Source organism: Rhinoderma darwinii, chromosome 2, assembly GCF_050947455.1.
Source record: "Rhinoderma darwinii isolate aRhiDar2 chromosome 2, aRhiDar2.hap1, whole genome shotgun sequence".
NCBI classification, from domain to species: domain Eukaryota; kingdom Metazoa; phylum Chordata; class Amphibia; order Anura; family Rhinodermatidae; genus Rhinoderma; species Rhinoderma darwinii.
Genome location: NC_134688.1, coordinates 228768578 through 228840666, shown reverse-complemented (window position 1 = coordinate 228840666; position 72089 = coordinate 228768578).

Sequence of the window (72089 nt, the reverse complement as noted above, 5' to 3'; positions counted from 1 at the left end):
GGGGAACACTTCATTCCTGCTGTGGGGCCTGGAGGCAGAGAATCGCTCTGTCTGTTTCCCTATCTCTTGTCTTGCTAACTGTGGGCACACACTGCAAGGTACTGGTTGGTCACTGTGGCATGTCTCTCTCTCACAGCCTCCGTCTCCCCTCAACAGTGTGACTCTCTGCCTCCCGTGCGCTCTCCAGCGCACTGATAGGACCTGTGTCTCAGGAATCCTTCTCTCCTCCCCTCTTCGTAGGAGGCGATTAGCATTTCCTGTTCTGGTTGTCAAATGGAGCTCCCATCTTCTTGTCAACCAAGCAGTAAAAGCCTCTAGAAATATAAGGGAGATGCAGAGGATACAAGAAAGCTAACACGACAGAGCTCTCTCAATCACAAAGTACTCTTCATCCACTGATACTCCACCCGGCTTATCGAGTTCAGTTCTCTGCACGCGCAGTTTGTGACCAACATCCAGCCCAAGAGTTCAGGAGTTTGGTTATGGACACTGGGATAACCATTTTATACTCCTATCAAAGAAACTTCAACTGTTGCTCAATATCACAAATAATGTTCTCTGGGAAACTTTCTGAGGTCTGAGCTGTCATTGGTGATGATGCCAATCCCGGTTGCTTACATGTCTGAACTAGTGAAAAACTGTGCAGAACCATCAGCTTGTGTTGCTGAGAATTTTCCATTGCTGTCCTAGCCTCAGAGCTGGAGACTGGGGAGGATGACTGTAGAACGGTTAAGGGTCTGGATTGTCAACTGATACAAGGATGGTGACGATCTTTTGATTTCCTCCTTCTACATTGTGGGACATCTAATGCTGCACATCTGAGGGACTGCTCATGCTTAACAGCAAACCTTCTTCCTGGCACAGGTGCACTACCAGGAGCTGTAACATTGGCATTCTCATCTAGCAGCTACAGAAGAAAATAAATGTGGTTGCTGAACACTGACTGCCTACTACAAGTCAATATCGAGCAAAGTGTCCTGGCTGATTTACACTTTTAGCACTGAGAACTAGTCCTTAGGCCCCTTGCTGTTCAGGATCCTGACAGGCTAGGATGATTACTTGACGGTAATTTTACCACTAAAGTGGCACTTTTTTGGGCACTACATTTGGCTGGACCATTTGAAATTTGTGTGTGTGTATATATATATATATATATATACATATATATATATATATATATATATATATATATATATATATATATATATATATAATTATACATACAGTGAAGGAAATAAAGTATCGTTTTTTACTGTGTGCCTTTTCCATAATTTTTACCTATCAGTACGTTTTATTCAGTCCTCATTATCTTTTATATGATCCACGTATCTCAAGGCTCTTTTATTTGAGATTGTTTTTACTTATTTTCAGCCTGATGAAGACGCATGTTCTGCGTTGAAACGCGTTGCCCTTCCTTTTGTACAATAAATCCACTATTTATTATCATTCCACTTTTCCTTCCATTTGAGTAGCGCTTTCTAAAAATCCAGTTGTTTTTTTTTAACATACAGTGAAGGAAATAAGTATTTGATCCCTTGCTGATTTTGTAAGTTTGCCCACTGTCAAAGACATGAACAGTCTAGAATTTTTAGGCTAGGTTAATTTTACCAGTGAGAGATAGATTATATAAAAAAAACAGAAGATCACATAGTCAAAATTATATATATTTATTTGCATTGTGCACAGAGAAATAAGTATTTGATCCCCTACCAACCATTAAGAGCTCAGCCTCCTCCACGCTCCAAATCAACTTGGTGCCTGCATTAAAGACAGCTGTCTTAAATGGTCACCTGTATAAAAGACTCCTGTCCACAGACTCAATTAATCAGTCTGACTCTAACCTCTACAACATGGGCAAGACCAAAGAGCTTTCTAAAGATGTCAGGGACAAGCTCATAGACCTGCACAAGGCTGGAATGGGCTACAAAACCATAAGTAAGACGCTGGGTGAGAAGGAGAGAACTGTTGGTGCAATAGTAAGAAAATGGAAAACATACAAAATGACTGTCAATCGACATCGATCTGGGGCTCCATGCAAAATCTCACCTCGTGGGGTATCCTTGATCCTGAGGAAGGTGAGAGCTCAGCCGAAAACTACACGGGGGGGAACTTGTTAATGATCTCAAGGCAGCTGGGACCACAGTCACCAAGAAAACCATTGGTAACACATTACGCCGTAATGGATTAAAATCCTGCAGTGCCCGCAAGGTCCCCCTGCTCAAGAAGGCACATGTACAGTCCCATCTGAAGTTTGCAAATGAACATCTGGATGATTCTGAGAGTGATTGGGAGAAGGTGCTGTGGTCAGATGAGACTAAAATTGAGCTCTTTGGCATTAACTCAACTCGCCGTGTTTGGAGGAAGAGAAATGCTGCCTATGACCCAAAGAACAACGTCCCCACTGTCAAGCATGGAGGTGGAAACATTATGTTTTGGGGGTGTTTCACTGCTAAGGGCACAGGACTACTTCACTGCATCAATGGGAGAATGGATGGAGCCATGTACCGTCAAATCCTGAGTGACAACCTCCTTCCCTCCACCAGGACATTAAAAATGGCTCGTGGCTGGGTCTTCCAGCACGACAATGACCCGAAACATACAGCCAAGGCAACAAAGGAGTGGCTCAAAAAGAAGCACATTAAGGTCATGGAGTGGCCTAGCTAGTCTCCAGACCTTAATCCCATCTAAAACTTATGGAGGGAGTTGAAGATCCGAGTTGCCAAGTGACAGCCTCGAAATCGTAATGATTTACAGATGATCTGCAAAGAGGAGTGGGCCAAAATTCCATCTAACATGTGTGCAAACCTCATCATCAACTACAAAAAACGTCTGACTGCTGTGCTTGCCAACAAGGGTTTTGCCTCCAAGTATTAAGTCTTGTTTGCCAAAGGGATCAAATACTTATTTCTCTGTGCACAATGCAAATAAATATATATAATCTTTACAATGTGATTTTCTTTTTTTTTTTAAATATAATCTATCTCTCACTGGTAAAATTAACCTAGCCTAAAAATTCTAGACTGTTCATGTCTTTGACAGTGGGCAAACTTACCAAATCAGCAAGGGATCAAATACTTATTTACTTCACTGTATGTTAAAAAAAAAACTGAATTTTTAGAAAGTGCTACTCAAATGGAAGGAAAAGTGGAATGATAATAAATAGTGGATTTATTGTACAAAAGGAAGGGCAACGCGTTTCAACGCAGAACATGCATCTTCATCAGGCTGAAAATAAGTAAAAACAATTTCAAATAAAAGAGCCTTGAGATACGTGGATCATATAAAAGATAATGAGGACTGAATAAAACGTACTGATAGGTAAAAATTATGGAAAAGGCATACAGTAAAAAACATGCAGATTGGGTTAGTAAATATGTTTGCATATTTGGGTTTACTAACCATGCAGATTGGGTTAGTAAATATGTTTGCATATTTGGGTTTACTAACCCAATCTGCATGTTTTTTACTGTGTGCCTTTTCCATTTTTTTTACCTATCAGTACGTTTTATTCAGTCCTCATTATCTTTTATGTGATCCAAGTATCTCAAGGCTCTTTTATTTGAGATTGTTTACCTGATGACGTCATACACATCTGTGTTCATCTGTGTATTTGATTGTTTCTTTTTGGCGTTTTTTTGCCTGTGATCCCCTCCTCCCATGTACATGTGTATTTAAGATGTATGTTTTTGCTTGTTTTTACTTATTCTCGGCCTGATGAAGACACATGTTCTATGTTGAAACGCGTTGCCCTTCCTTTTGTACAATAAATCCACTATTTATTATCATTCCACTTTTCCTTCCATTTGAGTAGCGTTTTCTAAAAATCCAGTTTTTTTCACATAGATGCTCTGGCTGGGGACTTATAAAGCTCTTGAAATCACTATCCATATATGGACAATGACTTCAAGGACTTTCCCAGGGCCGGAGTCCCTGGCCAAAGCGCTTGCAATGCTCTGACCACAAACTTCGGTATTGTAGCGCCTGACATCACTGTCTATATATATGGACGCTCTGTGTGGGGGTTCGGATTCAAGTATCCCACTGTATGCCTATATAGTGGGATACTCTGCAGCCTTCCATCGGAGGTATACATTGGGAATCCTTCCGACGTATACCTTTGTCGTAAGACAAAAATGTGCTGTAAAAGGGGCCTGACAATCTCACAACTTTTCAGTAGAAAAACAATATTTTATTTTAGAAAATATTAATTAAAAGACCTGTGTACTTTTAAGTTTGAGTTTTACATTAAAACATGCAGTATGTTGATGATGATAAAAGAGCAAAAGTACTAAGATAAGCAATTGTGGTAAAACCAAGGCAAAAACGCCATGTTTCTACGTGTGGTTTTGCCACAGTGTGGTAATTGATGGTCATTCAGCCCTGTGTGAAAACATCCTAAGTCAGAAAACGACCTACTAGCTTCTATGAGAGTGTATGGTGGGCATGCTCTGTGTCACGCGCCGAGTTCACTGTACGAGTAATGAGGAAAGAGGAAGAAGCTGAGCCGACCCATCAACTATTGTCAATAGTGTGATCATGTGTTGCTTTGACATAATTTTGTCTCATCTTTCTGAGGAAATGGAAAGCAGTGCTGAAATGTGGCATTTCTTGAGAAAAATAAAGCCTTTAAAATACACTTTTATGACTGTCCTCTTAGTTAAAGTGATACTAGTCATTTTTTTAAAAAAATTCCTTGATATTGACTCCTACTACGTGAACACTGTGAGCTCTACAAAGTGACAACATTAATCCCAGCAGTAACCAACTATTACTCAATGAACTGGATTACAGGTCTTTTATTCATCCATATCAGGGAAGCGAATTTCCACCTAGACAAAGTAAAATCTATTGTAATTTAATACATAATGCAGGCAAAATCTCTTTCTTTCATTGTTTTCCAATTTTAGGCTATGCCATTTTTAGGGTGTTAAAAAATATATATTTATTTTTATATAAACATATTTATATATAAACATATGTGTCATATATATATATATATATATATATATATATATATATATATATATATATATTCTCTTACCTTATCTCATATCTCAACATATTCTGAGATGGGTGGCGTGGCATGACCAGCTTTGAAAACAAAAATGATTTTGTGATACCCTGTCACGAGATGTTTATGCTATTTGTGTTTGTTTGGCCACCCAGTGTTTGTGATGTCAGTTGCAGCATGTCAAGTGTTTTGCTTGCATGTCGCGATATTGTATTGAATTTGTTTCCTAAGGCTACATTCACCCGACAGTGAAAAATGGCACACGGTCATTTTCAGAACAGTGAAGTTCTATGGCTATATTCACACGGCCGTTTTTTTAACAGCCCGTAAATACTGTCCGTCAAAAAATAGGACACAGACGGCACCCGTAGAATATAATGGATCAGTTTTCCATGAATTAATCCTTGTGACGGCCGTTAAAAACTGATCCTGGCCAAGAGAACTCCCAGGGCACAGCGCTACTTTAAGAGCTGAGCCTGGGGAAGCCCTTGACGTCACTGCCGGAATCCCCGGCCAGAGCGTCAGCAATGCTCTCGTCAGGGATACCGCTCCTAGAGAGAGCCCCTCACATCGATTTTTCTAACAGAATTTCCACTGCGGAAGAAAGAGCTCATACTTACCCCCTCTGTCTTATCTGCGTGTAGTCCGGCCTCCTACGATGACGTTGCAGGCCATGTGATGCTGCAGCCTGTGATTGGCTGCAGCGGTCACATGGGATGAAACGTCCTCCCAGGAGGCTGGACTGCAGGAAGAAGGAGAGCGTTCTGGGTAAGTATGATATTGTTTTTTCTCCGGAGATGCGATTTTTGCGGCGTAGTTGCAAAAGTCGCAACACATGGCTTTATGTTGCGGGTTTTGCATCCCCAATGAATTTTATGGGGAAAACCCACAACAGAAAATCTACAAAAATGTAGCATAAATTGACTGGCTGCGGATTTAAATTCCGCACCATAGGTCAATTTATTAACGTTTACGCTGCAGGTTTTTTCCGCAGGGTGGGCATGAGATTTTCTAAATCTCATCCACTTTGCTGCTATTGAAAATGCTGCGGAGTTTCCGCACACAATTCTGTTGCGGAAATACCGCAGCGTTTACGCTACGTTGGAACCCGCCTTAGGGTATGTGCACACACACTAATTACGTCCGTAATTGACGGACGTATTTCGGCCGCAAGTCCCGGACCGAACCCACTGCAGGGAGCCGGGCTCCTAGCATCATACTTATGTACTTATGTACATAAGTATGATGCTAGGAGCCCGGCTCCCTGCACTGTGTTCGGTCCGGGACTTGCGGCCGAAATACGTCCGTCACTTACGGACGTAATTAGTGTGTGTGCACATACCCTAAGGGTCACTAATAGGACATGGAAAACATGTCAAGGAGCACACTATATCTGACTGAAAGTGTGCACTAGACAAAAAAAACAAAAAAGCCTCACCCACCCCAAGAGCCTACTGTCACTAATTTTTGCTTTTAATGCATATCGAATAAAAGTTATAGCTAAGTTGGGATACCCTCAACCACTAATACACAATTATCCTTTATAGTCAATGAGAGCCACAGCTCTAGTGGCAAAACAAACTGTGAAAACTGTAAGTTTGTCCAGATGAACAGCAGCACCTGGGGAACAAAGATGTATTTTACTTTTCTCTTTTCTGATTTTCTTTCGTGTCAGTCCTTCATGTTTGTATGGTTTTATTTATTAATCTCTGAGAAACTACAAGATCCCTGTACGATGTAGGACCAGTCCTCTATATTTCACATTTCTAGCTTACACTGTTTCATAATTTCACCCACCCTTGCATGATAGCACAACATTTAATTTGTATTTTAAATATTACCAATATTTTTAGTGTTTTCTAAACTTTATCACTACATAACAGAATGTCAATCGGAGCTTATTTGCTCCATTTAACTGGAGCATTGACCGGAATTATATGGGGACGAACTATTGTTAATATGATTGCTCATCCACATACATTTTGCATCTTGTCAGCAACACATCCCTTGTTTAGATAGGAAGATGTGCTGATGATAAGCAACTATATTTTGGGCTGCATTAAAAATCCGATCAGCCAATAAATAAATGTTCGCTTGTCATCTGACCGCTGCCTTGTTTAACCAGGGCAATGATCATGAACGAACATTCATACAAGCGCTCATTTGCCCGATCATTGGCTCATGTAAAAAAGCCTTAAGAGTGTTGATCATAATTCTTCAACTTATATAGTACAATGAAGATTGCTATAATACATAATAGAAAGCAGATCATGGAACGACTGTACTAGGCCTGGCATTAAACATTGCAAACCTGAAGATTGTAAAACTTAAAGGTCATTTGTGACAGTAAAACTGGTTAGGTTAAATTTTAGTCACTGCTAAGGTATAAATTTCCAATCTGCAGCGAAATCTCCAAATTAGTTTTGTCAAAGTTCAACTACATCATATCTAATACAGGAAAAGATACAAGCTGAATTAGTTAGAGACATAAGATTTCTAAATGCGACAAGACTAATGAATTAATAATCAGGCAACCAAATATATATATATATATATATATATATATATATATATATATATATATATATATATATATATATATATATATATATATATATATATATATATATATATATATATATATATATATATATATATCTTGAGAAAGGCTCTATGGTAGAGCTGAAACGTTGCTGTTTTGACTAATGGAATAAAGCACATTTTTCTATTTTTGTTATATCCTTGCTGCCTGTTTCTTGTAATATACATTTAGACTTACTTTGGTCATGTCCCTGGCGGGCTTGCACCCTCCTCTTTATGAACTGACTGTGCGGTTAACATTTTTTTGTATATATATATATATATATATATATATATATATATATATATATATATGCTACTGCTTGCATAATGACATTAAACAGCTGTTGAATTAATTAGTAATGATCATCATTAAACAGGGAGCATTTTATGGTAGCAATGTTCAACACATACTCGTTAGCTTCAAATTTCCTTGACCTAACAGACTACTGTTAAAAAGGCTCTGTCACCAGATTTTGCAACCCCTATCTCCTATTGCAGCAGATCGGCGCTGCAATGGAGATAACAGTAACGTGTTTTTTTTTAAAAAAACGAGCATTTTTGGCCAAGTTATGACCATTTTTATATTTATGTAAATGAGGCTTTCTAAAGTACAACTGGGCGTGTTTACAGTAAAAGTACAACTGGGCGTGTATTATGTGCGTACATCGGGGCGTTTTTACTACTTTTACTAGCTGGGCGTTCTGACGAGAAGTATCATCCACTTCTCTTCAGAATGCCCAGCTTCTGGCAGTGCAGACACACAGCGTGTTCTCGAGAGATCACGCTGTGACGTCACTCACTTCCTGCCCCGGGTCCTGCATCGTGTCGGACGAGCGAGGACACATCGGCACCAGAGGCTACAGTTGATTCTGCAGAGGCTACAGTCGATGTAGCTACTTACCTGCAAACGCTGATGCTGATGCAGAATCAACTGTAGCCTCTGGTGCCGATGTGTCCTCGCTCGTCCGACACGATGCAGGACCTGGGGCAGGAAGTGAGTGACGTCACAGCGTGATCTCTCGAGAACTTGGCCAAAAATGCTCGTTTTTAAAAAAAAAAAACTTTACTCTTATCTCCATTGCAGCGCCGATCTGCTGCAATAGGAGATAGGGGTTGCAAAATCTGGTGACAGAGCCTCTTTAAAGTCACTCTTCATTAGCAAAGCATGGTCTCTTTTATTAAAAATCTTGATTCTTCTGCCATTCTCGGACAAATATTTTTATATAGTAAGTATATTGATAGGAAGTTATATCCCAGTATCCTCATCATTATAGTCATAGATTTTCTGGGCGCTGGCGTAATTACCAATGCTGTCATGAGAGCTATATACACTTAAAATATGAAGAGCAACTTTATCTAATAAGATAGCTTTCGTTAGCTTTCTTTTATTATAAAATTAACATGAGATGTCATTGCCTTTCAGGCACACTTTGCAAACTCTACAGTTACAAAACTGCCAACAAAAAAACAGCATTGATGGAATCTCAATACTATACATTTAAATAGACTGAAGGAGGGGCTGAACAGTAGTCTAATCTAGGAAGCAGCGTAATGAGAACTGCATTCCCGGACACAGCGTATGCATGTGGGGGAAAATAGACCAAGACCAGATTTCATCTGATTTGATATGTTTCATCTGATTTAATCTGTTTATCACCATTTTTTTAAGACGAATAGCGGTAGAGATAATTTAGTAAATCCTTCACCCTTGTGCGACTAGAAGGTTACATTACCTTTTTGACAACACAAACGAAAAAGTTGCTTGCACTGGAGAAAGTGGAGAGACCTTCAAACATATGGTGTTCATGCTGAAAAATATTTTGTTTTCAAAACAATGATGACATATAACTGACTAAATTTATGATACATGACTCCCCAGTGTAAGGATAGAGAAAAATATCCCACAAAAACATTAACAAAAACCAAAAAACATGGAATTCCACAAATATTTTTTTGCTTATTTTGACAAAAGCTCTGACTATGCTTAGGCCCTGTAATGTCCGTGGCTGCGGGCTGTCAGCTCCAGCCTCCCGCTGACAGCCGCAGCCACGAGTCGGCAAGCGCTGGCCCCAGCCTCCTCCTCAGGAGACGCCAGTGCTTGCATCCACTCGCGTGCACGCTCGTCCCCGCTCTTAAAGGGGCAGCGCGCGCACCGGACATCTTGAACGACCTTTGACCCGTGAGTACCCTGGGCTATAAGAGGGGTCCAGCCCCCTAGTTCGATGCCTGAGCGTTGTTAGTTTTCCCAGTCTGTCTTGCAAATGGTCCCTTAGTGTTTCCCGTTCCTGTTGTTACCCGTACCTTGTTCCCCGTTCCTGTTTCCGGTGCTTTGCCCTAGTATCAAGTCGTGCCACGTCCTGTGTCATCTGCCACGTCCAGAGGAATCTGCCACGTCCTGTGTCATCTGCCACGTCCTGAGGAATCGGCCACGTACTGTGTCATCTGCCACGTCTGGAGGAATCCACCACGTCCTGTGTCATCTGCCACGTCTGGAGGAAAACGCCACGTCATGTGTCATCTGCCACGTCCAGAGGAATCTGCCACGTCCGGAGGCTTGCTCCAACCACAGTCATCACCGCACCCGTTCCTGCGGTTCCACCTGCTACACTTCCTGTCTGTACCGGTACCAACCCCCTGTGTTTCTTGCCGCTGCCTCCACGCTATGCCGGAGATCCGAGGTCCAGCAGGGGATTTTTGAATCAGTGCCTGATCCATTTCTGACTACATGCCAGGTCCTTCTGTTCGGATGACGTCAGGATCGTCTTCATCATCTCTCTCCTTACCGGCAAAGCCCTGGCATGGGCCAATCCTCTGTGGGAACATCAGGGACCAGAGACCCGGGACTTGCAGTGCTTCTTACAGACCTTCCGCTCGATATTTAAGGAACCTGGGAGAGTTTCTTCGGCTGCTGCATCCTTGCTGACCCTACACCAGGGAGACCTCTCCGTGGGCGAGTATGCCATTCAGTTCCGTATCCTGGCTACTGAATTGACCTGGAACAACGAGGCTTTGGTGGTTACATTCTGGCAGGGACTGTCTTCAGGGATCAAGGACGAGCTGGCTGCTCGCGATCTGCCATCTACCATGGACAATCTTATCCTACTCGCCTCCCGTGTCGACATGAGGACCCGGGAACGTTCCCAAGAGGTTCTCTGGGGGAGAGAACTTCAAAGGCTGGATTCTGCTGTCCCGCAATCATCCTCAGTCGTCCCACCAGAGGACCCGATGCAGAGTAATTATGTTAAATTGTCTACCCAGGAGAAACAACGCAGATGCACTTCTGAACTTTGTTTGTATTGCGGCCATGGAGGCCATATTGTGCGTCTGTGCCCCCAGAGGCCGGAGAGACCCCATTGCCTAGGATTGGTTGGAGAGACAACCCTAGGTGGAACGGAATCTAACAGAGTATTCGCTTCCAAATTGACTATTCCTGTGACCCTGGTATCCGGCGACAGGACGCATCAAGTCTCTGCCTATCTTGACTCTGGCTCTGCTGCAAATTTCATCCAGAAAGAGCTTGTGGATCATCTTCAGCTTCCCACAGTTCCCCTCAGTTAATGGACTGCCTCTGCCTGATCCCATTATCTCTAAAACCAAGCCGTTGAAGCTCCAGGTTGGAGTACTTCATTCTGAATTTATTTAGTTCCTTGTTTTGCCTAAGGCCATCAATCCGGTTCTGCTGGGCCTGCCTTGGCTTCGACTACATGCCCCAGTCCTGGACTGGAATTCTGGAGAGGTTCTCCAATGGGGCTCCAAGTGCCATGGTCGTTGTCTGTTGCAGATCCATCCTGTCAAGCCTTCTCTGCCTCAGTCGCTGTCGGGACTGCCTCCCCATTTTGCTCAGTATGCAGATGTTTTCAGCAAAAAGGAGGCTGAGACGCTGCCTCCACATCGCACCTATGACTGTCCCATTGAACTGGTTCCTAATGCCTCTCTTCCCCGTGGACGGGTATATCCTCTCTCCTAGCCTGAGTCTCTATCCATGTCGGCCTATATCAAGGAGAATCTGGAGAGGGGTTTTATACGAAAATCTTCCTCCCCGGCCGGGGCTGGATTCTTCTTCGTTAAAAAGAAGGATGGATCCCTTCGTCCCTGCATTGACTACAGGGGCCTCAACCTGATCACAGTCAAGAACAAATACCCGTTGCCACTCATCTCTGAGCTATTTGATCGCATACGAGGGGCCAACATTTTTTCTAAGCTAGACCTGCGTGGGGCTTACAATCTAGTCCGGATTCGCCGGGGTGACGAATGGAAGACGGCATTTAACACCTGGGACAGGCACTACGAATACCTGGTGATGCCCTTCGGACTGTGTAACGCTCCCGCAGTGTTTCAGGAGTTCGTTAACGACATCTTCCGAGATCTACTCTATGTCTGTGTTGTTGTTTATCTCGCTGATATTTTGATTTTCTCCCCAGATCAGACGACTCATTGGAGGCATGTCCGTCAGGTTCTACTATGATTGAGGGAGAATCATTTATACGCCAAGCTGGAGAAGTGCGTCTTTGAGAAGAGTTCTCTGCCCTTCCTGGGCTACATCATCTCGGATCAAGGCCTCAAGATGGATCCTGAGAAAGTGAAGGTTGTCCTGGAGTGGCCACGTCCCCAAGGCTTAAGGGCCATACAGCGGTTCCTGGGATTCGCCAATTTCTACTGGCAGTTTATTCCTAACTTCTCTTCTCTGACGTCTCCCATCTCGACCCTTACCAAGAAGGGTGTGAACGCCAGGGAATATCTGGCGGACAACCCATACCAGTGATATCATCTTACAGCGACCATGACAAAGGCCGAGGTTCGGCCGAAACGTCTTTACCAAGTCGCTTTCCACCTCAACTTTACCATCTTTTGTTGCAATAAAACTTAAATTTGTTTGCATCTGGATCTTTTGCGTACCTGTGTGTGTGCTGGGGTTGTATAGTCTGCATTTATTTGCCTCAAGAGAGCCTTCACTTCAGCCTCGATCCTCCATCATCCTGACATATCTTGGCAGTTCTCACTAGAAGTGGACGCTTCCTCTGTCGGTGCAGGTGCACTTCTGTTCCAGAGGAGCTCCAAAGGAAAGGCAGTAGTATGTGGCTACTACTCTAGACTGTTTTCTTCTGCTGAGCGCAATTACTCCATTGGAGATCGGGAGCTGCTGGCCATCAAATTGGCTCTGGAGAAGTGGAGACATCTTCTGGAGGGCGCTGCTCACCCCATCCTGATCTTCACCGACCACAAGAACCTCACTTACCTTCAGTCCGCTCAAAGACTTAATCCTCGTCAAGCCAGGTGGTCGCTGTTCTTCACCCGTTTTCTGTTTGTGCTCCACTACCGTCCCGCAGACAAGAATGTGAGGGCCGATGCCCTGTCCAGATCGTTTGAGACGGAAGACACGGTGGATTCCCTTCAGACCATCATAGACCCGTCCTGCATTGTCACTGATTATCCTCTGCAGGTTAGAGACATCCCTCCTGGGAGGACTTTTGTTCGGTTGGCAGACAGGAGAAGAATTCTCCGCTGGGGACATAGTTCTAAACTTGCTGGGCACGCCGGTGTCCGTAAAACCTGAGACCTGATTGCTCGTCACTTTTGGTGGTCCACGCTACCTAAGGATGTTCTGGACTTTGTCTCTTCTTGCACGGTGTGTGCCTCTAACAAAGTGACTCACTCCAAGCCTGCCGGTCTGCTTCAACCTCTGCCTGTACCCAATGCCCCCTGGCAGCACATTGCAATGGACTTCGTCACAGACCTCCCCCCCCTCAGCAGGATGTAACACTGTCTGGGTGGTGGTGGACCGGTTCTCTAAGATGGCTCATTTTATCCCGCTGACCGGCCTACCTTCTGCTCCTCGTCTGGCAAGTCTCTTCATTCAGCACATCTTCCGCTTGCATGGCTTGCCTCTTCACATTGAGTCCGACCGGGGGGTTCAGTTTACCTCAAGGTTCTGGAGAGCCCTCTGTAAACTCCTGGATGTGAGATTGGACTTTTCCTCTGCCTATCACCCCCAGTCCAATGGGCAAGTTGAGAGGATCAACCAGATCATGGAGAATTATCTCCGCCACTTCATCTCTTCACAGCACGATAACTGGGTACAGCTTCTACCATGGGCCGAATTTTCTTACAACAACCACGCAAGTGAGTCCACCACTTCCACTCCGTTTCACATCGTGTACAGTCAACATCCCAGAGTCCCTCTTCCTGTGTCGACTTCATCTCAGGTTCCCGCTGCTGACGCTGCATATGGGGACTTCCTGCAAATCTGGCAACAGACCCGGTCCTCTATTTTGCTGGCAGTAGATCACATGAAGTGAAAGGCAGATACTAAGAGAAGAGAGCCGCCTCAGTATCTTCCGGGGACTAAAGTCTGGCTGTCCTCTCGGAACATTCGCTTGAAGGTGCCCTCATACAAGTTCGCTCCCAGGTTCCTTGGACCATTCGAGGTCCTGCAGCAGATCAACCCTGTCGCCTACAAGCTTCGGCTGCCTCCTACCCTCAGGATTCCCAACTCCTTCCACGTCTCCCTCCTGAAGCCTGTGATCCTAAACCGCTATTCCAAGACTCCCAGCCCTGCGGTTGCTCCCAGCGGCTCCTTGGACATCTTTGAGGTCAAGGAGATCTTGGACACCAAGAGAGTGAGAGGAAAGACCTTTTATTTGGTGGATTGGAGGGGGTTTGGTCCCGAAGAGAGGTCCTGGGAGCCAGAGGAGAACCTCAATGCCCCTACTCTTCTAAAGAAGTTTCTCTCTCGCTCCGGTCCCAAGAAGAGGGGGCGTAAGAGGGGGGATACTGTAATGTCCGTGGCTGCGGGCTGTCAGCTCCAGCCTCCCGCTGACAGCCGCAGCCACGTCCTGTGTCATCTGCCACGTCTGGAGGAATCTGCCACGTCCTGTGTCATCTGCCACGTCCTGTGTCATCTGCTATGTCCAGAGGAATCTGCCACGTCCAGAGGAATCTGCCACGTCCGGAGGAATCCGCCACGTCCTGTGTTATCTGCCACGTCCGAAGGAATCCGCCACGTCTGGCGCAACTTGTGGCTCCTGTGTCATCCGCCACGTTTGGCGCCATCTGCTGCACCCATCTCATCTGTGCCAGAGCTGCGGCCACCATCTGGACTATTCAGGTACCCTTGTGCGGGACATTGTATTTCTGGGGTGTCCTGTTGTTTGGCCAGCTGCCTCCCCGCTGCGGCGGTACGGCCTAGTGGGTCCACTAACCCGCTCCGTGACAGGCCCCATGCACACGAACGTGCTTTTGCGGCCACAATTCCCCCGAAAATCTACGTGAGGTTTGCGGCCCCATTCATTCCTATGGGGCCATGCACACGACCGTGGTTTTCACGGTCCGTGCATGGCCCCGAAGCCCGGACTCATTGAAAATAATGGCCTTGGCCATGTGCACAGCTCACGATTTGTGGGCGGCTCGCGGTTAACAGTCTGCTGCCGGCCGACCCGAAAATCACGGCTGTGCACATGGCTACGGCTGTGTGCATGAGGCCTTAGAAATGTTCTTTCAGTTTATATGTGTTTATTTTTTTTCTGTCTGGAAAAAAGGTGCATATATAGGTGCATATATAGCACAGTGAAAGAAAGGTCCTTGCATTGTAACATTCTTTGTAATTTAGATGATTCTTTTATCACTAAGATTTTCCATCGGTTGAATGGGGCCCTATGAGTACCTTCAGCAGAAGAAATCTGTACAACTCTGTTTCTGACAGTGAGCCGTTAGTATGACTCTTGTAGCCTGGTAAAAGATCCATCCGCCTAGGTTTGAATGTGTTGATCCACTTTAAAGGTGTAATTTTATAAATCAGTTGTAATGCCATATTTCAGGATATAACAAATAGTAAAGTGCCAAGTTCAACTTGGCACTCCGATTCTATCCCCGCAGGTAGACAACCTAAGGCCACGTGGCAGAATTGCTGTTGATTTCCACTGCAGACAGTCTTAGTTCAGACGTTGCGGAAAATAACTGTGTGAAAATTAGGCTGCGGTGCAGAATTTTCCCTCCACAGCATGCACATTATGTTACAGAGAAGCAGCTGCATTTCACTGCGGATTTCAGCCTTTGCAATGCAAAAACTGAAATCTGTGGCAAGATCACTGTGATATCTGCAATGTCGGAATAACATGTCAGACAGTGGCGTAACTACCGTGGTGGGCTATACGTGGAGCACTATCTATAGGGGAAGCTACTGTATATGTAGGGCAGCACGGTGGCTCAGTGGTTAGCACTATTGCCTTGCAGCTCTGGAGTGCATATGTGGGCACTATCTACAGGGGCTGTATGTGGGACATTATCTACAGGGGAATTCATGTAGGTCACTATCTACAGAGGCTCTATGGGGGTCACTATCTACAGGGGGCTATGGGGGCACTATCTACAGGGGGCACGGTGTGTGTGTGTGTGTGTGTGTGTGTGTGTGTGTGTGTGTGTGTGTATGTGTGTGTGTGTGTGTGTGTGTGACAGTGTATGGTACTATTATAATCAGGGACACAGTGTATGGCGCTATTATAGTTAAAGGTGCAAGAGGTGTTGAGAATTTTAACTTTGTTTATAGGTACAGAAATGTTTTAAAAGTGAGAAGCTGAAGACATCTGAGCGGAAAACTGCAGAAATGGGTCATGGCCGGTAGAAATCTATCATAGATGTCTGGACTGGAGGGAGAAGAAAAGATCTAGAATCTGAGACGTCACCGGTGAGTCATTTAATGTAAATGTTTATTCTGCCTCTAATCAGCACTGTAGTCACTGTATGATCTGCAGCGAAATGATGGGTGGTATGATTTTTTGTGAAACAGCATCTCCCAGCATAAACTCACCATTGTTCGGGCCTTGCTGGGAGCTGTAGTTTTACGCCGTACAAACCTATATGGCAGGGGTTGCACTAAATTGAGCTGTATTTGTTCTGGTGTTGTATATATGTACTGAGCTTGGTTATGGTGCTGTATATACGTATGAGATTGGTTTTGCTGCTGTGTATATGTACTGAGCTTGGTTCTGGGGATGTATTTATGCACTGAGTTTTGTTCTAGTGCTGTATATATGTACTGAGCTTTGTTCTAGTGCTGTATTTATGTACTGAGGTTGTTCTGGTGCTGCATTTATGTACTGAGGTTGGTTCTGGTGCTGTCTATATGTACTTAGCTTGGTTCTAGTGCTGTATTTATGTACTGATCTCGGTTGTGGAACTCTATCGCACTATTTACAAGGGGAGGGCTGTAGCACTATCTACAGGGGGCTGAGTGTGGCACAATCTACAGGGGTCTGTGTGTGGCACTTTCTACTAAGGGGGGGGGACTGTTCTGCACTTTCTACTAAGGGGGGGCTGTGTGGCACTCTATACAAGGGAGGGGGGCTGTGTGGCACTATATATAGTGGGAGCTGTATAGCGCTATATACAGTGGGGGCTTTATGGCGATATCTACAGGGGGCTGTATGGCACTCTCTACAAGGGGGTGGGGGTGCTATCTACAAATGGGGAGTGACACTGTTTATAGGCGGGGCTATATAGCACTGTCTACAGGGGGGCTGTATAGCACATTCTACAGGGGGCACTATTTATAAGGGGGGCCGCTTGTGGCACCTGGGGGCCCCCTGTCAAGAGTTTGCTATGGGGTCCAGTCTTTCCTAGTTATGCCCCTGATGTCAAATATGCAAATGTTGCTGCAGATCCGTTGCGTAATTCCCCCGAATCTGCACCAACATTTTTCTGTGCAACACTGCCATACATGCGCTTAAACAAAGCTGCTTTCAACATACTCACAAAATTAAAAAAACAAGCAGCATGTCTGCTAGTCCGTCCCTAATGGTTTCACATTACAGCTTCTTGACGAGAAACCTCAGGGTCGGACTAAGAGACATACCACTTGTTGTTTTTATCAATATGCATGTATCTGCTTTTAATGTGAGTACATTGAAAAAAGCTTTTTTTAAGCGCATTTATCGCAGTGTTGCACATAGGTACTCTGAGGATGTCTACCTCAAAAGATCTGAGTGCTGAGTGGAGTTATAGGTTGCAGCATGAAAGAATAGCCATTCTGGATCTGTAGCTATACCGAACAAATATTTAGTTTTACTATCTAGTCTGGCTAGACTAATTTCTCGATTTCTGATAATATATATATTATTGGGGAGAGCGAACGACTCATTTATTTTGTATTTTAGATTTGGGAAGTTGGACTATGTTCCGTGGATTGGCAGCTCATCTATTAGGAAAAGTGAGTTTTATTCTATGAAATTTTTTTGGGTTTTGTAAAGTTTACACTATCCTGTATCTTTTATTTTTTTTTTATATGGATATGTAAAAGATTGAGAGGGTTAATCAGGCATGACAGATTTATATCACTTTCCGGTTATTAAAAGATTATCTTTATAACTGTCCTTCTTACAGGTGCATGATGACTAAAAGCTCAGCTAGGTTGTTGTCCAGTGGATTGTGTTGAAAGGAGGTGTGTGTAAAATGGTCTGATGCTGATTCAGAGATCTGTGTACCAGGATTGGGCTTAAAATTCCAAGGGTCTGAACTGTGTTTAAATTTAACAGAAGCAGTCAGTTCACACGTAGCGTAAATTCTGCAGATTTTCCACAACAGATTTTGTTGTGGAAAATCCACAGCACAATACAGTAGCAACAAAGTGGATGAGATTTGAACAAATCTCATCCACACGCTGCGCAAATGCTATGCGGAAAAAACGCTCAGAAAATGACATGCGGTGCGATTTTTTCATTCGCAGCATGTCAAATGTATATGCGTAGATGCTTCTTACTTGTTGCGGGATATCCCCATTGGATTCAATGTATAGGTAAAACCTGCAGCAAATAGTAGATGGTGTGTTTTTTGTGCCGCATAAAATGCAACGGGCAGGCCTCCTGAGATGATGTTTCAATCACAGGCTGCAGCGTTCACATGGGATGAAACGTCACCCCAGGGCTGCAGAGCATAATGACATCAGAGGCACGCATCGCCATGTTATCCTTTGTTTTCTGTGCAGTTTTCCGCAGTGGACATTCAGGCCAAAAAACTGCACCACAATTTTGCAGTTATTCGGCAGGAATTCCCTGCGGTGCACAGGATGAATACTCTGTGTGCTTTTATGCAGTGTATCTGCCCTGTGTGAACATAACCAAGGACTGTATTATTTTTATTTGGATTTCGCTACATGAAAAGCTTATTTCTGTTACAATTTTGTTTATTCTGAAGAAAAGCCATATTTGCATGTTGGATTTCACCGCTTAATGAAAATAAAACTGCTGGGTCCTGCTTTGAAGGAAACCTGCGCTGAGAGTGTCTCTTTGCCTAAGCCAAGTTACCAAAAAGTTACATTATGGTGTGAGCATTACCTGCGCTACTTCTTGTAGCAAGAAACACATGCAAAATCAAGCAGGGAACATATGTCCTGGCTAAAAGCTGCTGCTCTGGTGTCAAAACAACCCACAAACATGGAAGGTTTAGTCCAATAACTGGTGCAAGCTAACATGTAGCCTAATGCTGAGGCATGACAATAACAAATGAACTGCCTGCTTGTGCAGCGACTGGCAGCGTTACAGCAGGCTCCCCCTCAGACCGCTGCCAAGGACTACCGTAGGATGTTGGTATAGAGGGCAATGCAATGGATGGTGGAAGGAGAGGATGTTGAGGCCTACCTTGTTTTGTTTGAAAGAATTGCAGGAAGGAAACATTTACTGGGGTCACAGTGGGCTGAAGGCCTGGCCCTATTACTAAAAGGTGAGCTGCTAAAAACCTATTGTGACTTACCAGCAGATGATGCAAAAGGCTGCATGTGGCTTAAAGCAGAAATACTTGCCCGACTTATGGTCACCTTGACTGTTCTTGCCCAGAGGGTACATCAGTGGCAATATGATGCGAGAAAGCCTCTCCGGCGCCAGTGCCTGACTGAGGAATTCCATTAATAAATGGCTTGAATCAGAGAGGTTGCCTCCACGAGATGTAGTAGAACATGTTTTGTGCACTCCCCGGGGATTTACAATACTGGGTAATGTAAAGTGAGCCCCAGACTACTGAGCAAATGATCTCTGCCCTGGAAAGACATTCGGTAACGGAGAGCCATGCCGGAAAAAAAGCTGGTTTCCGAACACCTCGGCAGAATACCCGGCTGCCCTCAGTGCTAGGGAAAACTGTGGTATAAAGTCCAAGATTAGCCACTTCCCAAATTTTCCCGTTCAATACAGGCCCACTGCACAGGGTCTCCCCACCCCAACACCCTCCTGAGCTTTGCTCCTGTAGATGTCATTAAGGGGGTTTTCCGAGTTATTAAAAAAATTGGCCACGGTAGGAGGGATGCAAAAATATAAAAAGAGCGATTGCTCACGTTCCAGTGCCACCGCTTCCATTCCTCCCTGCTGCTGCGTATTCACATAGCTGCAGCTATGATGTGCTTGGATACCAGTGTGATTGCTGCAGCCAATCACTGGTCTCAGTGGGTATACGGCACAGGATCGCTAAGGCCAGTGCTTGGTTGCAGAGATCACGTGGGTATACGGACATGTTATCCCTGCAGCTATGTCAATACACAGTGGTGGGGACAGGGATCTGTGAGTTGAGCAATGCATATCAATACACAGTGGCAGGGAGGAATTTTTTTTGCATCCCTCCTACATTGGACAATTTTTTAAATAACTGTGCATTCACGGGGGACAAAATGTATATTTTGTTTCTCAAGACTCTGTGAAAACCTCCACTAGAACTGTTATCTGCAAAGTGGGGATTGTACCTGGACTCACACATGAATTTATTCTTGGCTGTGACTTTCCCTTATTCTGCCAATGTAGAAAAAGATAAGATATTGAGATCTACAGACGAAGAGGACACAGCATGTAAGAAAGCTTTGTCTGTTCAAATTATTAATTATGATAATATGTTCACTGATAGTATGGAAAATAATATTTTGCCGTTTTGTTTCTTGGTGATGAGTCTTAGTGCTTCCTCTCTAAACAGGGACTTCCCTACTTGGAATTTTCAGGACAAATTTTGGTACTGCACAGTTGAGAGATCAGAGTTTAAAAAAAAAGCCTGTAAATGTTAACATTTTGAATAGTGTGCCCCAAGAGTCTGAAGCAAATATACATTATCCATACTATGTATTAATTAGTGACCTACTGTATAGAGTGAGTAAGGTGAATCAAGGGGTTATTGAACAGTTAGTGGGGCCTGAGCTTTAACCCCTTAGTGACCACCAATACGCCTTTTTACGTCGGTCACTAATGGGCTTTAGGCTAGGCTGACGCCTTTTCACGTCAGCCTAGTCTAAGTCCTGCACGGGTCTCCCGTGCAGGCAGGAGCCGGGGCTCTGCTGTCTGATGACAGCTGAGCTCCTGCTCCAACGCCCGCGATCGAAGTTTACTTCGATCGCGGCCATTTAACCCGTTAAATGCCGCCGTCAATAGCGACTGCGGCATTTAACTTTGTTTACAGAGGGAGTGCGCTCCCTCTGTCACCCATCGGCGGCCCGCGAATGAAATCGCGGGTCTCCGATGGGGTGTCATGGCAGCCGGGGGCCTGATAAAAGCCCCCAGGTCTGCCCTGGACATATTCCTGTTAGGACGCGCCGGAGGCACGTCCTAACAGATTGCCTGTCAGATTTACACTGACAGGCAATAATGCTCTGGTATACGAAGTATACCAAAGCATTATAGCAGCGATCAGAATATCGCACAGTAAAGTCCCCTAGTGGGACTAATAAAATAAGTCATCAAAGTGAAATAAAGATTAATAATAAAAAGTACAGTAAAAAAATAAATAAAACCATTTTTTTCCATAAAAAGTGGTTTTATTTAGTAAAAGTGTTAAAAAAAAAAATAAAAAATACACATATCTGGTATCGCCGCGACCGTAATGACTCCATTAATAAAGTTAATAGGTAATTTAAACCGCAAAGTGAACACCGTAAAAAAAAACGCAAAAAAACATGGCGAAATTGCAATTTTTTTCCATTGCCCCCCAAAAAAGTCATAATAAAAATGAATCAATAAGTCCCATGCACCCCAAAACAGTACCAATCAAAAGTACGTCTCGTCCCACAAAAAACAAGCCCAAAAAATCACTACATTGATGGAAAAATAAAAAAATTACGGCTCTTGGAAAGCGACGATGCAAAAACAAATAATTTTAGTTCAAAAGTGTTTTTATTGTGCAAAAGTCGTAAAACATAAAAAAAACCTCTACATATGTGGTATCGCCGTAATCGTACCGACCCATAGAATAAAGGTAACATGTTATTTACGTCGCACAGTGAACGGCGTCAATTTAAAAACGCATAGAACAATGGCGGAATTTCAGTTTTTTTTTATAATCCCTCCCAAAAAGGTTAATAAAAGTTAATAGAAAAATTATATGTACCCAAAAATGGTGCCATTAAAAAGCACAGCTAATCCCGCAAAAAACAAGTCCTCATACAGCTATGTAGACGAAAAAATAAAAACGTTACAGCTCTTTGAATGCGACTATAGAAAAACGAATAAAATAGCTTTGTCATTAGGGCCTAAAATGGGCTGGTCACTAAGGGGTTAAATGCGTGAGGTCCTTGAACTGGCCCACATGTTTTGGAAGGACATTTAGGGTTAAAAAAAATACAGGAGTGCATCTTGCAGTGGTTCTTCTGCCCCAGGGTATACAAAGTAGTAAAAAAAATTTTGTGATTTCTGTAGTATTGTACATGTAAGATGAGAGGTCCAATGCCACATTTCAGCAGCCCCTTAGTCCCACTTTAAATCATTGACCCCCTTTGAGTGCATAACCATGGATCTTGTGGATCCTCCGATCAAATCGGCCAGAGGTCACAATACATCCTTCTGATCCTGGATTATGCAACTTTATACCCAGAGGCTATACCATTGCATGAAACTTCTTCAAAAGTAATTTCAAATAAGTTGTTTCAGGTATTTTCCAGAATGGGCTTGCCCAAGGAAATCCTTCCTGACCAAGGTTGACCATTTTATGTAAAAAAAAGATAATGAAAGAATTGTGTAAAAGATTGAACATTTGCACACTTCTGTCTACCATCCTCAAATAGATGGCCTTGTCGAAACGTTTAACAAGACCCTTAAAAGCATGTTCAATAAGGTGGTGGGAAAAATAGTATGTGATTGGGACATGCTGTTACCCTATTTACTTTTTGAAATTCGTGAAGTACCAAAGGTCTCCACTGGGATTTCACCAATTGAATTGGTCTACGTTCATCATCTCCGTCGTCTGCTAAATGTGTTCATGGAAGCCTGGGAACAAAAGGTTAGTCCTTCTAGAAGTGTAGTTGAACTTGTGTACCAGATGCAAGAAAGAATGCAGGCCATTATGGAAGCTCAGTTCAGGGTATACAATCAGCCTGCTAAGGTCCAGGAAATCAGCCCTGGTGACCACACCTTACTGCTCATCCAAACAGTGGAGAATAATTTTTTAGCTAAGCACAAGGGAACCTTTGACATTTTAAAAAAAATGGGCCCAGCGAATTAGCTTTGTGAAGAGTTTTAACTTTTTAAAAGGAAACCATATCAGATTTACCATGTAAACTTGATTAAGCCCTGGAAGGAGAAGGAGACATTGTCCACAGTGAAAGTGCCTTAAAAAGAATGTAAGATAAACTAAGTGACAATAGCTATTACCTTGTCCCAACCACAAAACAAGAGACAAAAGAGATTTCCTCCAAAGTATCAGGGACTTCTTTCTTGAGTTACCAGGTAAAACTGATGTTATGCAATATAAAATTCTTACAGAATTCCATGTCAGAGTTAATGTATGCCCTTATCAAATTCCAGAAGCATGACAACAGTCTGTCACGGCAGAAATAGGGAAAATGTTTGAGCTTGGTGTCATTAAGGGATTCCATAGTGGGTGGTCCTATAGTCCTTGTTCAAAAACTCAATGGCACTAGGTTCTACGATTACTTCAGGATGTTAAATGTGGTCTCTAAATTTGACGCATACCCCAATGCCCCAAGTTGATTAATTAATTGAAAAACTTGGTCCAACCAGATATATTTAACTCTAGACATTACCAAAGATTATTTGGAAATTCCTCTGTCTGAGGAGTCCAACGAAAAGACTGTCTTCTCTTGCCCAGATGGCTCATTTCATTATGTCAACATGTCGTTTGGTCTACAGGGTGCCGTGGCCACCATTTACCGGACTATGAACAAGATCTTGAGGCCTCATAGAGAATATGCACCTGCATATGTAGATGACATTGTGACTTCCTGTGCAGACTATGACTTAAGTCACTTAAGCAATGTTCAGAGTGTGGTAAACTCTCTCAGAAAGGCTGGATTAACAGTCAATCATGAAAAATGCCTAATATCTTGGATATATTGTGAGCAGAAGAGTGATTAAACCCCAGTTAAACAAGATCGAGGCAATTCAAAATTGGCCCCATCCCACTAAAAAAAAAAAACAGATCAAAATGTTTGTGCCAAATTTCGCAACCTTAACAAAAGGCTCCAGACTTTCTCTAATACAATAGACTCCTGATTTGGAGAAAGCCTTTAAAATGTTACGGTCAGCATTATGTCAGCAACCAGTTTTGATAGCTATTAATTTGCAGTATTGTCACAGGTGGTGAATGAGGAAGAACATGCAGTCTTTTACCTAAGTAGAAAGCTATAATCAGAAGAGAAAAAATACTCTATTGTGCAGAAGGAGTACCTACTCATAAAGTAGAATTAGATGTCCTGAGGTATTATTTGGTACGTAGGTCATTTAGGTTGGACTCAGACAATCACCCTCTGACTTAGATGGCTCAGAATAAGGGCCGGAATTCTCAAGTAACAAGGTGGTTCCTAGCTCTCTAGGTGTATAGGTTCAAAATAGAACACCGGTCTAGGATAAAATATCAGAATGCGGATGCCCTCTCAAGGGCATGCTGCCTGTTATGAGTAAATGTCCAGGCCTGTTTCCTGGAGAAAGGAGTGGGTAAGTAAAAGGTTGTGTAATGACAGGGATAGGGAAACAGACAAGTGAGCCCTAATCTACCCGCCACTCAGTCCCTGCCTACTTGCAACGACCCGCCCTAGGCGACGGGGTACAACTGGGCGACGGTCCCTACACTCAATAAGTGCACGACAGACAACAGACAAGGAAACACAGAACAAAGGGAAACAGGGCAGTTGCCCATGGCAACACCGAGAGCAACAAGAGTAGTAAACGAGCCGAGTCAAACCAGGAGAGTACGAGGTGCCAAACGTAGAGCAGGAAAGTAGTGAACAAGCCGAGTCAAACCAGGAGTGAACGAGGTACCAAACGCAGAGCAGAAGAGTAGTCAGTAAGCCAGGGTCAATACGAAGCAGGGACAAGTAGTTCAAGAAGCTGCAGCAGGGCCAGGAAACCAACAGAGAAGAATCACAAGCAAGGAGGAACAGAAAAGGCAGGTATAAATAGACAGAGGGCGGGAGCTAGCTCCGTCTGGCCAGGCTGTGATAGGCTCTCCCACTCCTAAGCCTGCCATCCTGAGTGGTGGAAGATGGAGTCAGTCTCACAGACATAGAAGCAGTTGCAGACTGATTACCTATGGCCGTGGATACAGAAGCTGTGCCTGGCAGATCCTTAACAGGTTGAGAGGGTTATCTGGCAAGGGAGATATGTCCCTAACCGGCTTTTTAAAGGTTAGCATTTTGACTGCCCTCTTTAAATGTGCGTGGTGAATAACATCTTACCTAGGTTGTTGTCCAGTGAAGTGTGTGGAAGCAGCAGTGTGTGTAGACCGAACTGCTACTGATTCAGAGAACTGTCTTCCAGGACTGATCTTATACCTCCAGCTAACCCTGCAAGGGTCTGAACTGTGCCTTAATTTAACATAAGAACTGTATTATTTTTATTTGGTCTTTTGCTGCATGAAAAGCTTATTTCTGTTAAAATTGTATTTATGCTGAAGAAAAGTTATATTTGTATATTTAAAAAGCTTATGCCAGCACATGCCTCTTAATAAACTATGAGCAGATGTAGATTTGTGACAAAATATGCAGAATTTTTAACATAATAAATGTGACTAAAACTAAGTCTTCTTGGAGAAGACATCCCCTTTTTTTTGTCACTTTCCAAATTTGGCGAGTGGCAAGAAAGTCGCAAACTTATTTTGTTACAGTTTAATCTAAAACGTGGCGTAAACTGCATGATAAATATGGGCCAATGATTTTTATATATCATGATTCCACTTCATCAAATATGGGAGTAATTAGAGCAATATGCTTCTACTGAAGACAGCAGGTGGTCTTCAATGACTACCGCCACCACAAAGCATTATGATGCCGATGGACATTACTGACAATAAGGATATTGCTCTCGAAAGCAGCAACGGAAGTGCTAAAGAAAGGTAGAGAACAAGGCTAGAAATAACATTTATATTCCTTACTGGAGAATGATATATTATCTTTACTGGATATACAGTCGGGTACAAAAGCATTTGGACAGTAACAATATATTCATGATTTAGCCTCTGTACATTACTAGAATGAATTTGAAACAAAGCAAAGAAGATGGGATTGAGATGTTCAGCATTAATTCAAAGAGCTTCCACTTTTGGGACCATGGATCAGGTTCCTGTAAGGCATGCAACCATTAGGGCATGGCCACACGTGGCGGATTTCCTCCGCAACTGTCCACATCAATGCCGCACCTAATCCGGGTTGCGGATTACGGCTGCGGATCTGCCCAAAATGTGCAGAAAATTGATGCGGACTAGCTGCTGCGGACTGCGGGAAAAGTGCTTCCCTTCTCCCTATCAGTGCAGGATAGAGAGAAGGGACAGCACTTTCCCTAGTGAAAGTAAACGAATTTCATACTTACCGGCCGTTGTCTTGGTGACGCGTCCCTCTTTCGGCATCCAGCCCGACCTCCCTGGATGACGCGCCAGTCCATGTGACCGCTGCAGCCTGTGCTTGGCCTGTGATTGGCTGCAGCCGTCACTTAGACTGAAACGTCATCCTGGGAGGCCGGACTGGAGACAGAAGCAGGGAGTTCTCGGTAAGTATGAACTTATATTATTTTACAGGTTGCTGTATATTGGGATCGGTAGTCACTGTCCCGGGTGCAGAAACAGTTACTGCCGATCGCTTAACTCTTTCAGCACCCTGGACAGTGACTATTTACTGACGTCTGCTAGCAACGCTCCCGTCATTACGGGAGCCCCATTGACTTCCTCAGTCTGGCTGTAGACCTAGAAATACATAGGTCCAGCCAGAATGAAGAAATGTCAAGTTAAAAAAGCAAAACGCATCCGCAGCACACATAACATGTGCATGACAGCTGCGGACTTCATTGCGGAAATTAGAATCTCCATTGAAGTCAATGGAGAAATTCCGCCATGAGTCCGCCACTGCTCCGCAACAGACAGAGCATGCTGCGGACACCAAATTCCGCTCCGCAGCCTATGCTCCGCAGCGGAATTTTACGCATCGTCTAAACGAACACTGCTAAATTAAAGTGGAAGTCAATGGACAAACGGCTCCGCTGCGGATTAACGCTGCGGAGTGTCCGCAGCGGAATTTAAGTGAAATTCTGCCATGTGTGAACCCAGCCTTATATTATATTTTAGTCTGAATCTTCGGTGCTGTGATTACTCTTTTGTCTAGCTAATTGCAGTCAGTGACAGCCTAAAGTCTTAAAACCATGGATATCACCAAATGTTAAGTTTGTTCCCTTCAGATGCTTAGCCAGGCCTTTACTACAGCCGCCTCCAGTTGTGGATTGTTTGTGGCTCTTTTTGCCTTCAGTTTTGTCTTCAGTAAGTGAAAATCATGCTCAATTGATTTGAAGTCAGGTGACTGACATGGCCATTTAAGAATATTCGATTTATTTGACTTAAGAAGCTCTTGGGTTGTTTTTGCAGTATGCTTCGGGTCATTATCCAAGTGTACTATGAAGCGCCCTTTTATCAGTTTTGCAGCTTTAGACTGAATGTGAGCAGAACGTCTCGCTCTATACACTTCAGAATTCTTCCTGCTCTGCAGTCCCATTATTATTAATAAACACCAATGACTCAGTTCCATTGGTAGTCATGCATGCCCATTCCATAGCACTGCCTTCACCACGTTTGACAGGTGATGCTTCAGATCATGAGCCCTTCCTTTCATCAACATACTTTTCTCTTCACATCATTCTGGTATAAGTAAATTTGGTTTGATCTGTCCATAGAATATTGTTCCAAAAATTGTTGGGTTTTTAAATGCTTTTATAGCATAGTACAATCTGTCTTTCTGTTCATGAGTGCTATCAGTGATTTGCATCTTGAGAAAACCTCTGTATTTACATTCACGAAGGCATCTATTGAATGTAGACTTCGACAGTAATACGCCTAATGCCTTGCCAAGTAAAGAATTCTGGATCATCCACTTTAGTTGTCTTCTCTTGTCTTCCAGTGGATATGTCATAAATATCCTTCATGGGAAATCCCATTTAAGCAAAAAGTCTACACTTCAATCATATGCTCATTGCTTTGTTTTAAATCCATTATAGTGGTGTAGAGAGGCTAAGTTCTGAAAATTGTCACTGTCCATACTTCTGGACCGAACTGTGTATGCATGCTGCTTATGATTGATTAATTAATAAGCAATATTGTTGGTTGACTTGGTAGTCACATTCACAATTCCTAAAAAATGTCCAAAATTCTGTTCTGATTAATTTCTTAGGCCATCTTCACACAGCCAGGATTCTCTCAGGATTTGGTTGTCGATTTCGTGCCTAAATCCTCAAAGAATCAGCTAACACTCCACTAACAATGCATGTAAATGGGGTATTTTATACTTTATTCACATGATCAAGAAAATAACTGCGCAGAATAATGAAAACACTGCAGACTTTCAAATCTGCAACATGTTTATTATTGCCCTGGATTTTATGCTGAAAATTTGCAGATTAGCTTCATTCAATTACAATGAGGCTAACCCACAAGCAGATTTGCTTGCCAATCAGGGGCAGAAATCCGAGTGTCATGTGCAGATTTCTGCTGCAGATTTTCAAAATAAAAAATCCAATTCGGATTTGCAATAGGCCATGTGAACATAGCCTATTATATCTTTATAGTGGTTGATGCTATGGTTTTCTGATAAAGAACTGTTGATCCATGGAATAGCTTTAGAAGCAAATAGTTATTCCCATATCAGATATTTATGGCATATCCATATGATATAACATAAATGTCTGATATATGTGAGTTCCAGCGTGGAACACGCACCTATGTTGAGATCGACGGTCCCCTGACCCCGTTCCACACCTGGTGAGATGGGCTCTGGCAGCCGCATCGAGGGGGAAACTCAATGGCAATGTAGTCGGGGTTTCAGGAACAGCTAAGCTCGCTGCTCTATGCTCTTTCCGTAAGACCTATTTACTTCTACGGGAGTTATGGAAACCTTGAAACACAGCAAACTCGGCTCTTTCCGAAACCCAGACCACCTCTGCACTGATTCCCTGCTTGGATGCGTCAGCCAGCAGCCATCTCACCAGGTGGGGATGGGATTGGGAGACCTCAATCTTAAGGTAGTCCTAGCTTTGGAACCCAAACTATTTATCCCATGAATATGCCATACATTTCTCAAATGGGAATACTCCTTTATTTGGTAAAGTTCAGCCATATCTAGAGGGAGCTTATGAGCTTTCTGCATATTGTAATACTATTACTGTTTGAGCTGTATACAGTTAGCTCCAAAGCACCTGCTAGTGGTGGATGAAGGTGGAGGATGAAGGCAGCCAGTAAAATTTTTCAGCATAAATTGACATGCTGCGTATTTAGAAATCTGCACCGCAGTTAAAATTTCTGCACAGAAATTTTACGTAATGTGTTGATCAGATATTGGTAAATCTAAAATTGACAGGCTGACTATTAAGCCCTGACTACTTTACGCCTTTCTGCTGCCATGGCAACCTATCAGATCCACTTAATCGCAAAGTGGAGCAACCTGATGGCACTTAGGTCTTATAGGTTATTTATGAATCACTTATACAAAATAGACCCAAGTGGCTAGTGCTAGTTATCTCCAATCTCAGTCGTTTCATACAGCTGACACAGGTGGCGGATGGTGCGGGCACAGCAACTAAGCCTGTACCATCCCTGGGCTGTATATTTAAGGCATATGTGGCCAAGGGGTTTCGTCAATTGATTGAATTGACAGACATTATATTGCTACTGAGCTGAGTAAATTTCCAAGCATTTTATAAATTAGAGCTTTCTACTTTCATGTTATTTAATCCTTTTACAATGAAAAGTTCAGCAACTATCTCATATATTTTGTAGAATCAATTTCTCACATTTTCAAAATCGCTTGCTATCAATAAATTATTATTTTTATTTTATTTTACATCTAAAAAATTGTCCTTATAATGTCCTGCTCGCACAGGTGCATGATTTATTACATGAGACAAATCTTTGATACCCTGTAATGAGCTGGGCTATTTTGTAAGGAGCACATGATTAGAACAAATTTATAAGCTATATCTGGATCTAAACCAGCATGTTTCCATTAACATTTCTATGAACGTGTATTCAATTGATACACAAAATATACCAGACAGTTGGAGAATTTATTTATTATGCAGTAAAAAAAGTGTTTTTTTCATAACTAGAACAATAAGCAACTTGGTTTTATTGATGTTTAATTAATATTTTCAATTCTAATCCCCCTTATTTGCCAGAGCAGCGACTTTCGCACTGGCGCATTCATGGCGTTCCTGTATTACATGGACAACCATTCACCTGAATGGTCGTGTTTAATGCTAATTTCTCTATTGTATAGGCTACAGTAGAGGAAATTATCAGGTGACGAATACTTCCCCAGCAAGATCAGTTGTTTTCCGTGGTTCTCAGGAGCCAGAACGGCTCTTATGTGATAGAAAAATGAATATGTCATTACAATATCTGAACTAATCCACTGCATTTTAATGTCCAAGTAATGACATGTTATTGTGGCCACACAAATAACATGGAATATTTTTATTTTCTAATGTCAATTACTATGTCTGAAGATCAGAGACATCAGGCAGGTGATTTGGAAATTATGTATTTTCTTATTATTACATCCACAAGGTCTTGGTTAAACTGGATTTTTACTATGTTGTTGGCGAGAACAGTAATTTACATATATTTTCTGCTGGCTGTGGACACATTTCTGTAAAAGGCTAAACACAGATAAAAATTGTAAACCCTTTAAGCTATATAAAGTAGTGGCCCATGAGTATAAAAGGGAAATAGAAAATGAATAGAGTGACTTATGTTAGAAAAGACCTTGACGATGGCTTGAAATGATTTGTACAGAATAAAAATGTAGCAGGCAAAATATGAATTATACAAAAGACAAAGTTAGTCAGCACCGCTAACAAAGTGAAATAAATGTGCAGGTGCAAATCTGCTGTGACTACAATGTAAAAGCAAACAGAGATGCAGAAACGGTCTGCGGGTGCTAATATATATGAAAAACACTGTATTTATGGATTATTTTAAATTGCATTACTGCTATGTCTACTATGCATTACTTTTATATGTAATGAGGCCCATCCAGTGTCGGACTGGGGTCCCTTAGGCCCACCAAAGGGAATAATTCTGAAGGCCCACCCACCATCTCTACAGAATATGTGCACATCCACTTGTTGTTATTATTGTACACATAGAATATATTGTCAGTAAGGTCTTATAGGTTATTTGGAATCACACATTCAAAATAGACCCAAGTGGCAAGTGCTTGGCTCCAAAGTATGCTCCAAATGGAGTTGTCTTCTGCTAGACCTTTTGAAAACCAAGATTGGGTCAGAGTCTGGGCCCACCGGAGGATCCTTTGGTACTCTGGTGGGCCAGTCCGACCCTGGGCCCATCAGGTTGTGCCATTTAATTGCAAATATAGTATTTATTTTTAAGTTTAGGTTGGTCTATTATGCTCCTAGACTAATTATTTTTATATTTTTTCTGTTGTCCTTTTGAGGTGTGGAAACCCAGAGTCTTGTGGTAGCAGAGACTCTTATTCTCTGTTTTTTATTCTTGATGTTAAACATCATACCTGTACACTAGGAGACTCATCTCCATCTTGGGCGTAATTTAAAACGTTCTTGGACAGATGGGATGAGCGCACAACCAGATTTTTTAGGCAGTGACCATCCCGATCTGTCCAAGGCTGTTTTTAAATAGAGCAGAATAAACTGGTCCGTCCCTACCCTGAGATCATTTTGTTATCTAAGGCCCGAGAGAAAGGTAAGTCTCCTGTTGTACAGGTATAATGTTTTGTGTAGAGAACAATCTGAATGAGGTCACCTTGTCGTGGCATGTGGGCTCACACATCTTTATTAAAATGTGTGCTAAGAACCCCACATTTAAAGTATAATAAATATAGAAGTAATTAATAAATTCAGCGGTTGCATATATCTTAGCACCTGCCGAGTACTGCTACATCTTTGTGTTTGTTTGTTTGTTTGTTTGTTTGTTTGTTTGTTTGTTTGTTTGTTTGTTTGTTTGTTTGTTTGTTTGTTTGTTTGTTTAGGAATTATAAAAATATATTCTTACATGTGTTGTACAGTTCCGTTTTCTAAACTGAATATATATGTTTGATTAGATGAAAGTTTAGTAGGACATATAGACTTTTTTTTATCCCTTTATGCATGCAGTAATTTACTTTGTTGTCAATAATTATATGCAAAGACTTAACACAGGAGCTAAAGGTTCGATATGACGCACAGTATACTGTAGTAATAGGCATATTGTACCACCTGCCACCATTGCTCCTGATTATCTCTGCTTTCTTGTGTATGAGCCCATTTAATAGACTGTGTGCTGAGAACTATTTGGCATCTGGAAGATTTAATAAACCTTGAGCTGAGTTAATCCTCTCCTGGACACTGCTGCATTTAATATATTCAGATTCTTTTCTTCACACATCTTGTCAGTAGCGCATCAACTGCATATGACACCTTGTGCCTGCTATCTCTTTTTATGATCATAACTAAACAATTATATCACATCCCTCCAGGATACAAAGTACATCACACTACTTGTAAATGTAAAGGTTATAATGTGTTATGATGCTATAAACAGAATAATCATATTTTTTTATCATGTGCTGCAGTCTACTCCGTCACATTCTTCTTAATCTTTTTTTTTTTTTTTGGCAATTACTCTAGTAATTCTTTCTGAATTTCATCTCATTCTAAAAGATCAATAGGAAAATCAGAATATACATTTTGAAAACTAATAACAAAAACAATTCAATGGAATGAAACAATAAATCAGATATATGCCGCTTGAATGTAACAAATGTGAGCGCACAAGTGAAAAATACTGTAAATATGTTGCAGTTTTAAGTTGATTTATTTTAGTGAAATAAGACAAACGAATGTGCTAAGTCTCACTCTAATTGTATTATGAAAGCAATTTATCAATATAAACCCTACTGTTTGTTATTAGTGTACTTTGATTTTGTCTGTGCAATAATGGAATTAAGAGTGCATTTAACTGGTCTGTAGCTGTGTAGAATACTGATAAAGCCTGGAACAACGTGTAGCTTAGGGAGGGATGCTGAGGTCTGGTATAGGCCTTAAAGGGACTTAGCAAAGGGTTAAAGATGGGAGTAAGTGGTGGGCTTTTTGACAAGAGTTAAAAGGTCAGAGGGCACATGAAGCAAGAGATAGCCTCTTAAATAATTGTCTGGTAGTAGGCTTCAAAGGGATCAGTGGTGTAACTACCGCTATAGCAGCCGTAGCGGCTGCTACGGGGCCCGCAGCATGAGGGGGCCCGTGCCACCCGCCGGCATGGGCCCCACCATGGCCGGAGGCTCCGCTAGCAGCCGCTATGGCTGCTACAGCGTGACGCCACTGAAAGGGTTGTTCCTACAAAAGACATGCATCCCCTATCCGCAGGATATCCCTATGTCTTTAGCTCCATAGAAAAGAATTGTGCATTGGTCGCGCTTGTGCGCATGCGTGACTAGCGCACCTGTCATTTTTATTGAACTGCGCAGACGCCGGAAGTCTGAGGTTTGTCATGGAGAACTTGGGGGGACTTTCAGTCCCCCGTTCTCCTTATCGCTGCCAGCGATCACACATGTATCCCCTATCCTGTGGATAGGGGATACATCTCTTTTGTAGGACAAACTATAGGCCGTTTTTTTTTGGGGGGGGGGGGCTATATGTCGTTATCTACAGGGGGGTCTTTATGGCGTTATCTACAGGGGGGGTCTGTATGGTGTTATCTACAGGGGGGTCTGTATGGCGTTATCTACAGGGAGTGTCTGTATGGCGTTATCTACAGGGGGTGCTGTGTGGTGGAATCTATAGGGAGGCACTATCTACAAGGGGGGTTGCGTGATACCCAGCGGAGGGCGGGCTCCAGTCAAAAGTTTGCTATGGGGCCCAGTCTTTCCTTGTTACGCCCCTGAAAGGCCTAGTACATATTGGGGGGGGTTCCATAAGTAGCAGTTGGTCAGTGGAGTAGCGCCCCATCCGACTACAATATTTTTGTTTTTGTTGAGTGGCACAGAAAAAAGCAGGCCATTTTGTCTAATGTCAAACAACCTCTCCAACCGCTTCCCGTCAGACATTTTCTGGATTTTCATTTTCATTTTTTCCTCCCCACATTCCAAAAGACATAACTTTTTTTGTTTTTTGTCGATAAAGCCATATGAGGGCTTGTTTTTTGCGGGACGAGTTGTAGATTTTCACTGCACCATTTATTGCACCATATTATATATTGGGAGCCTGGAAAAATTCTTTGTGTGGTGGAATAGGAAAAAAACTATAAAAATAGGAAAAGATTCCTCAATGTTTTAAGTGGTTTTGTTTTTATAGTTTTTACCAAATATATATAGTTTATTTATGTTGTACTACTTTTACAAGGCAGAAACTAATTGTTAAAAATTTAATTTGTGTTTTGTTGCCACATTCTCAGAGCCACAACTTTTTCCGTAGATTGAGCGATATTAGAGCTTATTTTTTGTGGAACGAGCTGTAGTTTCTATTTGCACCATTTTGGGCTACAAGAGACTTTTTGATCACTTTTTATTACATTTTTTGTGGGATATGAAGTGACCAAAAAACAGCGATTCTGGCGATTAAATTTTTTATTTTTTACGGCGTTTACTGTGTTAAATAATGGTATATTGTAATAGTTTGGACTTTTACGGATGCGGAAATACCAATTCTGTTTAGTTTTTACATTACTTTAGAGAAAAAAACGTTAAAAAAATTTTTGGGGAACTTTTTAAAAATATTTTTTTTTTTACACTACTAAAAACGTTATCAAACATTTTTTTACACATTTTATTAATTCCCCACGGATCATTGGATTTCTGGTATGTTGTCAGACACGCCCTCCCCCATATGCCCGGTGGCGCCGCTAGCAGCCATTATGGCTGCTACAGCAGTAGCGACACTACTACGGGGCCTGCGCCGCCGAGCCTCAAACAAGTATGGGCCGGTCGACACAGGCCCTCTCATGCCCGTAGGCATCGCTAGCACCAGAGGTGGCCCCAGTGCTAGCAACAGCCAAATACATGCATTAGCGCTGAATTGCTGGGCATGTCAGCGCCTTATAATGACGCTGATTGGCGGGGCAAAATGTCTTGCCCCGCCAATCAGCGCCTTTCAACGATGCTAGCGGCGCAATGTAACGTCATCGCACCGCTTCCGTGCTTGAAAGGCGCTGATTGATGGGGCAAGTCATTCTGCCCCACCAATCAGCATCATTGAACGACGCGTCATTCAGCTCCAGCAGACCTGCTCAGAAGAGAGCAGATCTGCAATGCCACCGGACGGCGCGGGAACGGGATTATGTGAGTACGTAAAGATTTTTGTTTTTTTGTAATCAAACTTTGAGTGTCATTAGGTATAGTGGCAATAGGGAATAGGTAGAAAAAAAGGAATTTCCCTCTGGCGCATCCTCAGTTGGAAATAATTATTTGCATTCAAAAGAGGTGATTCAGGCTAAAACGATCTTTATTCAGGTACAATTACGTAAAAAAAAAGTTTCGAGATCGTACTGATCTCTTCCTCAGGTAGTGTACGAGTGCTTAACAGTGGATATCAGTCTCTGTTTTATAACACAGATGAGTAATTAACAAGGAAACAACTACCGGGTCAAATTGGCAGGTCAAACAACAGTTCAAAAGAAAGGTATGTATAAATAATTTGTTTTTCTATTAAAATACCAAATCAATTTAAAAATAATTTGTTTATACCTTATATGTTACATAGAATTATTTTGTTTTATGTTGCTTTGGTCTTGTATTTGTCCAAAGGTTCAAATATATTAATATACTATAAGGCCCTGTTCACACAGAGTTTTTTGACGAGTTCTCTGGGGCAGAAACCGCGCCCAAAAAACTCCTCAAAAAACGACCTAAAAATGCCTCCCATTGATTTCAATGGGAGGCAGACGAGTTTTTTTTTGTTTTTTTTACCATGAAAATGATATCAATGATTAAAAGGAGACAGTACCACCTGTTATTTTAAAAGAGATACAATAAATATATTTTAAAATTACATAAACAGCTAAAATAATGTAAAATGGTAGAAATTTAATAACAATAATAATTAAAAAAAAAAAATGTTTAAAATAACGAAGCATCACTTATAATTAGAGATGAGCGAACTTTTCAAAAGTTCGGTTCGGCTAGTTCGCCGAATTTAACAAAAAAGTTCGATTCGGACCGAACTAGTTCGGACCGAACCTGTCACTTCCGTGTGCCGAGCATGCTACTGTCCAGGGTGCTGATAGAGTTAATGGGCAGCACTAACTCTTTCAGCAACCTTGACAGTACATGCTCGGCGCGCGGAAAATACTATTTAAATGTAATAAAAAAATAAAAATTATACGTTCGTACTTACTTTCCTCCTGTCCGGCCTCCAGCGATGACGTTTCATCCCTTTCGCCGCTGCAGCCAATCACAGGCTGTAGTGGCGGTCACGCACGTCAGGATGACGCTTCATCCCACGTGACCGCCTCTGCAGCCAATCACAGGCTGCAGCGGCGACATGGATGAAACGTCATCGCTGGAGGCCGGACAGGAGGAAAGTAAGTATGAACGTATTATTAATTTTTTTTGGCATGTACAGTGGAGGAAATAAGTATTTGATCCCTTGCTGATTTTGTAAGTTTGCCCACTGTCAAAGTCATGAACAGTCTAGAATTTTTAGGCTAGGTTAATTTTACCAGTGAGAGATAGATTATATAAAAAAAAAAAAAGAAAATCACATTGTCAAAATGATATATATTTATTTGCATTGTGCACAGAGAAATAAGTATTTGATCCCCCACCAACCATTAAGAGTTCAGCCTCCTCCAGACCAGTTACACGCTCCAAATCAGCTTGGTGCCTGCATTATAGACAGCTCTTACATGGTCACCTGTATAAAAGACTCCTGTCCACAGGCTCAATTAATCAGTCTGACTCTAACCTCTACAACATGGGCAAGACCAAAGAGCTTTCTAAGGATGTCAGGGACAAGATCATAGACCTGCACAAGGCTGGAATGGGCTACAAAACCATAAGTAAGACGCTGGGTGAGAAGGAGACAACTGTTGGTGCAATAGTAAGAAAATGGAAGACATACAAAATGACTGTCAATCGACATCGATCTGGGGCTCCATGCAAAATCTCACCTCGTGGGGTATCCTTGATCCTGAGGAAGGTGAGAGCTCAGCCGAAAACTACACGGGGGGAACTTGTTAATGATCTCAAGGCAGCTGGGACCACAGTCACCAAGAAAACCATTGGTAACACATTACGCCGTAATGGATTAAAATCCTGCAGTGCCCGCAAGGTCCCCCTGCTCAAGAAGGCACATGTACAGGCCCGTCTGAAGTTTGCAAATGAACATCTGGATGATTCTGAGAGTGATTGGGAGAAGGTGCTGTGGTCAGATGAGACTAAAATTGAGCTCTTTGGCATTAACTCAACTCGCCGTTTTTGGAGGAAGAGAAATGCTGCCTATGACCCAAAGAACACCGTCCCCACTGTCATTCATGGAGGTGGAAACATTATGTTTTGGGGGTGTTTCTCTGCTAAGGGCACAGGACTACTTCACCGCATCATGGGAGAATGGATGGAGCCATGTACCGTCAAATCCTGAGTGACAACCTCCTTCTCTCCACCAGGACATTAAAAATGGCTCGTGGCTGGGTCTTCCAGCACGACAATGACCCGAAACATACAGCCAAGGCAACAAAGGAGTGGCTCAAAAAGAAGCACATTAAGGTCATGGAGTGGCCTAGCCAGTCTCCAGACCTTAATCCCATCGAAAACTTATGGAGGGAGCTGAAGATCCGAGTTGCCAAGCGACAGCCTAAAAATATTAATGATTTACAGATGATCTGCAAAGAGGAGTGGGCCAAAATTCCATCTAACATGTGTGCAAACCTCATCATCAACTACAAAAAACGTCTGACTGCTGTGCTTGCCAACAAGGGTTTTGCCACCAAGTATTAAGTCTTGTTTGCCAAAGGGATCAAATACTTATTTCTCTGTGCACAATGCAAATAAATATTTATAATTTTGACAATGTGATATATTTTTTTTTTTTTAATATAATCTATCTCTCACTGGTAAAATTAACCTAGCCTAAAAATTCTAGACTGTTCATGTCTTTGACAGTGGGCAAACTTACAAAATCAGCAAGGGATCAAATACTTATTTCCTCCACTGTATGTATGTTGGCATGTATGTATGTATGTTGGCATGTATGTATGTATGTATATATATATATGTGCATGTATGTTTGCATGTATGTTGGCATGTATGTATATATGTGCATGTTTGTATGTATATTTGCATGTATATATTTGCATGTATGTTTGCATGTGTGTATGTTTGCATGTATGTATGTTAGCATGTGTGTATGTTGTCTATGTATGTATGTATGTATGTATGTATATATGTGCATGTATGTTTGCATGTATGTTGGCATGTATGTATATATGTGTATATTTGCATGTATATATTTGCATGTATGTATGTATGTTTGCATGTATGTATGTTTGCATGAATGTATGTTTGCATGTATGTATGTATGTTGTCATGTATGTATGTATGTATGTTGTCATGTATGTATATATATATATATATATATATATATATATATGTGCATGTATGTTGGCATGTATGTATATATGTGCATGTTTGTATGTATATTTGCATGTATATATATATATATATATATATGTATGTATGTATGTATGTTTGCATGTGTGTATGTTTGCATGTATGTATGTTTGCATGTATGTATGTTTGCATTTATGTATGTTTGTATGTATGTTTGCATGTATGTATGTATGTTGTCATGTATGTATGTATGTTGTCATGTATGTATGTGTGTATATATATATATATATATATATATATATATATATATATATGTGCATATATGTTGGCATGTATGTATATATGTGCATGTTTGTATGTATATTTGCATGTATATATATATATATATATATATATATATGTATGTATGTATGTTTGCATGTGTGTATGTTTGCATGTATGTATGTTTGCCTGTATGTATGTTTGCATTTATGTATGTTTGTATGTATGTTTGCATGTTTGTATGTTTGCGTGTATGTATGTATGTATGTATGTAGTCATGTATGTATGTATGTATGTTGTCATGTATGTATGTATATATGTGCATGCATGTATGTTTGCATGTATGTTGGCATATATGTATATATGTGTATGTATATTTGCATGTATATATTTGCATGTATGTATGTTTGCATGAATGTATGTTTGTATGTATGTTTGCATGTATGTATGTATGTTGTCATGTATGTATGTATGTATGTTGTCATATATGTATGTATATGTGTGCATGTATGTTGGCATGTATATATGTGCATGTTTGTGTGTATGTTTGCATGTATGTGTGTATGTTTGCATGTATGTATGTTGTCATGTATGTATGTATGTATGTATGTATGTATGTTATCATGTATGTATGTATATATGTGCATGTATGTATGTTTGCAGGTTTTTATTTTTGCATGTATGTTTGCATGTATGTTTATATATATGTGCATGTATGTAATTATGTTTGCATGTATTTATGTTTGCATGTATATTTGTGCATGCTTGTATTTATGTATGTATGTATCTTTGCATGTTTGTTTGTATGTATGTTTTCATGTGTGTGTGTGTGTATGCATGTATGTATGATAGTTTGCATGTATGTATGTATATATGTGTGTATGTTTGCATGTATATATGTGCATGCTTGTTTGTATATATATATGTTTGCGTGTATGTTTGTTTGTATATATGTCTGTATGGCCATGTATGATACTGTCTGCTGGCGCCCTGTATCTAAGTCAACTTTGCGGCAGGCTTCTATACATGGTATAACAGTCAGTATCACACATTAAACTGAATCTAAGCCTACGAACCGTTTTATTTCATTTTTTTTTTTTTACAGGTTTGGTGTTTGGACTACGTCGGTTTCGAGGACAACTTCGATGACTGTTTTTTTTTCTACAATAAAATGGTTAATGAGGGTTGTGTTGGGGGTGCTTTATTTCATTTTTTAAAATTATTTATTTATTTTTTAAAAAAAGACATGGGGTTCCACCCAATTTATCATAACCAGCCACATACAACACAGTGTTATTAGCCTGGGAATGCCAGACTGCTGCGGCCTTGTATATGGCTGGTTATTAAAAATGTGGGGGACCCGTCTATTGTTAAATTTGTTAAATTAAAAAAAAAAAACGACGTGGGGTCCCCCCCATTTTTATAACCAGCCCGATACAACACAGCAGCAGCAGCCTAGCATTACAAGGGTGGGAAGGTCCACTGTTTTTGGCCCTTCCCAGCCTCATAATACCAGCCTACGGCCGCCCCAGTACCCGACCATCACAACAGATGGTCGGGTACTGGATCGTACCAAGCTCTTCCCGGCACCCCTGGTGGTGGTGGGTACCGGGGTAATAATGGGTGGTTAGTGCTAGCCTCTGCACCGGCTAACACTAAGTACCGCCTTAATAATGGACGCTGTCAATCAGCCAACTGCCATTATCTAGGCACTAATAAAGTTTAAAAAAAAACACAAAGACAATTCTTTTTTATTGAAATAAGAAATCCCCAACAAAACCCTCGTTAACCATTTTATTAAAATGTGAAAAAACGTAGATCTACGCAGTAGTCCAACGAATCGAAGATGTAGTCCAATCGGTACATCAAAATCTGCAACAACATAAAAAAACAGTTATCAATGTGAACAATAACAATACTTCTACTCACCTACACACATATATACACACGCACACACAAACAAACAACCATACACAAACACACACATATACACAAATACACACATATACACAAACACATATAAACAAACACACCCATATATACACACACACATAAACACACACCCATATACACACATATACACAAACACACACATATACAAAAACACACACACACAAACATCTACACACAAACATATACACAAATACACCCATATATACACACACATATACACAAACACATATACACAAACACACCCATATATACACAAACACACATAAACACACATATACACAAACACACATATAAAAACAAAAACAGACAAAGACACATACCCAAACACACACACTGTTTCTTTTAAATGCTGCTGGGGAACCCGCTCGATCCACTATATAAGGCTGCGCTATAGTGCAGCATTTAAAAGAAACAGGAAACTGACCTGTCCATAGAGATTAAGGCAGCACAGAGTATTTCAGGAGATGAACATGCAGATTCAGTGCTGCTGTGAACTCTGCTCTTACCATTACGTAGCTCTCAGTCTGTTACCTCTCCTCCACTCCTGTCCTCAAGAACACCTTCACATGATTGGCAAGTCACCACGTAATGGTAAGAGCAGAGTTCACAGCAGCACAGAGTATTTCAGGAGATGAGCGTGCGGATCTTGTGCGGGGTGGTGACTTGCCAATCATGTGAAGGTGTTATTGAGGACAGGAGTGGAGGAGAGGTAACAGACTGAGCTACGTAATGGTAAGAGCAGAGTTCACAGCAGCACAGAATCTGCACGCTCCTCTCCTGAAATATTCTGTGCTGCTGTGAACTCTGCTCTTACCATTACGTAGCTCTCAGTCTGTTACCTCTCCTCCACTCCTGTCCTCAAGAACACCTTCACATGATTGGCAAGTCACCACCGCGCACAAGATCCGCACGCTCATCTCCTGAAATACTCTGTGCTGCTGTGAACTCTGCTCTTACCGTTACGTGGTGACTTGCCAATCATGAAGGTGTTATTGAGGACAGTAGTGGAGGAGAGGTAACAGACTGAGAGCTACGTAATGGTAAGAGCAGAGTTCACAGCAGCACTGAATCTGCACTCTCATCTCCTGAAATACTCTGTGCTACCTTAAACTCTGTGGACAGGTCAGGATCCTGTTTCTTTTAAATGTTGCACTGTAGCGCAGCCTTATATAGTGGATCGAGTTGGTTCCCTAGCAGCATTTAAAAGAAACAGGATCCTGACCTGTCCACAGAGTTTAAGGCAGCACAGAGTATTTCAGGAGATGAGCACGGCCGGTCACAGGCAGCCGGTCGTTTTTCCGAGCCGTGCTCCCATTATGCACACAAAAACACCCGTTATTGCAGGTCGTAATTACGACCCGCAATAACGGGCTCATAGACTTCTATTACCCACGGGTACCTTCCCGTTTTCTCACGAGAAGGTGCCCGTGCCGTTAAAAAAATAGAACATATTCTATTTTTCTATTTTACGGGCCGTGCTGCTATAATTAGGGTATGTTCACACGACAGCGTCCGTAACGGCTGAAATTACGGGGATGTTTCCGCCTGAAAACATCCCCGTAATTTCAGCCGTAACGGCATGTGCAGGCGCTTGAACGCCGCGTCCATTACGGACGTAATTGGCGCCGCTATTCGTTGGAGTCAATGAATAACGGCTCCAATTACGGCCAAAGAAGCGACCAGTCACTTCTTTGACGCGGGCGTCTATTTACGCGCCGTCATTTGACAGCGGCGCGTAAATATACGCCTCGTGTGAACAGACAAACGTCTGCCCATTGCTTTCAATGGGCAGATGTTTGTCAACGCTATTGAGGCGCTATTTTCGGGCGTAATTCGGGGCAAAAACGCCCGAATTACGTCTGTAATTACTGCGTGTGAACACACCCTTATAATGACAGCACGGCTCGCAAAAGCGGCCGGCTGCCCGTGGCCGGCCGTGCTCGTAATTACGAGTCGTAATTACGAGCACGGCCCGTAAAATAAAAAAATAGAACATGTTCTATCTTTTTAACGGCACGGGCACCTTCCCGTGAGAAAACGGGAAGGTACCCGTGGCTAACAGAAGTATATGGGCCCGCTATTTCGGGTCGTAATTACGACCCGTAATAACGGGTGTTTTTACGGTCGTGTGCTAGGCGACGTCAGTAAATAGTCACTCTCCAGGGTGCTGAAAGAGTTAACTGATCGGCAGTAACTGTTTCAGCACCCTGGACAGTGACTACCGATCACAATATAGAGTACCTGTAAAAAAAAAAAAGACGTTCATACTTACCGGGAACTCCCTGCTTCCTCCAGTCCGGTCTCCTGGCCGTTGCCTTGGTGACGCGTCCCTCGCGACATCCGGCCCGACATTCCTTTATGACGATGCAGCCCATGTGAGCGCTGCAGCCAATCACGGGCTGCAGAGGCCTCTGCAGCCAATCACAGGCTGCAGAGGCCTCTGCAGCCAATCACAGGCTGCCGCGTCAGAAAAGAAGGTCGGACTGGAGGAAGAAGAGGGACTCGTCACCAAGACAACGACCAGGTACGTATGAAATGCTTTTTATTTTATTTTTAATCAGCAGCCTCTTTTCTCTATCAGTGATTGATAGAGATAAGTGGCTGCCGATTTGTATAATATTTTTGACCGGGTTCGGTCAAAACGGGTTCGGCCGAACCCGGTGAAGTTCGGATTCGTTGCGAACCGAACTTTTCCTGATGTTCGGACCGAAACCGGGTTTGGTTGTCCCGGTTCGCTCATCTCTACTTATAATATGAAAAAGATGAAATAATTCATTTTTAATGCGATTGAACAACTGTATAGTGAAAAGATATGATCATTTTTTATTTGATCATATCATAGTACTGTATTTTTATTATCATAATTCGTTGACAGTAATACGCTATTTTGTATTTATTATGAATATTCGTTCGATGTATAGAAGAAACCACTTGCCGTTAATGCGCTATTGTATAATTATGAAATGAATAGTCATATAGCTACAAAAAAATCATCTTATTAAAGGTTTTATTATAAATAGATCTAATTAAATAAAAGTTTAGTTATAATTATATGACTGTCTCCATTTTTTCGTTCAATCCTTCTGGAACTAATGTTTTTAGTTTATAGATCCAGAAGTTCTCTCTATTGCATAAAGTCGCAAATCTGTTGGTGTTGGATGCTGAAATTTGTTCAATGGGAGTAATTGTGAAACAATCAAAATTGTCACTATGTGCTAACATACAGTGTCTAGAGATACTATGTAGCATAAACTTGTTCTTGCAATTGAACCTATGTTTATTAACACGGCAGTGTAATTGTTGTGTAGTTCTGCCCACATATTGTAAGCCACATTGGCAGTTTATCAGATATATAACATATTTTTTAATTAATATTGTTATTAAATTTCTACCATTTTACATTATTTTAGCTGTTTATGTAATTTTAAAATATATTTATTGTATCTCTTTTAAAATAACAGGTGGTACTGTCTCCTTTTAATCATTGATATAATTTCCTGTTGGGCTGTGTTCACACAGAGTTTTTTGCAGGAGGAAATGGTTTTTTTTGGGTTTTTTTTCGTGGTAAAAAAAAACAAAAAAAAAACTTGTCTGCCTCCCGTTGAAATCAATGGGAGGCATTTTTGAGCCGTTTATTGAGGAGTTTTTTGGCGCGGTTTCTGCCCCAGAGAACTTGTCAAAAAACTCAGTGTGAACAGGGCCTTATAGTATATTAATATATTTGAACCTTTGGACAAATACAAGACCAAAGCAAAATAAAACAAAATAATTCTATGTAACATATAAGGTATAAACAAATTATTTTTAAATTGATTTGGTATTTTAATAGAAAAACAAATTATTTATACATACCTTTCTTTTGAACTGTTGTTTGACCTGCCAATTTGACCCGGTAGTTGTTTCCTTGTTAATTACTCATCTGTGTTATAAAACAGAGACTGATATCCACTGTTAAGCACTCGTACACTACCTGAGGAAGAGATCAGTACGATCTCGAAACTTTTTTTGTCGTAATTGTACCTGAATAAAGATCGTTTTAGCCTGAATCACCTCTTTTGAATGCAAATAATTATTTCCAACTGAGGATGCGCCAGAGGGAAATTCCTTTTTTTCTACCTATTCCGTATTGCTATTGAAACATCGAGCCTGTTTCACAGACCTCGAATTGGATCCCTGGCGGCACCTGAACTATAGCTGTCACTGCTATCAAGGATTTATTCCATGCAACTATGGATGTTATGCTCCTAGCATAACTCCATAAGGTGAGCATATATTCTTACCTTCAACAGACCTATATCTCTTTTGGTTCATACACTATTGTGCGCTTTGCATTTTTTCTTTTGTATTTCTATTAGGTATAGTGGGGGCTTTATCTACAGGGGCGTCCATCTATATGTGGGGATGTGGGCCACTGTATATAGGGGGGTCTATATGTGGGGATGTGGGCCACTATATAGAGGGGGGTCTATATGTGGGGATGTGGGGCACTATCTAAAGGGGGGTCTATATGTGGGGATGTGGGCCACTATATACAGGGGGATCTATATGTGGGGATGTGGGACACTATCTACTGGGGGGTCTGTATGTGGGGCACTATATACAGGGGGAGCTATATGTAGAACACTATCTATAGGGGAGCTATATTTATTTCACTTTCTATAGGGGTGGGCTATATGTGGGACACTATATACAGGGGTGGGTTCCCTGTGGGGCACTAGCTACAGGGTGGCTATATGTAGGGCACTGTCTACAGGGTCGGCTATATGTGGGACACTATATACAGGGGGAGCTATATGTGAGACACTATCTACAGAGGTGGGCTATACGTGGGACACTATATACAGGGGTGGGTTCCCTGTGGGGCACTAGCTACAGGGTGGCTATATGTAGGGCACTGTCTACAGGGTCGGCTATATGTGGGACACTATATACAGGGGGAGCTTTATGTGAGACACTATCTACAGAGGTGGGCTATACGTGGAGCACTATCTATAGGGGAAGCTATATGTAGGGCAGCATGGTGGCTCAGTGGTTAGCACTATTGCCTTGCAGCTCTGGAGTCCATATGTGGGCACTATCTCCAGAGGGTTGTATGTAGGGCACTATCTACAGAGGCTTCAAAGTAGGGCACTATCTACGGAGGCTCTATGGGGGTCACTGTCTACAGGGGGCTATGGGGGCACTATCTACAGGGGGCACGGTGTTTGTGTGTGACAGTGTATGGTACTGTTATAATTGGGGACACAGTGTATGGTGTTATTATAGTTAGAGTTTCAGTGTATGATTCTTTATTATATTTAGAGGTGTTGAAAATTGTAACTTCGTTTATAGGTGCAGAAATGTTTTAAAAGTGAGAAGCTGAAGAAATCGGAGCGGAAAATGGCAGAAATGGGTCATGGCCGGTAGAAATCCATCATAGAGGTCTGGACCGGAGGGAGAAGAAAATAACTAGAATCTGAGACGTCACCGGTGAGTCACTTAATGTAAATGTTTATTCTGCCTCTAATCAGCACTGTAGTCACTGTATGATCTGTAGCGAGATAATAGTTGGTATGATTTTTTTTTTGTGAAACAGCATCTCCCAACATAACCTCACCATTGTTCGGGCCATGCTGGGAGCTGTCGTTTTACACCGTACAAACCTATATGGCAGGGGTTGCCCTAAATTGAGCTGTATTTGTTCTGGTGTTGTATATATGTACTGATCTTGGTTCTGATGCTGTATGTAAGTACTGAGCTTTGTTCTGGTGCTGTATATACATATGAGATTAGTTTTGGTGCTGTATATATGTAATGAGCTTAGTTTTGGTGCTGTATATATGTAATGAGCTTTGTTCTGGGGCTGTATATATGTACTGAGCTTGATTCTGGTGCTGTATATATGTACTGAGCTTGGTTCTAGTGCGGTATTTATGTACTGAGGTTGGTTCTGGTGCTGTATTTATGTATTGAGGTTTGGTCTGGTGCTTTATATATGTACTGCACTTTGTTCTGGTGCTGTATATATGTACTGCGATTTGCTCTAGTGCTGTAAATATGTACTGAGCTTGGTTCTGGTGCTTTATATATGTCAGAGCTTGGTTCTAGTGCTGTATTTATGTACTGAGCTTGGTTGTGGTACTGAATATATGTCAGAGCTTGGTTCTGGATCTGTAATTATATAGGATATTTTTATAATAACAAAATTGCAGGGCAGATGGCATTGTTCTCAGTTCATTGTATATTTCATGGGAACCTGTCTGGTAGTTTTAACCCCTTGAACCGCCATCATGCGGTAATACATGACCTGACAATATTTTGAAACATTCCCTTGTATGTTTATTTCAGATGCAGCAAAATCTTTAAAATCCACTTTTAAAATGGCGCATACTATATGCTAATGACTCATTAGAGGGTCATGGGGCGGTGCCGCTATTCTGAAGAGTCACATAGTCCTGCCTCCAAACCCACCTTTCCATGTTTGAGTGACATCTCCCTGGCTGATACAACTTTCTCGGATGCACCATCACCTTGTGGCACTATACACAAGGGGGAGGGCTGTGGCTCTATCTACAGGGGGCTGTATGGCACTATACACAAGGGGGAGCTGTGTGGCACTATACACAAGGGGGAGCTGTGTGGCACTATACACATGTGGAAACTGTGTGCCACTATATACAAGGGAGGGGGGCTGTGTGGCACTATATACAGTGGCAGCTGTATAGCACTATATACAGTGGGGGCTTTATGGCGATATCTAAAGGAGGCTGTATGGCACTATCTATTCGGGGGTGGTGGGGCTATCTATAAATGGGGTGTGACACTGTCTATAGGCGGCGCTATATAGCACTGTCTACAGGGGGGCTGGGGGCACTATTTATAAGGGAGGCCGCTTGTGGCACCCGGGAGGGGGGGGGCGGTCAAGAGTTTGCTATGGGGCCCAGTCTTTCCTAGTTACGCCCCTGCCTGCATCATGTATGTTCTAATAAAGACAACCTGAGCATTTACCCAGATTAAAGTGAATTCTACATAACTGTTTTGCTTTCAGGGATTAAATAAATGTTGCAATTGCAGAAGACCTTTATTTAGATAGATGTCTTTTTTGTTAGGACATCAATAAGATGTCCTAAAAGTACTACAGTATTGAGAGAAATTGAATGAGTTCCCAAACTCCCATTCTGAGGGCCGACATGAGATACATGCTCTGTACTAAACTGTCCCACGTGACTAATCTGCTGACAGATCTTCCTTAAATGGTCATTAATTTTTTAACAAACTTTGCATAACGCAATTGTACAAGCGAATATAGATGAGGCTCTCCAGCTGTTGCAAAATTATCAAGCAAACTGATAGTCACAGTTCTGCAACAGCCAGAGAGTCACAGGTTGGAGACCACTGATTTAAAGAGGACCTGTTAGTGGTGGCCTAACCTTGCCTATCCCTTGGTTACACTTCCTTGTTTCTCAGTGTCAGCATTTTAAGGCGGAGGGGGGAGTATACCGGCTAATTCTAATGGTATTATATTACAACCCCATTTTGGTTCATATGCCTTGCGCTCAGCTTTAGAAGCTGGCAAATCTTTGCTTTTGGTCAAGAATTTTCCCACCTTTACCCTAATGTATAAGGTTTGGGAAAAGGCAAGATCAGTTAGAAGTATGGGAATATGTACAATCTTTACACCTATCTGGGGTAATCGAGCACTGCAGGAGTTCTTTTTTTTCTTGAGGGCTTTGGAGGGTGGAGATCTTTTCACATTTCTAAATTTTCTCAGCTATTACATGATGATGTGTTTAAAACATATAAGCAGATTCAAGATGAATTTGGTTTGCCTCATAGAAATTTTTACCAGTACTTGCAGATAAGTCATGCATATGATGCCCAACGTAGACTCACTGACCTGACTATGCAGTTGATGGCTGCTTTCTATATTACAAGCTGGGGCACTTCTGGTGTTATATCATCCTTTTACCAATTACTATTAGGAAAATTATTGGATAAATATCCAATGCTTAACCCTCGCAAGTGGGAACGTGATATAGGCCCCTCTCTTGGTGAGGCTGAGCGCCCCTCCCAATTATACATTATCGATAGCGTATACAAGACGCTATATTTCTTTTTGACATTGGAATACGCAGTCCCAGATGTTTGGAAGAAGGAGCTGACCATTTTCATATGTTGTGGTCTTGTACACATTTACTATTTTATTGGTCTAAAATATAAAAACTAATCAATGACACATATGGGGTTACACTTCAGGGGACCCCATTAGAATGCATTCTGGGCTGTTTTTCTCACATACCAATACATGCTATGGGCAAACTTGCTATTATATAGCAAGAAAGTCAATTGCACTACACTGGATACAGGGTGTCCCGCCGACTAGGAGAGAGTTCATTGCTAAGGTGAACAAAAGTATTACAATGGAAAAATTTGTGTATGTCAAACGCAATGCTCTTAAAAAGTATGAATCCATATGGGGATGAGACTGAGGGCCGATTCACACGAACGTGAATTGCGTACGTGCAGGCCGCGTGGTTTTCATGCGGCTCGCATGGACCAATAGAAGTATATGGGGCAGTACAGACAGTCCGTGCTTTTTGCGCAGCGTTTGCCCGCTGCATAAAAATCGCGACATGTTCAATATCTCGCCATATTTCGCGCATCACGCACCCATTGAAGTCAATGGGTGCGTGAAAACCACGCATTCCGCACGGAAGCACTTCCGTGCGAACTGGCTGTTTCGCGCAACAGCTGTCAAAAGGATGAATGTAAACAGAAAAGCACCACGTGCTATTTTGTTTACAAACATCCAAATGGCATGTCATAATGATGGCGGCTGCGCGAAAAGCACGCAGCCGCACATCATATGCTGCAGCCACACGGAGCTGTTAAGTGGCTTTTGCGCAGGCAAAACGCTGCGTTTTTTGCGCGCGCAAAAACGTCACGTTCGTCTGAATCAGGCCTGAGAGTGTGAAATGTACAGTGCATTTAATAAAGGAGTTCCTGAACTAAAATATTCCAGACAAATGTATATGTTATGGGAGATATGTATGATTACGCCTTGTTATATCCCAAACCTTCTTGAAGGTGTATTGCAAATTCTCTCTTTGAATCATTCTCCTTGTATTTACGATATGTACCACACATGTTGTGAACCTACGATTGTGCCAGGGGGGAGGGTTATGGAAGGGTTACTGTATGTGTGGTTTTGTTTTTGTGTTGTACAACTTTTGAAAATCAATAAAATTATATTTGGTTTAAAAAAAGAGGACCTGTTCGCTCTCCCGACTTGTCAATACAGTACCTGCATTTCCCACTAAATACCAATTCTGGAGCATCTTTTCTTAGAGCTCTTTTGCCATTCTATAGTTATTACTCCTGGAAATGCATAAATAAATTTACAACTAGGCGTTACAATTTGCATTGTCAAAGAGGTGAGCTCCCACACACTCTGACAATGGCTAATCAGTGCTCACAGAGTAAAGGCCCTTTTACACCGCTCACTTGCTAGCGTCACACTGTGCTATGGATGGGGAAGAGCGGTCATTACTCCGATCGCTCATCCCCATTTACTATTATCATGTCGGCAGCACGTCTCCCTGTTTACACAGGGAGATGTGCTGCTGACAACGATAATCTTTTAGTTTTTTAAAACGATTCAACCAGCAGATGATTGAGCGTTTTCTTGTTCATCTGCTGATCACTGCCGTTTTTACACATGGCAATTATCGTCAACGAGCGTTATATGAACTATGATTTTACGGTCCGCAAAACCATGGATGTTTTATCTGTATTTGCAGTCCATTGGTCCGCGAAAAAACTTTTTGTAGTGCAACCGTGAGTCATCAGTATTAACAGATCAGCAAAAAAAAAGGAAAGCTGAAATTGAGGTTGCTCTGGAGCCAATTCCCTGGCGTTGCTTGGCAACATATCTGCAATTGCGGACAGTACACGGATGGCAACCCGTATGTCGTCTGCAATTTTCACAGTACCATACACTTCTATGGGTGAGTCCATGCCTCAAATACATGCCTCAGTGACATGACGTGTCCTGAGATTTTTAGGCCCCCACATGGATCCGTGGACATCGCGGTTCTGTGCATGGGGCCATATAAATGAATGGGTCCATGTGCTATCTGAGAAACTGCGGATAGCACATGGACAAAAAACCATGGTCATGTGCATCAGGCCTAAGGGAACAGTACATCACAGAGTTCTAAGAAATGATACTCCAGAATTGTTATTTCATGGGAAATACAAATATTTTTGCTAATACAGACATTTCAAGAGAGCTGACAGCTTCACTTTTAACATTATATATAAGCACAAACATCCACATTCTTATACATTGACTTACCACTATATTTTCAGAGCTTCAACAAAACTCATTACCGGTAGGTAAGGGTGGAACAATCTAAACTGCGGCTAGAGAGACATTAGAACTGAAGTGAAACATTTGCAGATAAAGGCCTCAGATGTCTGCAGTGAGCATAAGAATGGACTAACTCTCCCAAGTCCTCAGGCAAGGCATCGTTTCTGCCCTGACAGGCCAGGATAAATATTTAATGAATTCAGAGTGGAAGAGCTTTTAAAAATTTAAACCGCACAGGGGAGCGTTACAAGATGGGCATTCTCTCATAACCGTTTTTTTTTAACCACAGCCAGATTGACAAACAAATCATTGAAGGGAGGAAGGGGGAAATAGAGAGATAGCAGGTTTCAGTGAAGATACAATATTAGAGGGAATTTAGGAGTAATTGCTTGTATCACGAAACTGCACTTGTAGAGGAAATACACCAATAAACATAATACGAGCCAAATAAGGTTTTGCAGGGCACTAAAAATGTTAAGCTACCTGCAATGATTTCTGAGAGCGTAGTCTGCAAGCCAGCAAGCTACTTTGATGTTAGTGTAAGAAATGTTACTACCTCTGTAACTAAACCATGCATATAAAACCAACTCGCACCTCGAGAAGGCTTGTACTGCTCTTACATAATGTTTACAGCACATTCTAATTATTTCTGCTACAATTCTAATTAGCCAAAAGAATGAACTAATCAGTAATTAGAGAAATCATATAATTGTTTTTTTATTTTCAGTAGTTTCAGTCCTTCCCTTGTATTTTAGAATGTTACTGCTAGTTTCATGTCTTTTGTAACTGAATTCCAAGAAATCTCTGCTGGGTATAAATCTCTGAATGATGTTGGATTTTTTCTTAGGTACTAAAAATGACTGTGTGCTGCAGGAGGATATGGAACAAATAATTATATGATAATTATATCTAGTAATTGTAGACTGAAGAGATGAGAGAAGTGATTTGCCAAGTTTTTGAGCAAAGTATTGACTATTTGCATGGTTTGAAAGACTGCATATAATTTTTATATGTTACCAGTGAACTGTATATAATGAAAATTCAGCTTTCATGCTATCTAAGGCTGGGTTTACATACATCAGTTGTGTCCAGACTGTTTTATGCCTGAGACAAGCACAACTGATGACAATTTTGTGCACCAGCCTGGTGTCCATAGTCAAACGCAGAGAACTAGCATCATAACTGAATCATTGGATGCCAAATCTACTCCCATAGGAACAGGGCCAACTTTCAGTTACATGGCACCCTGTGCAAAATTTTCACATTATTAGCTGTAACGTATGAAACGCTAGTCTTAATATATCTGTATATCCATTTGGCAAATAAGGTTCAATGTGGATAAATGTAAAGTTATGTATCAGGGTACTGATGGTCTGCATGCACCATACGGTAGAGTCACTTACAGAGAAGGGTGTACTTTTAAATCATAAACTAAATAACAGCATGCATTGTTAATCAGCTGCTTCTAAGTCCAATAGGATATGGTTGTGTATTAAAAGATGCATGGACTTGCGGGTCAGGGACAACATATTACTACTTTACCAAGCATTAATACATCCTCATCTAGAATATGAAGTTTAGTTCTGGGCTTCAGTTCATAGAAAAGATGCCCTTCAATTGGAAAAAATACGAAGAAGAGCAACTAAACTAATAAGGGGCATAAGAGAATATTAGTTATAAGGAAAGATTAAAATAATGACATTATTTAGTCTTGAAGACAGACGTCTAAGGGGGACCTGATGAACTTAATAGGCCCATACAAAAAATATGGTGAAAATCTGTTCTATGTAAAATCCCCTGTAAAAACAAGGGGGTACTCCCTCCGTCTGGAGAAAAAAAAGGTTCAATCTCCAGAGGCTACGACAAGCCTGCTTTACCATGGGAAATGTAAATCTGTGGAATAGCCTACTGCAGGAGCTGGTCACATCAGGAGCAGCAGATGGGTTAAAAAAAAGGCTTAGATAATTTCTTAGAACAAAAAAATATAAGCGCCTATGTCAATGTATAGAATTCTTGTGTAAATGTGGGACATTTTTCATTTTTAAGGCAGATCGGTTAATTTTTTTAATTTTTTTTTACCTTCCTCCCTTCCTTTTTTTCCCATCCCTTTGTTGAACTTGATGGACATACGTCTTTTTTTAACTGTACTTTGTAACCATGGAATCGGATAGATTACATCGCGTTCCAAATTATTATGCAAATGTTATTTTTCGCTGATTTTCCTAAATAGTCAATGCAAATGACAGTCAGTATAATGTTCAAGCCATCAACTGCTGGAGTATAATGCAAATTTTATTGAACAAATCTCCTAATGATAACAGATTTTGTTTTAGAAGTAAAAAACTCAAAATGCACTGTTTCAAATTATTATGCACAGCAGAGATCAAAACATTTTAAAGGTTGTAAGGAAAACTAAAATGGTAATTTGTAGAATTTGCAGCATCAGGAGGTCATATTTACAGAAATCAAAAGCTCTTTCAATCAAAAAAAAACTTAGCAGGCCAAGTTACATGTTAACATAGGACCCCTTCTTTGATATCACCTTCACAATTCTTGCATCCATTGAATTTGTGAGTATTTGGACAGTTTCTGCTTGAATATCTTTGCAGGATGTCAGAATAGCCTCTCAGAGCTTCTGTTTTAATGTGAACTGCCTCCCACCCTCATAGATATTTTGCTTGAGGATGCTCCAAAGGTTCTCAATAGAGTTGAGGTCAGGGGAACATGGGGGCCACACCATGAGTTTCTCTCCTTTTTATGCCCATAGCAGCCAATGACACAAAGGTATTCTTTGCAGCATGAGATGGTGCATTGTCATGCATGAAGATAATTTTGCTACGGAAGGCACGGTTCTTCTTTTTGTACCACGGAAGAAAGTGGTCAGTCATAAACTCTACCTACTTTGCAGAGGTCATTTTCACACCGACAGGGACCTTAAAGGGGCCTACCAGCTCTCTCCCCATGATTCCAGCCCAAAACATCACTCCGCCACCTCTTTGCTGACGTCGCAGCCTTGTTGGGACATGGTGGCCATTCACCAACCATCCACTACTCCATCCATCTGGACCATCCAGGGTTGCACGCCACTCATCAGTAAACAACACGGTTTGAAAATTAGTCTTCATGTATTTCTGACCCCACTGCAACCGTTTCTGCTTGTGAGCATTGTTTAGGGGTGGCCGAATAATAGCTTTATGCACACTTGCAAACCTCTGGAGGATCCTACACCTTGAGGTTCGCGGGACTCCAGCGGCTTCACATACCTGTTTGCTGATTTGCAATGGCATTTTAGCAGCTGCTCTCCTAATCCTATTAATTTGTCTGGCAGAAACCTTCCTCATTATGCCGTTATCTGAACAAACCCGTCTGTGCTCTGAATCAGCCATAAATCTTTTCACAGTACAATGATCACGCTTAAGTTTTCTTGAAATATCCAATGTTTTCATACCTTGTCCAAAGTATTGCACTATTTCACGCTTTTCGGCAGCAGAGAGATCCTTTTTCTTTCCCATATTGCTTGAAACCTGTGGCCTGCTTAATAGTGTGGAACGTCCTTCTTAAGTAGTTTTCTTTTGATTGGGCACACCTGGCAAACTAATTATCACAGGTGTCTGAGATTGATTACAATGATCCAAAGAGCCCTAAGACACAATAACATCCATGGGTTTAATTGAAAAACTAATAATTAAATGTTTGTGACACTTATATCCAATGTGCATAATAATTTGGAACACGTGTATAGATAATATTTGCTGCATGAAATAAGCTTGTTATAAGCCCTGTATAGCAATGTAGAATTATTACATATTAAATATGTTATGGAATTCTATGTTCTAAATAGCCATTTACTGATCTACGAATTGACATGGAAAGGATAGCATGTCCCTATTTGGCAGCAAAGTTGTGTACTAATTACCGTCTCTAGTATACAGTGAATATTCCTTCCTCAATAAATAATGCATTTCAATAACCGAAAAGCTCACAGTGGATTCAAACTCCTATGCAGTACTCAGAGCATAATTTACATTCTAGTGAGTTGACTTTAATAATTACATATTTGAAACATTGAATTTTTTTTATATTTAAATGTAAAACTGCAGACAAATTTTCATATTCAGTCAAATTGACCTACTAAGTTCATGTAACATACCAGGGATGGATGTTAATTCTTTCACTTTGGTCCCTCAAATGCAAGTTCCCAAGGTGCTGTGTACATTATGGGATCTTCTCAGGCAAATTTCTTGCCCTGAAGCTGCAACTTCCTGCTCTGCTTGGACCCCCCATCCACACTGCACATAATTCTTCTGTATAGCCCAGTAACCTGAAGCTATTTTGATATTTCCTGTGGTGTCATTGACCTAAAGCGCACAAAACGCATTAAAAACTGGCATTTGGGGGACCAGAATTAAAGAACTAATGACCATGGTACATCAAGTGACTATAATAGCTCAATTTTACTCATTTGGAAAATGTTTCTGGAGTTTCACTTTAAACAAAATGTAACATTAGACAATGGGACAGTCGCAATTTGAAAGGCTTCTTAATAAATCTGTTACATCTTTCCTCTAGCCATGATCGCGAGCACGCACCAGAATTGTGGTGTAACAACAGCGGCCGTGCACCATCTATTCTCCCCCATCTTACATAAAATAGAAAAAATGATACTCACCTCACTGCAAATCTTCTCCCCTCATGGTCCCCTCTGTATGCTGTGGCTCATACATGTTCCTGATGCTGAGCAGCGTCAGGGCCTTATATGCAACGCAGGGCTCAATGTCATCAGTGCTGTGTCACATACATCGTGCTGACGCTGCCCGTCGTCAGTATGTTGCATGAGCCACGTCATGCTGAGGGGACCCGGACTGGAGAAGATGAGCGGTGTGGTGAGCATAATTTTTAATGAAATTTATTTAATTGTTTCAAGAGAGGGTTGGGGGGTAGTCCGATAAAGGGGAGCAAGGTACGGGGTCCGGCATAGGCCTCTACCATTCTACGCCTTACAGAGTGAAATCTACGCCAGCTGTAATACATTCCACTATAGTTTATGCCAGATGCTACCTCTTTGTGCAACATGGTAGATATAGTAAAATATTCTAATATTAGCTACATGAACCCAATTAATTTTGCATCTGTTTTTAGCAAAAGAGCTACACACTAGCCTTTTATATCTAAGTCTCCCTAGAATTCAGTATGTTCTCCTTTACTGACACATTTCTTTCTACGTTTTGAGACACATGTAAAAAAAACCAAGCATTTCAAGCATTCTTTATGTTTTTTCATGCCTTTTTAGTTCTTTCGACGCTGATTATGATCATCACTTCTTGTTATAAGGTTACAGCATTTGGTTAATACAAGGAAAACAAAAACATTTAACAGGGACAAATCTTTGAAACTGGAACGAACACTGGGAATTGAGGACAGTTGACAATTTTTACCGTTGTAGACGAGGAGGAAAGGTTTTTCATTGTGCATCTCGCAAACCAGGCAACAACTTATTATTCTCTGTAAATCACCTTCAATATGGAACTCAAAGGGCACTAAATTGCATAGGCAAAAAGTAAATTGACATGTCCTGCTTATCCCACTGCTTATACTTATGAGTTTGTGAAGGGGCAATGTTGAGATGTCAATCAATGCACATAAGGAAGGAAATATGGTGCACTAGCAACATATTTCTAGGTGAGGTCATAAAGGGCAAGTTGCAATTTCCTCCTACAGTTCTGTGCATTGGCAGGTACACTTATTATTTTATCTTGGTTTAATTTTACCCTTTTCAGGGTCACAATTCCGAGGATACAGCAAAAATGACATTCATATTTCGAGAGCTACTCAAGCTTAATATATTCATATGGTTCATTATAGACATGGTAGCCTCTACAGATGACTGCAAGTAAAACACTGGCAGGGGTTCACTAAATAAATTGACAATTAGGCTGTATTGTGTGGAATGCATCACGAGGGGAAAAACCTACTACTGAATGTAACCCTTTAATCTCTAGTGGATGTTTTTTTTTATACTTTTTCCATGATAATATCAAATCTTTAATAGGTAATAAATCTACAGCTATGTGTCATATGGATTTAATATTTGTCATCATAATCATATCAACAATACCAAATACAATAGTTCCTACTGGCAAAGCGTAATCTGTCTCTATGAGAAGCCATTAGAAATGTTATGCATTATGGCTCAGCTGTGATCTCACAATGTGTTGTCTGTGGTTTTTCACAGGGTTTTAGTTAGGTCTACTGTTTTACCTTTAACTAAGCTTAAGGAGTTAACAATATAGCGTGATAAAATCCCAAAGTAAAATTACAAATTCATCTCTGCAACATTTAAGAGATGCTATACTGAACCTTCAGGATAATGCAATACAATTATATTATGAGCTATACTGTGTTGTGGATTTAATTTCAACTTTATGGTTTAATGGTGTAGCATGTACTATTTGGTGTTTTAGATGCCTAAATAGATAGCAAGAAAATAAATACATTGATTAGCATCTGCACATGATTATTTTACATATCTAGGCATAGAATAGGACATTAAGTTCTTAAAAAGTTTGTACCATCAGGGTAACCTGTTCTTAGAATTAATCTATGCCCACGATCCCCTTAGGTTCAGTATCTCTAGCCCATGGTATCAGCTGGTATGAGCAAGCATGTAATATATGGTCACGCTAAGAGTGGGAACCGCTGTAATGATGGGGGAAAGGAAACAGACAAGTGAGCCCTAATCTACCCGCCACTCAGTCCCTGCCTACTTGCAACGACCCGCCCTAGGCGACGGGGTACAACTGGGCAACGATCCGTACGCTCAATAAGTGCACGACAGACAAACAGACAAGGGTACACAGAAGCAAGGGAAAAGGGGCAGTTGCCCACGGCAACACCGTGAGCAACAACAGTCGTGAACGGGCCGAGTCAAACCAGGAGTGTACGAGGTACCAAACGCAGAGCAGGAGAGTACTGAACAAGCCGAGTCAAACCAGGAGTGTGCGAGGTACCAAACGCAGAGCAGGAGAGTAGTCAGTAAGCCAGGGTCAATATGAAGCAGGGTCAAATGGTTCAAGAAGCTGCAGCATGGCCAGGAAACAAAACGAGAAGAATCACAAGCAAGGAGGAACCGGAAAGGCAGGTATAAATAGACAGAGGGCGGGAGCTAGCTCCGTCTGGCCAGGCTGTGATAGGCTCTCCCACTCCTAAGCCTGCCATCCTGAGTGGTGGAAGATGGAGTCAGTCTCACAGACATAGAAGCAGGTGCAGACTGATTACCTATGGGCGTGGATACAGAAGCTGTGCCTGGCAGATCTGCTTAACAGTACCCCCCTTTTATGAGGGGCCACCGGACCCTTTCTAGATGGACCTGGTTTATTGGGGAAACGAAGGTGGAACCTCCTGACCCCAGCGTGAACATCCCGGGCGGGTACCCAAGTCCTCTCCTCAGGCCCGTATCCTCTCCAATTGACCAGGTACTGGAGGGAGCCTTGGACGATCTTGCTGTCCACAATCTTGGCCACCTCGAATTCTACCCCCTCAGGGGTGAGAACGGGGACAGGAGGTTTCCTCGAGGGAGCTAAGGACTGGGGAGCAGCGTTTAAGGAGGGAGGCATGAAACACGTCGTGTACTCGAAAAGATGGGGGCAACTCCAGTCGGAAGGAGACAGGATTGAGGACTTCAATTACCTTGTACGGCCCTATAAACCGGGGAGCAAACTTCTTGGACGGGACTTTAAGGCGCAAGTTCTTTGATGATAGCCACACCAGATCCCCGACCATAAACAAGGGGTTAGCAGAACGTCTTCTATCTGCCTGAGTTTTTTGTATGCTCTGGGATGCCTCTATGTTCTTCTGAACCTGGGCCCAGACTGTGCACAGTTCCCGATGAACGACCTCTACCTCGGGATTGTTGGAACTACCAGGTGAAACGGAGGAGAACCGTAGATTAAACCCAAAATTACAGAAAAAGGGGGAGACCCCTGACGAGTTACTGACCCGGTTATTAAGGGAAAATTCAGCGAGGGGAATGAATGAGACCCAATCATATTGACAGTCAGAGATAAAACACCTTAAATATTGTTCTAGAGACTTATTAGTCCTCTCGGTTTGGCCATTAGTTTCAGGATGGAAAGCCGAGGAGAAGGACAGATCAATCTCCAACTTTTTACAGAAGGCTCTCCAAAACAATGAAAAAATTGTACCCCTCTGTCCGAAACAATATTGACAGGGACCCCATGGAGACGCAGGATGTGTTTGACAAACAAGGTAGCTAACGTCTTAGCATGGGGTAGTTTTTGAGGGGCACAAAGTGGCACATCTTACTGAAGCGGTCTACTACAACCCACACCACCGACTTGCCTTGAGATGGAGGAAAATCGGTGATAAAATCCATGGAGATATGGGTCCAAGGTCTCGGGGGAATGGGCAAAGAATGTAGTAAGCCCGCTGGTCGCGACCTGGGAGTCTTCGACCTAGCACAAACCTCACAAGCGACGACGTAGACCTTAACGTCTTTAGGCAACCCAGGCCACCAATAGTTTCTGGCAATGAGGTGCTTGGTACCCAGGATGCCTGGATGACCAGATAGTGCGGAGTCATGATTTTCCCTAAGTACCCTTAGCCGGAATTGCAGGGGAACAAACAGCTTGTTCTCAGGAAGGTTCCCGGGAGCTGAACCTTGATCAGCAGCAATTTCAGAGACTAAATCAGAATCAATAGAGGAAATGATTATACCTGGAGGCAAAATACAATCAGGATCTTCCTCCGAAGGAGGTTCTGGCCATGAAGCTACGCGACAGTTCATCAGCCTTAATATTTTTAGACCCAGCCCTATAGGTAACCAAAATTGAATCTGGTAGAAAATAACGCCCATCAAGCTTGTCTCGGGTTTAGCCTCCAGGCAGATTCTAGGAAAACCAGATTCTTGTGGTCGGTAAGTACCGTTACCTGGTGCCTAGCCCCCTCCAGGAAGTGGCGCCACTCTTCAAATGCCCATTTAATGGCTAAGAGTTTGCGGTTGCCAATATCATAGTTACTCTCAGTGGGCGAAAACTTCCTGGAGAAGTAGGCACAGGGACGGAGATGGGTGAAGGACCTGGTACCCTGGGACAAGACAGCCCCCACTCCCACCTCGGACGCGTCAACCTCCATGATAAATGGCTCCATTTGGTTGGGCTGAACCAACACCGGGGCCAAGATAAAGCACTTCTTAAGGACCTGCTATCAGTGTGTGAAGAGTGGGAGAAGAAGGTTGCATTGACATTCCAACACAATGGGCAGCACTTTGAACACATTTTATATGTGGTCAGAAACATGTAAATAACTCATGAAAGAATAAAGTAACGTTAAAACCAAGCACACCATTGTTTTTCTTGTGAAATTCTCGATAAGTTTGATGTGTCACATGACCCTCTTCCCATTGAAAAAACTAAAGTTGGATACAAAATGGCCGACTTCAAAATGGCCGCCATGGTCAAAACCCAGCTTGAAAAGTTTCCCCCCTCCCATATACTAATGTGCCACAAACAGGAAGTTAATATCACCAACCATTCCCATTTTATTTAGGTGTATCCATATAAATGGCCCACCCTGTAGATGCGGGTCCCACCTCTTGGACCCACAACTATCTCTAAAACAGGGCCCCCTAAACCCGTTCTAGCTTTTTGTGCTCATGCTGATTCCCGGCCACTTCCTGATTACATGGTTGGGACATGGTCGGGAGTTACGGAAACAGCGTAACTCGTTGAGCTACGCTGTTTCCATAACTCCCATAGTAGTGAATGGCAGTTAGTCAGATGGGACCCGCATCTATCTGACATTTATTCCATATTCTGTGGATCTGGCATAAATGTCCCTCATGGGAAAATACCTTTAAAGGGAATGTGTTGCCAGAAAAACATGTTTTTTTAAAAAAAATTAAACATTTAGTGTGTGGGTGATTAAACATTGTTCAAATTTTTTTAATTTTTTTGCACGAGTCCAGGAAATATTATAAATTATTTCTAATTTATAATACTACCCATTTTTGGTCACTAGATGGAGCTGTTCCCAAAATTGCAGCATTGCAACGTTGGGTTAAAAGCCCTCGCTCTAGTGAGCTCTCAGCATTCCCCCCTCCTTTATCCTGGCTAGTGCCGGGATAAACGAGGGGTTTGAACGATGTAACCTCCTACACTGTGTGTCGCCATTTTTTGAGCTAACCCACAGTGTAGTAGGTTTACATACAGTAGTAAACACACACAAACACGAACATACATTGAAATCTCTTACCTGCTCCTGCCGCCGCGGCTCCCTCCGGCCCGTCCGCTCCGTTTGCTGCCGCTGGTGCAAGTGCACAAATCCGGAAGCCGCGACCGGAAGTAGTAATATTACTGTCCGGCCGCGACTTCCGGTCCACAGGAAAATGGCGCCGGACGGCGCCAATTTCGAATAGGACTGTGTGGGAGCGGCGCATGCGCAGTTCCCACACAGACGCCGTACACTGCAGTCAATGGGACGGGAGCCGTTCGCAGTCCCTATGGGACTGTGGCTGCCGTATTCCATGTCTGTATGTGTCGTTAATCGACACACACAGAAATGGAACAAAAAATGGCAGCCCCCATAGGGAAGAAAAAGTGTAAAAATAAGAAAAAGTAAAACACAAACACACAAATAAATATAAACGTTTTTAATAAAGCACTAACATCTTGAACATATGAAATTTTTTTTGGGTGATGACACTGTTCCTTTAAGTGATCAGCTAACTCCTTTGTGCTGGAATCATAAGGAACTTAACAGTGTCTTCGGCCAGGTGGACTAGTCAACAAATTTATGATGGCATAAACCTAGATTTCAGATATTTCCATTTTCAGCCCACTATCAAAATGGACCAAAGGGGATGGACAGAAGAAATTTTTTTTTTTTACATGTTTACTGCAAAATGTAATGTACAGTAATAGGATTCCCCCCCCCCATATATTATTGGATCTACACATTAAAGAGGCTCTGTCACCAGATTAGAAGTGCCCTATCTCCTACATAATCTGATTGGCGCTGTAATGTAGATAACAGCAGTGGTTTTTATTTTGAAAAACGATCATTGTTCCAGCCCAGCTTCTTTCACTGCACAATCACACTGTGCAGTGGATCATGCTGGGCTGGAACAATGAGAAGTGCAGGTCACTGATGGGTCAGCCTCATACACTCCTCTGTACAACGCCCAGTTGGTAAAAAAGTTAAAAAACGCCCAGTTGCCATTGAGAATTTCATTAGCATAAATCTAAACTAGCTCACAACTTGCTCAAAAATGATAGTTTTTCAAAATAAAAACCACTGCTGTTATCTACATTACAGTGCCTATCAGATTATGTAGGAGATAGTCAAGTTATAATCTGGTGACAGAGCCTCTTTAAGCATTGAAAGCTTAAAAGGAAATATTATACTGGTTGAAAACAAAAAGTGTCAAAAAATTTGCCAAATTGTGGTGCAAATGTATTCACTTTTTTATGCTTGCACCTCACTAGACACCTTTTTTAAAAAGGAGCTTGGCTTAGCAGGAATGGGGAATGGTTTGCTTGATAACAGATGTAACTTAAATGTGCCAATGTGCGTAAAAAATGTGCCAAAATACTAGCACAAAATTCTGTTGCCAAATAAGCCAAGTCACAAGTGGTATAAGGAATAGAAAAGTGTCTAATAGGTCATGCAAGATGTGCCAAAATGATCATGCAGCATGCACTACTGTGATCAATTTGGTACATTTTGTGACTGCCTAGTCTAAGTTTACGCTGTCTAAAAATTAGACAGCATTAGTAAATGTGAGCCAGTAAGTTCTAGATTAAATTGGGTATATGTAATCAAACCTTATATATGCAGCCATATCTACTTTAAAATAAAAAAATTTATCCGATCGTGTTTACAGATGCCCAGGACCAGTATGATTATGGACCAGTCGGGTCGGAACAACGTAAGCTAGACACTCTATTTGTAGTGTAAAATATGGGAAAAAAGTTTCATTGTTCAATGTAAATTTTCAATTGCTGGATCTTTTTTATTTCTATGGCACTTACAGCTACAATAAGTTTGTAGCCGCTCAAATTATTTAGAGTAGCACACTGTAAAAACAATATTTCTCAAAGTAGTTTCCAGACAAGTAGCCAGTTTTTAATTCATTTTGTGTGTGGCCCAATATAAATGCTGCAGCTATTTATATTCCACAAATAATTGTAAAAATAATTGTATGGAACCATAACATTGACGAGAAATTATAGTGAATACATTGACATTGGCGTAGCTAATTTGTTTTTATTTCATATAATGGTTCTATTTATTATACTTTATAATCTACACATAATTACATATGGCATTGGCATTGGTATTGTAGCTGTCCATTTTTGAAGAGGGACAGGGGGTATTTCAAACCCAACTTCTGTAGCACTTTTCCGGAGGTCCAACGAGCTTTGTAAGGTATTTTTTATTTTTGATCTTACTATGAAGCTTATCCCACGAAAACTCAATAGGTTTGAAATATTGCCACTCTATCACAAACAGTATTTATACTCAGTTTTCATCAAATTCTTAGTGTCTAAGTATCTTTCTGGGGAAGTTTAGCCTGCTGCATTATAACATTTGCACCAATTTTGCATCAATGAGTGACTATAAGGGTTAGCAAGCCATTGTAAAATAGAGTGGTAATCTGTCTAGTTAATTTTTCCTTGCAATCTGTGTAATTTTCAGACTCTACCAGGACCAAATCAGCCCTATACCATGACATTTGCTTTGCCATGCTTATTAGGAGACATGGAGCACTTCCCCAATCACCTTTTAATTTGCTCTACAATCCAACAGATGTTCTCCTCTTTGATCCAAGACTAAAAGTTAGGCTCATCTATTCATTACACTTTTTTCAGTCATCATCCATCCACTATCTGTTTTTGTTTTTTTGTTTGGTTTTTAACCATTTTAACTTTTTTCTATTTGCCAGTTCCAAATATGTTTTTTATTTTGTAACATTGCCTGTAAGCACAGTATCTCACAAGAAAGGAAGCTGCCAGTTCTGGACTTGAGTGCTTAATCTCTTCTGCAGCTGTAGATCTTGGCATATCTTTTTCATTCCTGGCGGTAGTCAGTTTGCCCTCAGTAGTGGACACCTTTTGTATGAAATTTTCAGTTTCTTGGCAACCTGACACAAAGAGTAGACTTTTTTTTCCCAAACAATCAAGACAGATGAGTTTCTTGAGAAAGCTGTAGTCCTTTATGACCTAAAGAATTGAACTCTAGATATGCCAGTGCACTATCTCTACCTTGCAAGCCAAGAAAAATCTATTTATTTGCTTTACTCAATAGAAAAATGGGGTTCAATCGTGCTAGCACATTAACAGAGGTCTCACGAATAAGCAATGATCACTAAAACATGATTAAGGATGAGCTAAATGAGTTTGCCATTAGGCAACTAAAGTAATGGCTGCTGAAAATCCTGGATTTGCAGTCATATGTGAATAATGTAAGTAATACAACAGTCATATTTAACTGTAACATTAGTCTGTATTTAAGAAAAAAATAATCAATTCTTTAAAAGCAATTAGTGTCCCTCTCTTATAGCTATTAATATTTAGTTATTATAATCATCAACTGAAATTTGCACAAAACTGGTATCTTCTGTAAATCGAAAAGTCTTACTGCAACAACATTGCCCATTAACATAACATTTCACCCCAATGTGAATATTTTGGCATACATTTCCATTTCATCCCCACTCGTTTGTATTAACCAGCTTAAGTTCTTGCTCTTCTTACCTTATGCTCATATTGTACCCCTGTTTTGGCACCTGATTCCGACAAGCTGGACACTAACCACTTCAAGTTGTTTAGTGCTTACACTATGTTGTTCCGATTTGAGTGCTTTATTGTCTCATATGCGCCAATGCTTTGTGGCTGCACACCTCCTTGTCCGCTTTGAACATTTTATAGCATAGTGAGTAACTCTGTCAGGCTTATGCTCAAAAAAATAAAACCATAAGTAATGATGGACGGCATCCTTAAATTCCAAAGGAGCTAAAGAGGATGTTAGATGAGCCAGTGCACTTTGAGTTCCAGCAGTACTCATTTCAGTAAAGAATACCAAATGAAGCGAATGCTACTTAAAAATTAAAAGCAGTTGCAAATTTATTTTACAAGTTGATAATAATACAGCACTATTTGCGTTTGCATATATTGATGCTCAATAGTTGGGCACATTTATGAGAGAAGAATAAAATTGACTGATTTGACTGTATATCAATGCCTAGCTTGGTTTGCTACGACCTTCAGAAACATCTACAGCCAGCCAATTATTGGCTAAGTCTTGCTATTATGTAAATTGTTTGACTTTATATTTCTTTAAAAATGAAATGAATTTTCATTGCTAAACTAAAATTAGGCTTCCGTCCAAAATATTGTTTGTGCAAAAATGTTTCATTGATGTGTCTAGGACTGACAAAGAAATCTGTGCAGCTTTTTATTTTGCCTTAAGAAATTAAAAGAATGCAAAATCGGCATACACATGACAGATGAGATTTAATAAAAGAAAAATTGGCATAGTAAAAAACAAGCTCAAGGCACTAGTCAAGCATAATGAAACATAATGAGACAAAATTGTATAGAGGTTGGCCTTGTATGCGTGGCTCTATTACTTTAGAACCCTGCTGTTCTACTTGTGCAGACCATGTTGTTCTGTATGAAAATAGGGGTCATTTTACAACAGCACATCATTTATTATGTTGATGATTAAAATGAAGTCATACCTTCTATTGATACACTATATGGAAAAAAGTATTGGGACACACTTCTTAATCATTAAATTCATATGTTTCATTCAGTCCCATTGCCACAGTTGTATAAAATCAAGCATCTAAACATGCAGTCTGTCTTTACAAACATTTTGTTAGGGATCTTTCAGGTACTACGTCTAGGTATACTCCAGGGATTAATCAATCCACACCTGAGGCCAGACCTGTTAGACTGACACCGTCTCCCACCAACCAGGGTGGCAGGCTCAGGAGTGGGAGAGCCTATCAAGGCCTGGTCAGTCGGAGTTAGCTCCGCCCCCTGTCCTTTATTACCTGCCGTGTTCTCTTCCTCAGTGCTTGTAATTCTTTTGGATTCCTGGCCCCACTGCTGCATATGAAAAAGATATTATTTTAAAAAAAGTGAAGAAACTCAAAAGAGACCGCGATGATTATACCCTAAACGATCTGGGAGATTGGAAATCATCTGCACCGCACATATCCAAAACAGATAATGTCGCAACCAAATACAATACCCCACATAGAACCTCTTTAACACCTTTTGATAAATCCTCAAGGTTCAGGGCCCCCTTCAAGCCTCGGGCACCCATTGCCGAGGGGAACACTTTTAGTAGGTCCTTCAAGAATAGTTTAAGACTACATCAGAGACCAATTAACGACAGTCCCTCGACAAGAGTATCAAACAGTATTCTTGCTGAAAAACATCCCATACTCATTCCACTAATGGCAAATAAATCCCTTCTCCAACACCCAGAACAGGATTGCATTTCTACACAACCTGGTCCCTTACCTAACAAAGGACTAATTACCAAAATCCCACTGAATGCCTTTAGGGCATCAGACTTGGATTATCACCTTTCCAAGTTTTTTTCTGTACCAGAACCGATGGAAGTCCTGACCATTCCTGACTCCCCCTCCTCTTTACTCAATGAGACCATGGAAGATAACATACCTTCCTTACTTCAATTATCAGTGCACAGCACACCCCAGTCCTCCCCTCCGGGCACATTTATCAGCCCCCGTAGGTGTCTTTCCACATCTCCACCTCTCATAGACAACCCCTTCAGCACGGATTTAGCAACATCCTCACTTGACATCACCTATGCAGCGACTTCTTTTTTGGGCCTTCCTTCAGAACTCACCAGACCCCCACTAACTCCCACAGTTACCAGCAACGACATTCTCCTACCATATTTAACGAGCCCCAAAGCTCAAACCATTACCCGTTTTTTTCCGAAAATACAGAAGATCTCCATAAAAAGAAAATTAAACACAGACACAGAGGTCGGAGAGGAGGCAGGAAACGCAGTAAACCTATGCCCGAGATTGAATCCAAAGAAAAATCGAACAAAACAGTAAAAATATTTAATTTATCATCTTATACACTAAACATCCATGAGACAAATCTGCTCAACAAAGGATTGTCCTTTTGCCCGACATCCTCAACCAATGATTTTGACTTATTTATGGACCTCAACCGTTTTGTTAGAAAACTCACTCTCATCAGACACTTTGCTTTACAGAAACCTAGTTCATTACCTATTACATTAGAGGATCCACAGACACCTCTCCAAAAAGTAAAAGCCATTCCTGTTGAAGTCTACCCCAAATCCGAATTTTATCCTATCTACCACCAGGGTCCCCTCATCGAAACTTTTTCAACACTAGTGAGTAATGATTTTAGGACGTTAGAGACTCCCCATCTCTATCAAGATAATCTAACCTCGTACGAAAGAAAGGCCATTAAATCCCTGCAAAATAATGAAGACTTAGTCATTCGTCCTGCCGACAAAGGAGGTGGAATAGTTATCCAGAACAGAACCGATTATCTTGAGGAAACGAGTAGGATTTTAAATGACAACACTTTTTATTGTAAACTAGCGTCCAATCCCCTTCCTGCTTATATATTTAAATATACGTCCATGATCGAGAAAGCATTCCAGGAGGGCTTACTCACGAAAAAAGAAAAAAGCTTTTTACATGTACCCTTCCCCAACATACCTTTTATTTATCATCTCCCCAAAATCCACAAAACACTCACAGACCCCCCCGGACGCCCTATCATTTCAGGAATCGGCTCATTAACCAGTAACCTCTCTCACTTTGTAGACTTACACCTCCAACCATTTGTACTCACGTTACCATCTTATCTTAAAGACTCCACTCAATTAATCAGTGACCTATTTAATCTCAAAATTGACATCTCCACATCCAGTATACACTTTTTAACAGCAGACGTAACCTCCTTGTACAGCAATATCCCACATAATAAAGGCATGCAGGTAACCAAATCATTCCTATCATCAAATGTCCTAATTCCTGATAACCAAATTTCCTTCCTAACCAATTGTATTGATTTTATTCTTCATCATAACACATTCACTTTTAATAACAGTTTTTACAATCAAATCAGAGGTTGTGCGATGGGTACCAGATTCGCACCAGCCTACGCAAATCTGTACATGGGGGCCTTTGAAGAGGAATATATCTTAGGGGAACATTTTTTTAAAAAAAACATTCTTTTATATAGGCGTTATATCGACGATCTGTTCTTCGTGTGGACAGGATCAAAAAACGAAGCTTCAAGTTTTATAAAACTTTTAAACACTAACAGTTATGAGATTTCTTTTACCCACACTTTTTCTGACATCTCAATCGATTTCCTGGACCTAACCATTAGCTATGACACCTTGACCAAACATTTTATCACAAAAACCCATTTTAAATCCGTCGATGTAAACAGCTATATCGACTTCAAAAGTGCCCATTACCGCCCGTGGTTAACCAATGTACCCTTCGGTCAATTTAGAAGAGTACGTAAAAATTGTAGTACCAACGAAAATTTTAGAACAGAGTGCAATACTTTAGAGGGGAGATTTAGAGAGAAACATTTCCCTCCACAACTTATTAAAGATGCAAGAAAAAAAGCTTCACTACTATCCCAGGATTCCTGCCTAATCCCTGTACAAAGAAAACCAGTAGCCAATAAATATAACACCAATTTCATCACAACGTTTAACCAAGGTAACAAAACAATAAGGTCAATATTGCACAAGCACTGGCACATCATAAAAAGTGACCCTTACCTGAGAGATGCGATACCAGTCCATCCAAGTATCACCTTTCGTCGTTCACTAACTCTTAAAAACATTCTGGCCCCCAGCAGAATCCGGAAACCCAAAACGACAGCAGCAACATTTCTTTCCAGACCCAATGGCTCCTTCAAATGTGGTCATCCACGATGCCTATGCTGCAATAGCATCAATAACAAAAAATACTCATACACATCAATAGTGACTAAAGAGTCCTTTCCAATCAAATCATCCCTAAGCTGCAGTAGTTCATATGTTATTTATCTATTGGAATGTTCATGCCCACTCCAATATGTAGGGAGAACGACACAACAACTCAGATCCAGAATAAACAAACATAGATCTAACGTGAACACAGGTTATTTGAAACATAGTGTATCTCGTCACTTCACCCACTTACATAAATGCCAATTCAACGAAATTACAGTTACACCCATTGAAGAGATACATCACGACGTCCCCAACAGATTTATTAAACTGAAACAGAGGGAAAATTTTTGGATTTTCAAATTACAGACTTTACATCCAAGAGGTTTGAATGATATCTCCGAATCATCTTTGGACTAACCTACACTCCAAACAATTAAGGAAACATTTAAGGTTTAATGATCTCCTAGTTAACCCACATCATGTTTTGTCTCCATAATTTACTTTCCCTTATTCATCGCCCTTAAATATAAGTATATATATATATATATGTTTTCTTTTCAAAGTAGCAAAATTCCTGCATGTTTTTTATGTGTGTGTATATATATTTTACATGTGTATATTTTTTATATACATGTTTTTTATGTGTATATATATTTTTTATAGATATGTACCTTTATACTTACAGCTTACGTTGTCTTTTCTACCCCCGGATCCCACTATACAACTACCACTCTATCCCCTCCATATACAGTAGTGTCAAGTATGGGGTTCTCATACTAATCTACATTGCTGTTTCAAACAATTTGCATACTCCGATTATATACTGGACCGAACAGTGTTGCTAACTATGTTAAGTGCCATTTAGCGCAACCCTAGATGAATACCTATGCCTGATATGGCCTTCTCTTATTTAAACAATATATGCCTTTTAATAATAATAATTTTAATACCTTACCCACGGCAAACATTGTTCTATCATTTGTTCCTTCCCTTTTTGTATTCCTCTGGTCGTCCTGGTTACGAGGCCGCGTCCCGGCATCGTCTACTACGGACTTACTCATATTAATTTACATCCTCTAAAAAAGATGCCAATTTCTGTAACTAAAAATATGCCGCATACTTCAACTACAATCAGGACGTTACTAAGTTGCTAACCACGCTAAATGGATTCATCTAAGAATAATTTTTTATCAGCGTAGCTATTTAATAAAACTTATGCCCGACACGGCATTTAAGTGCACTCTTTTATGTAATTAACACACACCTCCAGGCAGCCTTCAAATGAGTTCAATGCCGTACACACAGCAAGCAGTGTTCCATCAATTCGTTCAATTGCTGCATTTTCTGCTTGGTTGTCCTGGCAACGAGGCCGCGTCCCGGCTTCGTTCAGTTCTAACTAAGATATCTCTTCCAACTTTGGTTTTATTTATTTTTCACTTATTTCTTTTTCTTGTTTTAACTGTATCCCATTTTATGAATAAACACCTAACTTGTATGTTGAAACACATTATGCAACTATATTCAGGCGATGTGAACTTTTTTTTATTTTTAAAAAAACCGGGAGTGACGTCATGATCGCACCTTGACCCCGTCAGATTTGGCGGTTTTTTCAATTATGTTAATTTGTACCTACAGATTATATAAGTTGTGTCTTTCTCGAATTGTACATGGCCTGATGAAGACGATTGTTCATCGTCGAAACGCGTAGCCACTGTCAATAAAATTGAACTATTAAATATCTCGGGACTTCGTTCCACATCATTTATACCACACAGCAGCGCCTCCAAAAAGATCCAATTTTCTTTTACCTGCAATTTTCTACCCAAGCGGTCCCATCTTGGATACCGACCCGGATCTGGCAGCAGCACTGTGGATATTATACGCTTTAATACCTCCGTCTTTCTGGTGAGCATATTTCTTTGCACTGTGTTCTCACCTCGATCTACTGATCTACACAAGGTGGCGCCGTCTTTTTTCTCTTATTCCACTGCTGCTTGCTCCAGCCTGCTTCTGCCGTGCTTCTGCCTTGCTGCAGTTCCGCTTTACCTGCTTCGCTTTGCCCCTGGCTTGCTTCCTTCTCCGTGCTCACGTTGGTATACTCCACTTCATCCTGGTCCTGACTATTCGTTCACCGCTCCGTTTCCTCGCGGCGTTCCGTGGGCTACTGCCCCTTCCCTTGCGTGTTCCCTGTTTGTTCTCCCGTGCACTTAGACAGCGTAGGGACCGCTGCCCAGTTGTACCCCGTCGCCTAGGGCGGGTCGTTGCAAGTAGGCAGGGACAGGGCGGTGGGTAGATTAGGGCTCACTTTCCCTTCACCTCCTTCCTGCTATTACACATTTGTGTAAAATTGGGTTGTTCCAAAAAGCTCACTGAATTCAATCTTGGTACTGTAATGGAATGACCCGTTACAAGAAGTCAGTTTGTGACATTTCTTCCCTCCTAAATATTCCATGATTAACTGTGAGTGGTATTACTACAAAGTAGAAGCATTTAGGAATCACAGTAACTCAGCTCCGAAGTGGCAGACCACAGAGCAGGTTCACCGAGTGCTGAGACGCATAGTGCATACAAGTCGCCAACACTCTGCTGACTCAATAAATGCGAGTTCCAAACCTTCTCTGGCATTAACATCAGCAGAAAAACTGCGCACCAGGAGATTCATGGCATAGGTATTCATTGCTGAGACTTGCATCACCAAGCACAATGCCAAGCGTCGGATGGAGTGGTGTAAAGCACACTGCCATTGGACACTGGAGCAGTGGAAATGTGTTCTGTGGAGTGATGAATCACGCTTCTCTTTCCGGCAGTTTGATGGAGGAGTCTGGGTTTGGCGAACGCTAGGAGAACCTTACCTGCCCGACTAAATTGTCCCAGCTGTAAAGTTTGGTGGTGGAGGGATAATGCTATGGGGTTATTTTTTCAGGGGTTGGCCTAGG